Source organism: Gobio gobio (assembly GCF_949357685.1).
Source record: "Gobio gobio genome assembly, chromosome: 17".
Classification (NCBI taxonomy): domain Eukaryota; kingdom Metazoa; phylum Chordata; class Actinopteri; order Cypriniformes; family Gobionidae; genus Gobio; species Gobio gobio.
Genome location: NC_137110.1, coordinates 45,279,663 through 45,330,582, shown reverse-complemented (window position 1 = coordinate 45,330,582; position 50,920 = coordinate 45,279,663). Strand labels below are relative to the sequence as shown.

Genomic DNA, 50,920 nt, shown 5'->3' with positions numbered 1-50,920 from the left:
GCATTTCATGGATTCCCGAACCCCGGCGCTACGTCATATTCTCGCGCATGCGTCGTGGAGGCACACACGGAAGACAAGAACAAGTTGGATAAAGTCGTTATTTTGATTTTTTTTTTTGCGCACAAAAACTATTGTCGTCGCGCCGTAAAATTATTGTAGAGTCACTGTGGTGAGATGGACTTTGTAACGACGTTTTAAGTGCCTTTTCTGGGTCTTGTGAGTGTAAATGTACTGAATGCCAATGGAGGCCTATCTGAAGCCTTTCTCAGCATCAGCTTTCAACAAAAATATCTTCATTTGTGTTCCGAATATGAACGGAGGTCTTACGGGTGTCGAACGACATGAGGGTGAGTAATTAATGACAGAATTTTCATTTTTGGGTGAACTAACCCTTTAAGCAGCACGTTTGAGCTTCAGCAAGAACCAATGAGATTCATCTTCAGCAAGAACCAATGAGATTCATCTTCAGCAAGAACCAATGAGATTCATCTTCAGCAAGAACCAATGAGATTAATTCTCTTGTTAAGCAGTTTGAGCTTCAGTGAGAACCAATGAGATTAATTCTCATGTGTTACGCAGCATGTTTGAGCTTCCGCGAGAACCAATGAGATTCAGTCTCGTGTTCAGCAAGAACCAATGAGATTCATCTTCAGCAAGAACCAATGAGATTCATCTTCAGCAAGAACCAATGAGATTCATTCCCTTGTTACGCAGTTTGAGCTTCCTCAAGAACCAATGAGATTCATTCCCTTGTTACGCAGTTTGAGCTTCAGCAAGAACCAATGAGGTTCATTCTCGTGTTACACAGTGAGCTTCAGCAAGAACCAATGAGATTCATCTTCAGCAAGAACCAATGAGATTAATTCTCATGTTACGCAGCACGTTACGCAGCACGTTTGAGCTTCCTCAAGAACCAATGAGATTCATTCTCGTGTTCAGCAAGAACCAATGAGATTCATTCTCGTGTTACACAGTGAGCCTCAGCAAGAACCAATGAGATTCATCTTCAGCAAGAACCAATGAGATTCATTCTCTTGTTACGCAGTTTAAGCTTCCTCAAGAACCAATGAGATTCATTCTCGTGTTATGCAGCATGTTTGAGCTTCAGCAAGAACCAATGAGATTCATTCTTGTGTTACACAGTGAGCTTCAGCAAAACCAATGAGATTCATCTTCAGCAAGAACCAATGAGATTCATTCTTGTGTTACAAATAGGGTGACCACCTGTCCCGCTTTGCGTTGTACCGCACAGCATTTTCACCCCTTATCCCGCATGTCGCATATTGAGAAAATGTCCCGCATTTTCATCAGTCTGTTGATTATTAATGATCATATTGAGAAAACATGCATGCGTTCTTTTGCCTTTTTAAGAAAGTATTTTATTTTTGCGGCATCGTTTTTCACCTATATTTAACAGCGCTTCGTCAGAAGTAACATCCCGCCTTACACAAATACAAAAGCCGTTTTTTAAACCATATCCAATGGTTGAAAAGAAAGGAGTAAACACGGTCACTAGTAGGTTGTGACGGCTGTCAATCAAAATGTGGAGCTGTGATTCGTTCAATATGTTCCCTGTCAGAAAACGAATGGATAGTTCTGTATATAAATGAATATATATATATATATAAAAAATACAGTTCTGTATATAAATTGATATATGTATATATATAAACTACACCCCCCCCCCCACACACACACACACAAAAAAAAAAAATTATATATAAGATTAACTAATTTATTGTTGTTTTATTTGTTTCATTATTTATTTAGTTGGATTTTAGTTGCACTTGGTCAGAACTGTTTCAAAAGTAGTTATCTGCATGATGCCTGCTGCCTTTGGGCTCAGTGATGTTGAATTTAAGATTATACAACAGTTTCAGGTTATGTTTTAGTGTTGGTAACATGTCCCACATTGTCCCACACAAACTTAGTAATCGTCCCACATTTGGTTTGTTTGATGGTGGTCACCCTAGTTACAAAGCACGTTTGAGCTTCAGCGAGAACCAATGAGGTTCATTCTCATGTGTCAAGCAGGTTCAGTTGAGCTTCTGTTTATGTTCGTTGATCATTTAAATGTTGACTTTAAGCTCACAAGTATGCTGTCTTCACGTATCCTACTTCCCTTTTCTGAGGTGTGATAGCTAACGTTAATAGTTTTTCGTGTGATACCTAATAGTGAAGTAGGCCTATCATATTTTATGGACCTGTATGGTGTGTTCAAGCCAATAGCTGATCATCAGGCCCCACAGAAGGAAGGCACACTCCTCCTCCTCCTCCTCCTCCTCAACCTTTATGGCATGAACTCTATTTGTTTCACTTCAGTTCACTTCACAGTTCACTGCACTCAGCCTGGGAGCCAAGCTGATAAACGCAGCCTCGAGATAAAAGAAATGTGTTTTCCGTTATTTCAGAAGAGCTGTAGCGACCGACGCCTGAGACAGCGGTGTGTTTATGGACATGTTTACATTATCGCCCCGTTTCTGTGAGGTAGGAGTTAGCCAGCTTCTCTCAACACACACGCTAACCGTTTTTTATTGTCATTTCGTCTCTTGTAACAGCGGCGGTGTCAGGTGTTTCTTACTAGGACTCCGTGTGATTGTGAAATTCATATCTGTTTAACGGGGTCTTTGGTGGTTTGAGGTTAGCAGTAGCAGCTAAAGCGCTAATCGGATGTGTCTGTTACCGTTATAGCGGACCGAAACATGAGCTAGCGGTCGCCGTGCGGTTTCCATAGGTTACGAGGTAACGTTAGAGTCTGGTCGTTAAAAAATGTTTTTTTTTAACGATCACTAGTTGTTAAGGTACTGTGTTTTGGAATCTGGCGTCTTTGAAGCATTGAACTGAGTAATGTTATACTAACAAAACTGACCCAAAAAGTATTATGGTAATGCGGTGTTTTTTGGAAATACACCATTATAATGACATGTATTCCTGGTGCCAAGTAAATAACGTGGTGTTGTATCATATTGGGAGCAGTGTTAGATACATTCTAGTTGTTATTTTATTTATATGTACAAATATAAACGTATAAAATATAAATTATATAATATATATCATTATATATTGTACCATTACTGTACAATGGTATTGCTACAGTACTGTTTTGTGATAGTCACTGAAAGACAAACTAACAAACTTGGATTGCAAACTTTCTTTTTTTTGGGAGCCATGTCAAACAAGGTTTTGTTTTTTTTAAATCTATAATTATAAAATTAAATGATATATTTAATATATATTGAAAATTCCCATAAGGATCCTTTAGGATTGGCTCTAAATTATAATTTAAATTATAAGAATCATACCTAGTATTACTACAGTACTTTTTTGTAAGAATAGTCACAAAATGAACTGAATTTTGTGGTGGCAAAAGTCAATCTTTGTCTCTAAAGAAACTTCTTGAGTCAGGAGTTCCTGGTGCCAAAAGAATAAATGTATTGCTGGAGACAAAGCCGAGATGCCAGCTGATCATCAAACAAGCTCAGTTTTATACAGTCTCTTACATCTTTCCGCCTCACTTTGCTCATCCAATGGACTTTCGTTAGGTCGTCTTTAACTAACCCATCCCCTTCTTGCTCTCCACAATTATTCATCTCTTTTCTGCGGCAAAAAAAACCCATCACAAATGTTCTGTTATAGGATGTATCAACGAGCATAAGAGTCTTCATAGACTCCTGGCATCTGAGCCACTGAGGACACCGTGGTTGAATTTTATTTATGACGGAAATGTGCCGAAGAAAGTCATTAAAGTGATATATTTGCACAAATCATTTTACGGCGGACTGCTTCACAAACGAGGGTTAGTTCAACTATGGATTTGCACAAAAGCTGCTTCTGAAAGATTTTTAAATTAACATGACAGTACATGCTAATCGATGAGTTGAATCAACTTAACTCAACTTAGCAAACTCTGTCCTGGGGGGGCCACTGCCCTGCAGAGTTTAGTTCCAACCCTAATCAAACACACCTGAACCAGCTAACCAATCATTTCCTTCAGGATTACTAGAAAGCTACAGGCAGGTGAGTTTTATCAGGGTTGGAGCTAAACTCTGCAGGGCAGTGGCCCCCAGAAACGTCTATATATATCGCACAATATATGTACATGACCTCAATAATTTTTGTGATGCAATATGTCGCCCATTATGTTTACATGATAATGAATGTCACCAACATTTTACTCGATTGTGCTGTCATCTTATATGTTTTCCGTGACCGAGGCGAAAGTGGTTCTCGGGCAGTTCCTTCATACACAGAGCGGTTATCAACGGGTGAAAAAAAGGCGCCATTTGAGGCGTTAAAGTGTTTTCCTGACAACTACTGACAGTTTGGAAGAATAAGCCCAAATTGACTCGATTTCAAAGCCGCAATCCCCTGTTTCGGTGCACTGTGCTTTTTTACCCTTAATTTCCATGATCTAATTAAAAGGTTGTCATTTGAAAGTGTGCAGGTATACTTGCATTATTATGCTATTATATTAGAATTATATATTCAGTGGCATAAAATAGTCTTAAAATTACAATAATATTGTTTATTTCTGGGACGATATATCGCAAAACAAAAAGTAGTTATCGTGACAGGCCTAATTTTGAGATGAAATTTCACAGCTGTTATTTTGTACCACAACCATATACATTTTTAGGTGTTGATATAGACTTCAGTGAATTTTTATTTTATTTATGAAAATACTGAAATATTCATACTTAAAATAATTTAACATGGCATTTTCTTCAAAATGTCATAGTTTTAATTGATAATAGTGTGGTATCTCTTTCAGATGCTGTACACTGTATAAATGTTTTGGTAGGTTACCTAAAAATGGGCTTCATGTGGCAACATCTGTATTAACTGGTTTTATTCAAATCAAAAAAATAATTTTAATATGATTGGTTATACAGGGAACATGGTTAGATCAGGTAGAACAGTGTTAAGCAGCTTTCCGTATCATTACATAAGCATTAGAACAATAGCAGATTATAGCAACTAACTAGGGTGGTTTGGATTAAATCTACCCAGGGCTATGTTGGTTGATCTCCTTTTGAGATAAAACAAGCCTGGGAAGTGTTTGTAAGTGAGCTTGCTTCATTTCACTTTCAGACCTGTCACTGCATGTTGTGACGGTCTGGACGCGCCCATATTAAAGTAACGCGTCTCATCTTTTCTGACCTGTGATGAACTCGGAAACCTTTCAGTTTCTTAATTTCTCAAGTTCACATTTGTGTTGCGAAAGGTTCGTGATTTACCTATGTGGTGCGTGCTTGTGTTTTCAGGTGACTCAGACCAGATGAAGCCTCGTGTGAGATGATCAGGATGAAGTCCACACGGAGCTTCATGTTTTTAATTTGTCCCATCATGGTGCTGATATTCCTCTACTATTCCTCTGGCAGACTGCACCTACGGACCTCAGTGCAGAAATCTCGTGAGTATAAATGTTGTCATTTTCTTTTAGCTTTAGAGTTTACGTGTTACATTGAGCTTGCAGGAGCAGCTGACATGCCTTTGGATTCATTGAGATGATTGTCAGGGTACGAGTGGTTACAGCATGGATCCTTACTTTCGTGTGTGGATCTTGATGCAGTTCAGCAGCTCTAGTTAGTCAAGTGACTGAATCCCCTGATGTGCGTTTGGTGTCGTTTAGAGTAAATGTTTGACTCTGCATGGGGATCTCTCAAAATGTTTTTGTGCAGTGTTTTCCTGGGGTTGTTTACGGTGTGTGCAGTGGTGCTTCATTTTCGTCATGCATTATTTGTTTTGTTTGTTTAAAAACACAAAAAAAAGGATCTGATTAATCGATCGATTAAGTGCAAGATTAATCGATTACAAAAAGAATCGATAGCTGCAGCCCTACCCCTTATGTGCGTTTGGTTTCGTTTAGAGTAATTGTAAAAACAAGCTAAAAGAGGGAGTAATACTATTTCAATGCAAAGACGTTAGCCAATCACAGGGGTGTTTACACCGAAGTCTCCCAGCGGACACGCCCCTTAAAACGGAGTGCTCAGAGCAGAAGGCTAAAATCAGGGTAGGAAAAATCTCTTTTATTTATAAATGATGACAATTTTTGACCCCTTTAACTTTGTCACCTTTTTCTGGTTAAATAAACATGACATAAAAAAGAAACCAATTACAATTCTTCTTTGTATTTTTACATTAACTATGTAATTGATGTTCTATTAACACCAAGTATAATTTTATCAATTTAGTTTTTTAAAGCATTTTTACATCTATTCCAAAATAATAATTACGGTCAGTAACAATTTAAACTATATCTTTTATTTCTGAACTGATGTTTTTAATAGCTGTTATTTTTGGATCATCAGTCATCAAACTCTGGTTACAGACGCAAATATGTATCTTTAATTTCAAAGTCATCATGTTTTCAAGCCATGTCAAGTTTTATTTTGACATGACACAAAGTGGTGATATGTAAGTGGCGAGCTGTTTACGTACTTTTGAATTACTCTTCAGATTAACGGCATAATGTTATTCATTCAAGAGGTCGGCTTTATTGCACAAACCAATATTCAGTCATAACCAATCCAATCATAGCACGATGGAGGCATTGCCTCCTTTCATGTGACTTTCCCCCATTCATTCTCAACCCCCCACCCCCAAACCCAGCGCATGCTTTAGGGGTCGGTTAAAACTTAATGGGCTCAGGGGAGGCAAGAGAGACATGGACTCCCGCTGTAACTTTAACTGCGGGTTACACTTTTAAATGTCACATTTGCTAATATTTGCATGGTTTTATTTTTGGAATATGGAATATTTCTCCCTTTCTCTTTCTTGCCTCCTCGGAGGAAACACCCCTGGTTGTTTCTATATTGCCAACCGCTTTTTCATTTCTCTTAACTGTGAAATGTCACAGACTTGCTTCTCTAGATTGTTTTGTTTTTCCGGTCATATCTGGATTTCCTCCATTCGTCATGCCTAAAGTTAAATCTATCAGTTCAGCAACTATTTGCACTATTTTGCATAGTCTTCCTGTTTGGCATCAAATTACTGGTGAAGTCATGATCTTAAATTAAAGGAGACCCTGAAAAATAAAATGTTTTGCTATGATGTCCAGAGGAGGGAGCTAAAGACCCCCTCATCACGGAGCGCCTCCTGGATTCAGTCAAAAAAGTAGCCAGCAAGCCAAAAACTGGTCAGCTTTGAAGGCAAAATGAAACACAAACTGATGATTGCTATGACATCCTTAATATTACCCAGCACATGTGTTTGTTTAGAAAGAAGATCCTCTATGTTTGTCTCTTCAAATATTCTGTGTTCCACAAAGGCACCTTGTAGATTTCCAGCTGTCAACGGTTATGTAAATGGTTATATAGATCTAATCTTCGTTTTCACCACAGGTTTATGGTGCAACACTAGTTTCACAAGTGTACAGCACTAACTCGATCAAATGTCAGTGTAAAAATAGAACCACCTCAAATTTCAAATGAGATAATAATAGAATTCATTATATAACTGAAGGGCTTTCAATCCTATAATTATATTAATAGTTAACAACAAAGTACACTACCCTTCAAAAATGTGGGTTTTGTAAGAATGATTTTATGCTCACCACTATCACCAGTAAAATCTGTTATATTGTGAAACATTATTATTTAAATAATAATTATTATTTTTTTCCCCGTGATCAAAGCTGAATTTTCAGCATCATTCCTCCAGTCTTCGGTGTCACATGATCCTTCAGAAATCATTCTAATATGATGATTTGCTGCTCAAACATTTATTATCATCATCAATGTTGAAAAGAGTTTTTGATTCTATATATATTTGTGGGAACCACGTTACATTCTATTTTTCAGGATTCTTTGGTAAAAAGAAAGTTCAAAAGAACAGCATTTAAAAATGTAGAAATATTTTGTAATGTTATAAAAGTCACTTTTGATCAATTTAATGCTGAATAAAAGTATTACTTTTTTTTTTTTTTAATGACCCCAAATGTTTGAATGGTAGTGAATTTTGTCACATATTATACATAAGTATATGTGAGAACTAGGCCACGATGAAAGAGCAGATATCTTTCATGTTTGTGATCATGAAAAAAACACAAATCTGTCATTCGTTATCTGTGCTACCGCCACTAATAAGCTTTTGTAATACGTGTCAGATAGTGTGACCAGCAATTGGTTTGACTAAACAGCATACGGAAAAATGTGCAGTTATTAACTTTTAAAGAGACAAAAAATGACTGTTGTTCGTTCAGTCTAGTGGTTGATTTAAATCATATTTTGACAGATAAAACCAGTTGTTACCATAGATGATTTTATGTTTTGTATAATCATTTATGGAGTTCAAGTAATGTCAAGTAATGCAAACCTTTGTGTTTTAACATACAGTGGAACTGGGAATAATCTCTTTAACTAAGTCTGATCGGCATTTGTTAGTCATTTGGTTGCGTTTTGCTTTTTGGCTCAAACAACAGACACAAGTCTCAGGATATCTTCTCTTTAACCAGGCTGTGTCACTCTAAAATTGAACCACAAAATGCTACCATATTGGTGACTCTGCAAGTAGTCTAAATTTATAATCTCATATGTGTAAGAACAGGAAATCAGCTTTTCTCTGCTCACAATCACACACAGGTTTTGCTCGTGCTGCTGCAGCTTTTTGCATGTTCCTCATCCGGATATGGCATGTTTTTATCAGAGAATATTTTTACTTCCCTCCAAAGTCCACATGGCAGAAACACTTGACTGTACATCACAACTGAATTTGGCCTTGCTGATTTATTTTGGATGTTTGGCACAATTGTTTATTACATTAGATGGCGTTCAATAGATTAAATGGTTGAACCACAATTTTCGTGTAATGTCAATCACCCACTCTGCAGATCAAGTGTTTGAACTCATTTATGATTATTACTATTTTCTATATTTTAGAATACTAGTTAAATCAAAGCTTCTTTGTATATCCTTTGACATTCTTGAGGTTCATGAGGGTTTTTTTGCACCATTTTGAAGTTAACATGCTGTCTGATCCAACTCATCCGTTTCAACTGTTGTCCTTACTTGTTTTTTTTTGTACAGAAATGCATACTTAAAATGGTGTCTACAAAACAAAGTATTTAACAGAAGCTTGTTAAAGTCATGTATCATAGATTAAGTATAACATTGGTTTGTTAGTAAATTTGTGACTTTTTAAATGTATTCATATTCTTTCAGGAACTACAAATGCTGTGTAGTATTTTTGTTTGTTTGTCCATCTTCTCTCATTCATGGACCTGTTTGCATTACAATTGAATGCTTTGTTTATACACGTCTGTACTGTATTGCACTCTTTAGGCCTGTTTTTAATTGGTTTAGCTGCGTTATGCATTGTGAGTGTTGTATTTGTTGTTTGAACTGCTAACCATGTGTGAGATGTTCATGGCCCAGATCTGCTGTCATCACTCTAGTCCGGGTTCTGCTGTTAAATACTGTTTACAGAGACTCTAAAAGCATCTGATCTCACTCAAACAGAGGTGATGACATGTCTTCTGGATGCTGAACTCACACTCTTTTGTTTCAGAGGCTGCTTTGGATAGTTTACTCTCCGTGGGACGTGTTGTAGTTTCAGGTAGAGGTTCACCCTATATCATACCCTGCATTAATGTTGGGAGATTCACTTTAATCCGTATAATTGCATTATGAGGAAGACCGGGGTTAGTTGTCACAAAGTCTTTGTGTATAAAACTTTTTGAAAGGTTGTGTGTGTGTGTGTGTGTGTATATAATATATTTTTATTAGGGCTGGGTATTGACACAATTTTCACGATTCGATTTCGATTCACAAACTTTCGACTCGATATCAGTTAATCTGGTATATAACTCTGCTATTACATGAGACATGATATGGATTTTGGCAAGTTGTACTGTATCTCATCATACCTTCTGATATGTAGCAAAGCGTAAGAGATGATCAGTTTGCGTGCGCTTCGCTACAGCGATCTGTCTCGCCACAATAAAGAGCTGCAAAATGGTATTTATTTGTATTAATATTATTTATTTTTTAATTATTATTTTAAAATGGACAGAATTGGATATCTAGGACTTTGTTTCATATCGAAAGGAACAAAGCTCAAAGCTTATTGCGATGTACTGGATTGAAGGTGCGCTACAATGTTCTGTTCATTCATCAACTGAAAACCGACTAAAAGAGATTCTTGGGATTTAAAAAGAGAATCGATTATTTAAGAATCTATTAAAAAACGAGCGTTTTTACCCAGCCCTAATTTTTATACACACATAAGTGTTCAGTAGTTTGGGGTCAGTACGATTTATGAAGAAGAGTCATGTATTGTATTTATTTGAACAAAATTCAGTCCAAAACAGTAATATTGTGAGATATTATTTATTTAAAATAACTATTCACCAGTTATAGATATATTTTACAATTGTATTTTTTATCAAAAAATATTTCTGATTATTAATGTTGTGCTACTTCATATTTTTTGTGGAAAGAATGCGCATTTATTTGAAATTGAAATCGTTTGTAACAATAAATGTCTTTACTGTAATTGAATGCATCCTTACTGAATAAAAGTATGATATTTTAAAAAGAGAGTCTTACTGACCCCAAACTCTACATATATACAGCTCTGGAAAAAAATTAAGAGACCACTTAAAATTGATTTCTCAATGTAAGTGGTCTCTTAATTTTTTCCAGAGCTGTATACGTATATACATACATGCATACATGCATACATTTCTTAAGCAACCTAGTCCAAAACTTACAAAAAAAATGGATGATTTAATCTCCCAACATTATGAAGCTTCTCCATTGCGTTTCTAGTACTTGAGGAAAATCCCCCTGCAAATTCAATACAAAGACATCTGTCGTGCTTCTGTCTGACTTAATGATAAAGTTTATAAAGATTTATATTTTTCTGCTTTGCAGATTTTTTGCCAGATCAAGCACTGGTGAAAGCCATAGAACTGGAATGTTTTATGATCTGTACTAATCATTAATATATTGTAAATAAATACCAGTAGTACAATATTGTTCCCTATTAAAATCTAATAAAGATTACAGTAAAAATACTACTACATCAACTAATAATGTTGAAAAATAGATAATGTACTGATATAGATTAAATCATTAACAAAGGTGTGTTTCCAGTAAGATACAACTTAAGGTTTATCAACAATATCTGTGACCTGCAAATACTTTCTTGGTGTTTATGAAAACAAATGTGTTCACAGTAATACAAGTATAAACGTTCAAAATATACACATATTGCACTTTTTCAAAGGCGTGTCACAGATGCTGTCAGTAGAGCTTAAGCTGCATTTGACCCAGTATATTCCCTGAGTGACGCAGTGATAACCGGTGGCTGTTAGGCTGTTTGCTGCATGACCGAAGCACTGTGATCTTTGTAAGACTCCCTGCGCAGTGATCTCGGCTGTGAACTAACACCCGCTGCAGCTCCTGCGACCTCTAATGCAACGCCGCTGCTTCTGCAAGCACACTAATGCAGTGGCCGGCCGGCCGGACGCCACGTTTGTACGAGCATCCTGTGCATTTCCCTGAGCTCTCCTTTGACTCTTTCTTTCTTTCCGAGGTTATTTTATAAAAACTGGCCTTGACTTGTTGCTTTTTTCAGGATTCTCGTTTTATGTTTATCTGTTTCCTTTAGTTGTAAAGTAACAAATCTCTGTAATATCCTTCTTTTTTGAACTCTCAACATGATGGCATCACGTAACTGTACTTCATGGGTTATAAAACATTATTACTTGGTTCAGTAAACTATGCAGTTTAATCTCTCTTCACCTTATCAGCTTACACAAGCTCATAAAGATGTTTATTAGTTCTGATTACATTCTTATCATTCTGTTGTCAAATATTGTTGTGTAATAAAGATAAACTTACATCGTTGTGCTAGTTTCATATCCCTCATATTTTCATGCTCTCACATTCCAACACCAATCAATATTTCATGTATTTTTAATAATTTTCTGACTTTTCATTTAAAGGGGACCTAATATGTCCCTTTTTACAAGATGTAATATAAGTCTCAGGTGTCCCCAGATTTTGTCTGTGAAGTGTCACCTCAGAATACAGATTATTTATTATACCATGCCCAAAATGCACCTTTTTGAGTGGAAGCACACACTATTTCCGTATCTTTAAATTCAAATGTCTGTATGTTTCAGCATTTTGCTTCCTAGCTATTCAGAGTAAATAGAGATAGCCATTGAATGTGGTTTAGTGGTTTAATTTTTGTGCTTTAAAATATTGTTTTTGTGCTACTAATGTATGTACGTTATGCACATATGTACCGCCTATGTTGGTCAATGCGAGTAAGCAGCCTCTCCAATTTCTTTCTCTTTAACTACAAGAATAATCTCTCCATTTCCTTAACAAAATATATTCTTTTTACTGCCAAAATATTTCCATCCCTTCCTATTGGCACATTGACATTAACACGCTGCATCTTTCGCTCGCTCTCTCTCCTTTCTCTTGCAGGCTCATAAACTCTGTTGATTTATTGTATTTCTCTCTCTTTAGAGTACGACAAGCAGGGATTTCTTACCAAGCTTGACAGAAAACTGTAAGTAACGCATTGAGTGTGTGGGTTCTTCATTGAGTGTGTGGGTTCTTCATGTGAGCTTAAGGTTGTGTTCCAAAACCTGGTGAGTTTTCTACATTGGCAGCATTTTTACGCACACTCCTAAAGGGAAAGGTTGTTAGTAAAATTATACATCATGTTTTCTTTTAAAATAGCATCACATATTTTGCAAAGAAGGCAATCCCAGAAAGTCTATTGAAAATAGAAAATCCTTTGGTTTTACATATAATTCATTAAATACCAAAAACGTTCAGGTTCAGTCTAATTTAAATGGACTTTTTCATTCAACGTTTGTATGAAATTTATTTTTATGCTTCTTTTTTTTATCACAGCCACAGTTAACAAATTGGAATAGAAACATAATTATATTTAAAAGTTGATATAAAACTCCCTTATATGCAATTTAAATGTTTATTGTAGTGCTGTCAAAATTAGTGCGTTAACCATTTTTATTAGAACACGTTAAAAATATTGAACGCAGCATCCATATTTTTGTCATCCTTGGGCTAGCGTTACATTATATGATCACGCTCTTATTCATGCAAATGCTTTTGTCTCGTCGCACGTGAATGGTTTAAAAGAGCATGCTGTCTGTGAATGTCCTGACTGTGACACACACACGACGCACAGAAAGACGTGCACCAGAATAGAGTTCTCTTTCGCGCTTGAACGAACAGTAACACACAGAATTATGCTAAAATGTCAGTTTTGTTGAGTATTCGGTCTTAAATTAACTTAAAGAATTGTGAGAAAATGAGATGCGCGTCAGATCCACGTCATGTTTGGCAGCGGCAGATCTTAAAGTGACAGCAGCCTAATAAACCAGTTGCTGTGATGTCTGTCATTAATGTTAAAGGATTAGTTCACTTTAAAATCAAAATTTCCTGATAATTTACTCACCCCCATCTCATCCAAGATGTTCATGTCTTTCTTTCTTCAGTCGAAAAGAAAGTTTTTGAGGAAAACATTCCAGGATTTTTCTTCACACAATGGACCTCAATGGCAACCAAAATGTTGAAGGTCTAAATCAATGCCATTTCAAAGCTCTTCGTTGGGCTTCAGAGGCTCTGCACGATCCAAGACAAGGAATAGGGTCTTATCTAGCAAAACCATCAGTCATTTTCAAGAAAAATAAACATTTATATACTTTTTATCCTAAAGATTACATAATCATGTCGGAAAGGTCACGCTAGACGTAGGCGGAAGTACTGCCCCAGGCAAACATGCGAAGACTAATACAAACGGCCTTTACAAAAAAAAACTCCAACTTCAAAATCGTCCGACATCGTTGTTTAACCTTTTTTTGCTAAAGGAGCATTAGTCTTCGCACAAGCGCTTTGTAAACACGGGGGCAGTACTTCTGCCTATGTCTAGCATGACCTTTCCGACGTGAAAACATCAAAATAAATCTAATTAATAAACTAAATTAACCATTAAAACGAAATTACTGATCTAATTATTGATCTAAAGCCCACACTGTCACTGTATGATAATTGAAATGAACTGATGACATCAGCGTTTTTTCCAGAATGGCTATACAGCTGAATAAAATTATGCTGCATTATTTTCCTGTTTAACACTGTAAAGCTGCTTTGAAACAATCTACATTGTTAAAAGCGCTATATAAATAAAGTTGACTTGACTTGACTTGATTACGTAATCCGCGTCGCACCACAGAGCAGCACAAGATGAGCAAATTAGGTTAAAAATTATATTATTTTATTTTATTTTTTTAAAGAAAATGACAGATCTTTTAGCTAGATAAAACCCTATTCTTCGCCTGGGATCGCACAGAGCCTCTGAAGCCCTTTGAAACTGCAATAATTTGGACCTTCAACATTTTGGTTGCCATTGAAGTCCATTGTGTGGAGAAAACAAAATCCTGAAATGTTTTCCTCAATTTCTTTTCCACTGAAGAAAGACATGAACATCTTGGATGTAATGGGGGTGGTTTTTACATTTTGAAGTGAACTAATTCTTTAAAGAACAAAAGAACTCTTTGATTTAATACTTCATATAATCATTTATGGAGTTCAGGTTACAAAATAATGACAAGTAATACAAGCCTATGTGTTTTTAACATCCAGATAAACTCTATTTGTATGAGACACAGAATTGTTTTGCATTTCAGTTTGGATGTTGCCTTAGAAGGCAGCTGCCTATGTAGAGCAAGGCTGCTCACTAGGTTTTGGAACAGCGCTTCAAAGTATGCATGTATGTGTGAGTTCACTTTGGCCTGTACTGTCCAGCAATTTGTCTCTCTTAATAACTTGGCCTGTTGTTTATTTGAGCTTTACTTTGGAAGGATAATTAATGGCGCCCTAAAGCATTTTTAAAGAATGATGTCTTGGCTCTCATCCAGCCTTGTCTGATTTAACAGTCCTGATTGTATCTATATGGGAGGTCCGTTTACCCGAAATAAAACATGGCTCGACCTCTCTTATTACCATTAACGCCCACCTGTATAAATGGCACCGTCAACAGGTCATCTTTATATGTCTAGCACTCACAGTATTGATGTAAACTTACTAGAAAGTTTCCATTTGCCGGCCTGTGAATTAGTGGGTTTATACTGGCGCTTATATAAAATAAACTACTCCTCAAACAGGTTGTCATGGGGTTGAGCAGCCTTTATCGCTGTACATCCCCCTACAGCTGCTTTCCCTTCTCCAGACCCCAAAGCATATAGTAAGCTCTGTTTTATGGATGTTGATCTGACGAATATGAAGTTGATTCATACCCAAGCAAATGAATTGTCTTTAAACAAATAAATACGGTCTGGAGCATTTTAAATGAATTCCCCTGGTTTATTAGAATTAAATATTAAGTTCAATTAACTTGCAGCCACATATGGAGCAAAATCTTGTGCATATTTTAGATTTCACACAATTATTCGATTTTTTTTAGGATCATTTAAGTTGAGTTTTAAAGGTACACAACTGCTGATTTAAAACAGTTGCTTCATACTTTTTGTGGAAAAAAAAATATTTTTTTGATAAATAGAAGTCACTTTTTTTGAGTTGGGCAGTACAACCCTCCTGTCACTTTGGATAGAAGGCCACAAAAATATTTGGACACTTCAGTCATGCATGTATTGTGAGGAAAGGCAGCACAAGCTCCAGCACAATTTACAAAAGAAAGTTTGTTAGATTTTAAGTGACAAAGCAATGAATGTAGTGTTGAAAATGAAGACACACAGTATTGTGACAGTATTGTGGTTGTGAACCGTTAGTGGGACGTGTTCACAGTAAATGTGATGAACTACATATGTGATTACTCTGCAGAAACATATGTGTGAAGAACTGATATCATGCATCCACTACAAGAACATTTCTTTCCAGTCGCCACTTCCTATGACATTTTGTTATGCAGTGGCTGAGGGTTCCAAATATTTTTGGGGCTACCATATTACTAACCCTAAAGGTTCAAGGATTTGCTGTTTCATCCTCTCATCTTGTCCTTTGCATTCAAGTTGTTCTTCTGTCATTGGTTCACAGGCCCCTGGAGCTGCAGTATAAATATGGTAACCTCAGTAAAGGAGAGTGTAAACCGGGTTATGCAGAGGCCAAGATGACATTAATCTATCCAAAGTAAGCTGATCTCACCATACATTGTGAAACACAGGACGTTCACAATATCAGATTTATAAATGCGCATGCAGACAGTCACGCACCTCGTTCTTCTGCTATTCACAAAATAATTTAGATGAATAACATTGACATTGAGATTCAGAACATAAAAGTAAAGAGTCCATTTTGATTTCATGTTGATCTTTCCGAGAAATGGCCAGATTTCTTTCTCGGTTCTGCTGGTAAGTTGCTGGTTATTGTTGCAGATAAACCAGCTTGAAATCATCTTGAAAGAGGTCAAAACAAGCCTTAAACTGGTAACCAGCGATGCAATAGTTTTAACCAGCTTTGCAGGTTGTTTTTTCAGGAGGGAGAACAAAGACATTTATCACAGTTTTCTTTGGCTGCGTAAGACTGGGTCTGTCCTTTCTTTTCATATGCATTACTGCATGTGTGTTGTGTAGTTTGTATTAAACCCATTACACAGTGAGGATGTTGTGCCCTGCAATGCTCTTGAGAGGAGCTCAGAGTGGCATAAAAGAAATATTTCTTTTGCCTTTTCAATAATTTAGTGTGTGAGAAGATTCCCCACAGTGAATGCTCTTTATCCTTAACGTGTTGATTTAAGGCATGTTTTAAAAATGTGACTGCGGCGCGCATCACCAGCATCAGAATCTTTTTTTGGGTCGGTTGTGCTCCTCTGGGCTCCCAGTGCGTGAGAGAGCTGCGCTTCTGATTCTCACGACTGACACGCAAAGGTTTCCTTTTGCCACAAGAACCTCTGAGATTAATATAAACCACAGTTTATAGATCATCAGAATCCTTTCAGGAAGGAAGTTTGTGTAAGCTCCTTTGGGAGATCTTAATGTGGTGTCATTTTGAGAACTAGGTGTCAGAACCAGAAGTCTGAGTCTGAATTGTTGTTATTTAGTTTTTTCTGGTTCTTGGTTCAGGTCATGAAAACATATTTGTTTTAAAAAGGAAAAATACGTTTTTTGATTTGTGACATTTTCATGGCGCATTTTCTGTAATGTGTCTGGACATTTCACATTTTTAAGTTGTTTTTTTTTGTAATTGTTTGATTATGATCATTATGATCATATCATTTTCATAATTTTTACACACACAGTTTTATTCTTTTTCTTATTTACAATTAGTGTAATGCTTAATTATCATATATGTAACACTTTACAATGAGATCCCATTAGTTAACATTAGTTCATGCATTCACTAACATTATACCACAGGGCTGTTCTTATTGTCTTATATCATAAATCAGTCATTTTATTTCAAGTATTGGGACACTCAGCGGCGGCGTTTATGTATGGCAGTTGCCATACCCAGGCAGGGGATTTAAAAGGCATATGATGCTGCTCGGTAGTTCTGTTGCAGCTTTGAAAAGCACATTTAAACAGCCTAACACCGTGTCCTAACCAGACGCGATGCGACAACATTTTCTACGGCAAACCAGACTCGACCCGAGATCAATCAATCAAAAATCACAGCCAATCAGAAGAGCGTGTGGGTGGGCTCTCTGCAAGCGTCCTGACTGCATTCGCAACGAAATTGATAGGTACAATATCGAATTCCTAAATTGTACACAATTTTAACATGATTAAAAAAACATACTGAGTGACTGAAACTATTTGTTTTATTTTTTAGAATACACTTGTTTGTTCACCTTGACAATTTGAACATACACTGTAAAAAAAAATCAGGTCTCCAATTGAAAATTTTCTAGTGACGAATCACATCTAAATTTTTCAGTTGGCCAAATTGAATTTCTGTGAATTGATGCAATTTAATTCACAGAAATTCAATTTGACCAACTAAAAAATTTAGATGTGATCTGTCATTAGAAAATTTTCAATTGGAGACCTGATTTTTTTTTTACAGTGTAGTAGTTTCCTTTAATTTATTTTCAAGATCTGATGTAAATTATCCATTGTTCCTTTCAATAAGGCTATATGTCAATAAAGGTCTCGAAAAATGATATTCAAACTCGCATTCAATTCTTTTTACATTAAATAAAGCACATAATCTGCACTTGTCATACTTTGTATGTTATTCCAGCCACAACGCAGCAGAAATAAATACTGTAAAATAAATATATTTTTCTCACGTGTCGCGTTTGGTTAGGACACAGTGAAGGCTTCTATATACATTTCAGTATTTGCATTGTTGTTAAGTCTAATGTTAAGTCTATGTCTTTTTAGTGGATTTTTGTCCACATTTTGTTAAGATGTTATTATTTGGGAATGTCGTTGTTGTATGGCCAGAAGGTCTCATGCCATACCCTAGATGTTTGTGAAACGCCGCCACTGGGGACACCCCTCCAAATCATTGATTTCAGGTGTTCCAATCACTTCCATGGCCACAGGTGTATAAAATCAAGCACCTAGGCATGCAGACGCTTCTACAAACATTTGTGAAAGAATGGCCCGCTCTCAGGAGCTCAGTGAATTCAAGCGTGGTACGGTCCATTCGTGAAATGTCCTCACTACTAAATATTCCACGGTCAACTGTTAGTGGTATTATAACAAAGTGGAAGCAATTGGGAACAGCAGCTCAGCCATGAAGTGGTAGGCCACTTAATATCACAGAGCGGGGTCAGCGCATGCTGAGGCACACAGTGTGCAGAAGTCAACTTTCTGCAGAGTATGCATTATTTTTCTAAAAATCAATAAGTCAATTATTCCTCACTTAACCAATAATGAGCAATATGTTTGTTAGTAGTAATTCATCTTTGTTAAAGTTAGTTCATAAAAATAAAGCTGTACATAATTAGTTAATGTTAGCTCAGGTCTGGTAGCTCAGATTAAGTATTAACAGATACAACTTTTGATTTTAATAATATATTAGTAAATGCTGATATTAGCATTAATTAAGATTAATATGCTGTGGAAGTATTTTTTCATTGTTAGTTTTAGTAATGTTAGCAAATGTTACCTTGTTGTAAAGTGTTACCAAATAAATATTATTGTTAATAAAAAATTCTGCCAAGTAATATAGTTCATTAGTATAATAACAATAGATTGCCAAGCAACAACGGTTTCAATAGAACATTTTATATATAAAGGAAATTTATTTTTTTTGTATCTGTTATAAAACATCAGTTTACTGTAATGGCTTCAGAAATGACCCAGCATCCATGTGAAAATTTGCTTTTCGTCTGTTAAAAAGAGCTTTCACAACAGAGAGTTGTGAAAAATAGGGCTCAGGGCCGGATCACATGACTCTGAATCCTTGATGCTGAACCTTTCTGGTGTAAGTGGAGTCAGATGGGAATACTAAATAGAGCATGACATCTTCAGTGTTTTAGACGCTAAACGTGTAGTTGGCCATGTAATTAGCATCTGACGGAGAAAAAAAAAGAATCTGCCAACTAGTAATAGCCAAGAACACACATTTATACATGCTAAGTTGCAGCATAACATAGCAGCTACATTTGAGTTAGCAAATGTTCATGCATAAATTGGTGATAGTGTATGAATTCTTTGCAGAAGAAAATGTTGAGAGGCCGCTCTTTCATAGCTCTGGGGATGCTTACTAGTTCTCATTTATATTTAACTTCAGTTTTCAAGAATTCTTCTTTGATATCTGATATCAAATGTTTCTTGTAAATCTCCTTTGGAGAGGTAAAAATAGAAATAAATGAGGCAATCAATTTTTCCTTAGAGAATTTGATGAGAAATGCTTTATATTGAGATCTCTGACTTTTGATTGCAGACTTTAGCTTGGCAGATCTGAGGGTAATGATTGGCAACAAATCCATAAAAAACGAGTTTGAACATTTCACTCGCATTTGCGACACAAATAAATGTGAATTGTAAAATGTATTTTGCAGCACATGTCTGAATAAAAATCCCTGCTGGTCCTTAAATAGTCTAAAAATTCAGTTTATGAAAATATCAAGTTTTAAGGTTACACTTCATTTTTAGGTGATTTCGTCACATTATAATTACTCAAATAAGTACTGAGTAATTGTATTAACTACATGTACTTAATTTGCGGTTAGGGTTTGGTTTAGGGTTAGTTGCTTGTAATGATGCATAATTTACTGATACTACTATAGTAAGTACATGTAGTAACATGTAACTACGTCACCTTAAAATAAAGAGTTACCAGTTTTGATTTTCTTTAATGATATAACAAACATAACATTGTAAGAGCTCTTAAATTTGGAGATGGAAAAAAGGGGAATCGTGATATGCCTTGATGTGATTTTTAAACTTCAAAAGTATTGTGCTGCGTCTTTCAAAGTGGAGAAACACAACGTGTTGCGTGTTCTACATGCTCGCAATCAAGGAATACCCTACATTTATGCCAAAAGATAGCTCATGATTTACTGTTGATGAATTACGACAATGTTTACTTTATGGTGTTTATGTTGTAATATGTGGTAAATGGTTTTAAGTAGTGCACATTTTATCTCCATTATCTTTTGGAATGAGCAGCATGCAATAGTAAATCATAGACATTTCAAAATAAGAGTCCAGGTGAATCTCGAGCTTCTTTATAAATAAATGTCCTGCAAGTTCTTCTTATTATTTTCCTGCCCTGTCCCAGCCAGGAGGAAAGATTAAGAACTAGTATCTGCACTAGTAGACTATTATCAGCACAATAATCTGTAATATAAAATATCTGTAAATAATAATATTAATAAAATTATAATAGAGATAGATTTTGCTTGTAAATGTCTCCTTGTAATTGTACCCTTGTAGGAAAACACTTTTGATACATTATTATGCTCTTAGAGTTTTTCAATCCTCCTGAAGTTTTCAACTTGGAGAACGTCAACGCCCTGAAGAAACCTACATCTAAATTAATTGAAACGCCTGCTGAAACCTTCATTGTCAACATTTGTTCTGTCAAAATATGGCTGGGAAATTAGTATTATTATGATATGAATAGTTTAGGAGTCACGTATGTGGTAATCCTGATACTTATGAATGGTTCACAAACTTTTCTCACAAGCGTACGTGTTTGGAAGTTAGAGCCGGGGAGAAACAGCGGGAGTGTGTGTCACCTTCACTTAAGCTGCTGGGATGTGAAGAAGCGCAGAGTATTGTGGTCATGGGAACTCGAATACAGCGGACCACCTGTGTCATTAGTGCATTACACCAGGGTTCGGGCAGCTGTGAACGACATGACGGAAGTCTTCAGGTGTTGTTTTGTCAGCCAGTGAAATGGGTTTTGGATAGTTGTATCAGGTGCATGTTGAGTGGATGATGTTGACAGAAATCTGGGCGTTTCTTAATGATATACAGCTTTGCCAGGTGGTGTTTGTGGCTGGAAAGAGAGATTAGCCGTATAAATGATTGTTTGTGTAACATGTTAGGTGTTGGTGCTACATAGCAGAGAACAATAAAGCCATTTCTTTTTGTAATGAATTGATCAAGACCTGTTAAAGTCTATTGGACTCATGATGCAGTTTTTCTTATATTCATTATATATATTATTTTCTTATATTTTGTATATATTAGGGAACTGGAATATTGCTTAAGTAACTTTGAAGATCACATTCATCTTAGGGCCTGTTTACACCTGGTCACTTCATGCTTTTTTCTCTGAACAAATAGCTGTCCAATCGTGAATATGCCAGGTATAAATGTCCTCCGAAATGCTTTCGAGACGAATGTGAATGTGAATACGATACGAAGTTTAAGGGCCTGTTTACACCTTGTCACTTCATGGGTTTTTACTGATCGGATAGCTATCTGATTTTTTGACCATTCCAATTACACTTGGCCACATAAATGTGTCTCTGCAAAACGAATATGAATTGAATCTTCAATTTCCGTGCTTTATGCAAATTTAATGTTGAGTTCACGTCAACGAAAGCAACCGATATGCGTTGCATTTTATTTATCATCAGCTAATTTCAAGATCAAAAACGCAATAGGAGAGAAAGCGGTATTAGCATTGGTAAGATCATTTAGTCTCACTGCTTTTAAAGAAGATGATTGAGCCAGATGAGTGTCTGCGACTTTCAGATTCATTTGAGGCAGTTTGTGTGTCGGCTTGATGAAGAGATAATCAGCAACTCATCTGCGGCGAGGCGTGTTGCAGTAGTGCTGTCACATCTGGCTATCACATCATATAGTGCTCAAACATTTATTTTGTACTATTTTGGGAGGAGTAAAATTTACATATGTGGTTTCAACAACCAGATGCATTTACATTTATGCATTTGGCAGACGCTTTTATCCAAAGCGACTTACAGTGCCCTTATTACAGGGACAATCCCCTGGAGCAACATGGAGTAAAGTGCCTTGCTCAAGGTGGTGGTGGTGACCACTGGGATCGAACCAGCAACCTTCTGCGTATCAGTTCCATGGTTTAACCCACCATCTCACTCAGTTTATCCGGTTTATCCACTTGTCCAGTTTCAGACCACCTCCTAAAGTGGTTTGAGTGATCGTGGAGGGCTTTTACACCTGGTCTTTTCACGATCAGATGACTATCCAATCAGAGAAATGCATTAAGTGACCAAGGCTCTAAATGCATCTGTTGAAACCACATATGTAAATGTTACTCCTCCCAATCAAGTAAAAAATAAACGTGAGAGTGTGTTTATGGGCTGTACAGTATGTTAGAGCCAGATATGACAGCGCTAGTGTTACAGACAGTTACAGACAAAAAATCCGATGGCTAACCGATGCATGAAGTGACCAGGCGTAAAGCGGCCCATAGTGAATCGATTCATTGAGATGGTTCATGCAAGGCTGTTACCATGTCTTGAACATTGGCAAGGGACCAATGTTTTTAGTTTTTTGCATGTGGGGGTGGTAGGGGTGAGATGTTATTGGTCTATTTCTTTAAAAGAATCACAAATTAAAAGGGAATGAAGAAAATATAAGAACAGTAAATGTTCCAGGTCTATTGTAGTTGTGAAATATTCAATTTATTCGTTTTCAAATTATATTTTATTTTAAAATATGCACACATTCACTCTTATTTGTATGTCTAATATGTCCAAAACGTTCTTGTCTTGTCAAATTCAATTATGAATTACATGAATTATGTTAATGATTGCATATTTTCAAATCAAAATGCTGAAATTTTCATTTGAAAAAGTTGAGTAGTTTGCATCACGTTTTTTTCGGTCGCTGAATATTTCTATCATAGTTATATTGTTCTATCGTAATCAGTTGTCAAATATAAAATTTTTAGCTTCTTACATCTTGCCATGCACTCTCTCACTGTTAAAACTAAAGCATCGTGTTTGAATTGGCACTCGTCTTCTGTGAATTGTAAAGCCTGCCGCCTTTGATCTGATTGACAGTTATTTGGGCTCTGACGACCGCCTGAAAATGCAACTTTTTGTCATCCTAATAACAAACAGAGCGGTGCGTAATGGAGTGCAGCAGAGCAGCATCAAGAATATCAAATATTGGGGGGGACAATTTGCCCATTTCTAATTTTTGGGGGGGGACTTGTCCCCCTCAATGTCTATGATGGTTACGGCCCTGGGTTCATGCAAATGAAACAGTTCAAAAAAACAACTCATCAATCACTGTGAGTCAAGTTTCTTTTCTTTCTAACTGTAAAGGAATTAAGATCATTTCAAGTGCACACCGCTATCCATTTAAAAAATAATGTTATAGGATGTTTGAAGTAATGGTTTCTGTTAACAATTTCAGTGCATCCATAGTTTTTGAGCCCAAAAATACTGCTCTAATTGTACAAATAAATGATGCCATCTCATAGTTTTATTTACAAAGGTGCACTATGTAACTTTTAGTGCTCTAGCGGTTAATAAACAAAACTGCATGCATCGTGTGGAAGAAGAACTTCTCTGTTTATGTCTATGATGAGTCAGGCAGGTACTGGACTCCTCCGCAGCGGTTGTTGTCCCGCATGGTCTAAATGTAAACACTTATTATAGGCGTACTGTAGTGATTCAGGATCAGACAAAAGCATGGTTTGGAAGATTGATTCAGGATGTACTCGCTCGTTTTGTAAAAATTTTGAACAAAAAAGTTACACAGTGTACTTTTAAAAGATATTGCCCGTTAAATAACTTCTTGTATGTTGTGTAGTTAACTACTCTTTCAGAAGTGTAGCTTGACTGTAGTCTAACGTCTGTAGACGATGAGTATCTTGGCGAGCTCAGCTCCTTATAAGTCTCTATGCTTGTTTTGAGAAAAGGTCAGGTTTAGGCTGGACTTCTTTAGACATTCCAGGGCTCATCTCTTACGAACTGATAAACACACTGCTAGCCAGTGGATTATGGGTTATGCGAGCCGCATAATCCTATCAAATATTCCAGCGGTTATCAAGGTATCGCACCCCTTTTCTCATGTGGGCTGTGGAGTGGTTAGCGTGACACTCGTGCTTGTTTTAACTTGTTTTCTCTCTCTTTGTCTTTTTATTTATTCTTTTAGGTTTTTAAAACCAGCTCCCATGTTCCTTGATCCGAATTTTAAGCGGCTATCAAAGATCAGCAGTTACCATCCTCCCTTTGGAGTAAGAACACAAGGTATTTCTTTCATTCTGAGTTGCTTAAAATCAGTTTTTATGACTATGATCCTTGGTTTAGTGTGATGTCTTTTAGAGTGTGTTCACACTTGGCATGTTTGGTTCGATTAAAGCGAACCTTGGTGCGATTGTCCTGTTAGTGCGCTTCATTTGAAAAAGTGTGAGCGCTGCCATCCGAACCAAACAAGCCGACCACTTCCAACCGAACTCTGGTGCGGTTCGAAATGAAATATGAATGCAACACGGACCAAAGACATGTAAACGAACCAACAGGACATGATGTCACAAGATACAACCCTATAAAGGACCGAATGCTCAAGCACACCTGTTTTTTCTTGTCATAGTCGCAATATTGCCCATCACAGTTCGGTACAGGCATCAGAACGACGTCTCCTCGCAGCAGATTTTTGTTTGTGTGTGTGATGGAGGGATTCCTGCCACTGTTTTCACTCCTTTACACATTTTATAAGTTCTTCACGAGTTCTCAGCTGCTCAGAATACAATCATATGTAGCTACGCACATTTAACACAGCACAGCATTGTTTTCCATGTTCTGAAAGTTCCATCATGAAATGTACTTAATAAAACAGAATCAGATGCTGATCTGATACTAAACTTTTTTTTTTTTTTGATACCCATAATTAATTATGGTTATTTTTGATCAATGTTAAAGGAATTATAATCCTTTATATATATATATATATAAGGGTTATATTCAAATAGAAAACAATTCACAATAGTACTGTTTTTACTGTATTTCTAAACAAACATATGCAGCCTTGGCGAGCAGAAGATACTTTTTTTAAAAGATTTAAAAAGTCTTAATTATTCCCAACTTTTGACTGGTAGTGTATGTCCAGTCAAGATTAATTAATGTAGCTTTACAAAATAAATGTTTGTATTTTCTTGTAGATAACTGTTACGACCCAAAATAGGGACCGACATAAGAGCCATTCAGGAAGGTAGCAAAACAAGAAATCAAAAGGCAAGGGCAATACAAAATAAATATAACATTTATTGGCAATGGAAAGTAACAAAACAAACAACGATATAAACATACAAAACTTAAAATAAGGATTGGTGAGCAAACTAATCTCAACTCCGAGTTAATGCTTTCCTAACGCCCGAGTAACACAAAAGAATATACACAAAAGAATGCATCCAATTGCCAACTACACTCAGAAAGACAAAAGAAAACAAGAAAAAGAGCAGGGGCTCGTAACAATAACATTTGCACATGACTTGCAAATGAGAAAAAATAAATATTAGGTAAATGTCAAACTAATGTCCACGTAACTGTTCACCAGAGGCTCATGCAGGGAAGGTGGAAGCCATTTTCTGGTGGCGTCTATTCAATCACGTCTTCAATGGTTCCTTCATTTGACGTTTAAACCAGAAACCTTTCCACTCACCTTCATTCATCTCTGCCCTTGAGGGTGTGTGTGTAATTACCTTCAAATGTGCATGTTAAGTGATGAGTTTTCCTCTGACTCCGTTTAGCTGCTTTGGCAGATGGTGTGGGATGTTAAGAACAGAACTGTCAGCATCTCTGCATCCGTCCTCAAGGACTTGTGTGTGTATTACGTCTCTGTGTGTGTGTGGGAATTACTGCTGTCTAATGTGCTCTAATGTGATGTTGAGATGAAAACACACTTAAAATACTGCTCATGCTTTTGGACAGACTCCTTAAACATTTTGTGCTGCAGACATGAATGATACCTTAAATAGTATGGCTTTTTAAGGAAAGGTGTACTATTACTTTAGCTAGATTTAGCTTAAATTCTTTGGCAGGCAGACTAATAAAATGGACTAAAAATGACACGGATCAGTGGTTTTGTTGTTGTGGACTTGACATTCAAATCCTGTTCTATTATCTTTCACATAAAGGGCTTGTTTCCCAGTGGAAAGCCTTTCGGTTTTACTAAAAATAGCACAATGGATTGTGTAGAGGATAAATTGCTTTCTAAACTTAGGGTTTTTCCTCTTTTCATTCTGAGTGTGTTTGAGGCTGTGATGTAGGATCTTTCCCAGGAGGCCAAAGCATTGTTCATGGTAGCGTGAGACTGCTGCTTTAGAGAATGCTCCTTTTAATGTAACCCGACATTCACACATAGATCATTCATATAGATCTAAATAGCATGTACGACTAGAGTAAAGGTGCGTCCCAATTTGTGTACTTACGCACTATTCTTGTGATGTTTTGTAGTATAAATAGTGCGAGTAGTGCGTTCATACCATAGATATGGGTGTAAAAAAATATGGACGTAGTGTTCGTGACGTCACCCGTAGGTTTCTGAAGAGCCTAAAGTCGGCCGTTGCCATCTTGGCAGCGCATCACTTCTGGATAACTGAAAATGGGCAAAGAGGCAGGATGTGGGTGGAGCTTGCTGAAACCACTCCCGCTTAGCTCGACCATAGGAGATATATCCAGCTGCAGCCCCGCAGAACACCAGTTTCAGAACACCATCCACAGAACCGGAAGTGAGCGGCGCTACCCATACACGTCGTTTTCATATGGATTTTAAAGTTACTTTTCATGCAAGAGAAACATATGCATTTAAGCCAGTAAGATGTGAACAGAACCATGAAGGAGAATATGCTGAGTTGTGTGTGTGATATTTCTGTCATGATACATGTGGTGGTGAACAAATATTGAATCTGTTCACGTCTTTCACGTTTTATCATTAAAGCTTTTTTTGCATTTGTCAAAAGATATTATTTGTCTTAATATTAAATAATTATTCATTAATAAAACGTATACATTTATTTTTCAGGGATGAAAACACTTTCATCTTTTCAAGTATTTCTGCAGAAATGCCATGATATGGGCTTAAAAGTCACACGTTTTTGTGTTTTAAGTTTTTTTGCATGTTTTTATTTTTTATGTGCCATTTAAATTCGTTTTAAATATTATTTTAGAAATATTTTATATATGTCCTATTTGTTTTCTTTCAGAGAAACACGTTTCACTTTAAGGCCTTGTATTAAATGGTTCTTTTTATTTGACATTTGAAAAATAGAAATGTCACATTCTCTGTCTATTATTTTCAATCGAGATTATACGATTGAATAGAGAGTCAAATGGGAAACACTTTATAACATGTTACAAATGTATTAGGCCTAATATACTTTTAAAATTAAAATAAAAAGTTGTAGTATTGTTAAAGTAACAATAAACTACAGTGTTTGTGTCCATTAACATTAAATCTCATAGGCTATTTTCTGTCAGTATTATTTGGAACAACTTGAATGTGAACAAAATAATACTAATATATCTATAGTCAAATGAGAAACACTTTACAACATGTTATACATTTATTAATATTTTTTAAATAAAAACTGTGTATAGTTTTAAAATGTTGATCATTGTACATCATGACATGCATATTATATGAACAGAAAAGTGACTTTACTTAAAAGTATTGTTGTTAAATATTGTAGACATCGATCCGATCAAAATCCATGTGAAAACAGCTTATATTTATCAAAAGAAAATTACATATATGGATAGCGCAACTATGACTGTTTAAGCCCCGCCCCTCACTTCCGGTTCTGTGGATGGGGTTCTGAAACTGGTGTGCTGCGGGGCTGCAGCTGGATACTATTGGACCGTAGAGACAGAGTGCATTTAGGCCACGCCCACAAGGGAGGGGGGGCAATCCAACACTCTCTTTTGACTTTGTATTGCGTGAGGCTGCCTCCTTGTCATTTATGACTTATAAAAAAAAACAGAACAATGTCTAAAAGCTGCTATGTGACAGGGTGTACAGCAAACAAGCTAAAAAACACAGAAATACATTTTTATAAGCTGTCGAACCAGAAAAAATTGCGTTTAAGGACACAAAAGTGGATACAGGCAATAAGATGTGAAGCATCAGCAGGAAGAATGGGTACATTTTAGGCCCTGTCCACACGAACACGGGTATTTTCAAAACCGCAGCTTTTTCTACGCGGTTTGGCTGTTCGTCCACACGCAAACGCAGTATCCGGTTACTGAAACCGGACTTTTTTGAAAACTCCGGCCAGGGTGAAGTTTTTTAGAAACTCCGGTTACAGCGTTGTCGTGTAGACGGTGAAACCGGAGATTTCGGCTTAAGTCGAAATGTGCGCCGTTATCGCTTTTGTTTATGAGTGGAGTCTATGCAATGGCGGACGTAACTTTTAATAACTCTGCTAACAGCGCTTATTACATACCGGTATATACAGATACATGCGCAGTTATCTCATTGTATTGCAGAACAGAGGCGCCAGAATACAATAATACAACATAGTAAGGCAAGTGTGTGAAGCTTCAGTCCACTTGAGCCCTGCCCCTGTGTATATACAGTTAACTGTCACTGATTCCAAAGTAAACTTGTAGAAGGGTTTCACTGAGCCCATGGCATCCCTCAGTGCATCGGTGCCGTGGATGGGACCCATGTGGAAATCAAGCAGCCAATCATAGCGCGGTTTTTCGTTTTCATGTGGACGGAGATTTTTTTAAAACCATGCTTGTGTGGACGCGATTTTTTTTTAAAACGGAGGAGGAAAAACTCCGGTTATAAAAATACCCGTGTACGTGTGGACTAGGCCCAAGACATTAGGATCCTGACACTCAGTATGCCAATGTGTGCAATAAACATTTTGACCCTGTTAAGTCAAATATCCAAATGTCAGTTTTATATATTATATTTCCTGTCGCTGCGCTGATTACGTTCCCCTCTAGTGGGTGTAGTTCTCAGTGTATTATAACATGTCGTGCTCTGTCTCAATTGCCTGTATCCACTTTTGTGTCTTTAAATGCTCGTTTTTTGGGTCAACAGTTTATAAAAACTTCTGGGTTTTTGGTTCTGGGTTTTGTTTAGCTTGTTTGCTGTATACTTGGTCACATATCAGCTTTTAGACATTCTGTTTTTTTGTTATAAGTCATAAATGACAAGGAGGCTTCACGCAGTACAAAGTCAATGGAGATGGTTGTATTGTACCACCAGGTTTTCAGATTATGGTGGCAATCCACCTTCCACCTGTGGCTTAATGTAATTTAAACGGATTAGTTATAAAAAAAACCACCCCCTCACAGTTGTCATGAAGGGCAAAATCAGCTGTATAGACCAAAATCACTTTTTGTACCAGTAAACATATTTTTTTCTGCTGTAAAGTTGGGCATTTTAACATGGGGCTCAATGAGATTCTGCTCCCTTTTGGAGCCTGTCTCTAGCGGTTTAAGCCACTTCCATATTGGCTTCAAGAGAAACTGGGGGAGGTTGCTGCTTGGCCACGACACGGTCGAATACATAGTGCGCAAGTGCATAGTGTATAGTATGTCATTTGGGACACAAATTAAGGTTGTCTTAAATAATACTACATAAAAATAGTATGCAAAAGGTGTTCAGGAAGAAGAGATGATGGGGGTATGACTAATATATATGAATGATATTCATATATGCATAATTTCAGTCAATGATAAAGATGTCTCAATACGCTGTAGTTTGGAAACAGCTCATCGCAGCTCAACTTTCCGATAATCCTTAGCATGGATGTGTCACAATATAGTTATTTCTGTTGAAAAGGAGTTGCAAACCTCTGTGTCTATTTAGCATTTTCTGTAGTTTTTCTCTCTAAATGAGTAAATAATTGTTTTCTCTGTCCACAGAAAAGATCATCGATCATATTTTATCAGCTACAAAGAGCTATTCGCTGGGCTCAGAACTGGACAGGTACTTAATGTTCACATAAATGCCAAAACAAAACAGCATTCACTCCACCAAAACATGTAATTTGTGTCTTACCTGATACACCATTTCTTATATATATATAATATATATATATGTATTTATTAAAACTTTCTATTGTCATGCTTTCAATGTGTAATGCTGTACTGTTGATCAGTTGATATAATCACATTTTGGGTTTTTTCTCCTGTAGTCTTAGCTGTAAGAAGTGTATTATTATTGGCAATGGAGGCATTCTGTTCAATAAGTCCTTGGGCTCCAAAATCGATCAATATGATGTTGTTGTACGGTAAGTTAATATAAAAAATCGAATATAAATATTTTTGTTTTCAATAAGCATTCTCCGAATTCACAACTTGATATTTGGCATATTAAAATAAATCATTTGATGAATAATTATGAAAATAAACATTAACATTTAATAATGCTCACTGATGAATCTTGCACATTTATCACAGGGACACAAATTTGTATTTCATGTTGATATTTGTCCTCTGGGTTCAGACTGAACGAGGCTCCAGTCGCCGGGTTCGAGAAGGACGTGGGCACGAAGACCACCATGCGTATCACCTACCCTGAAGGAGCCATCCAGAAACCAGAGCGCTACGAGAAGAGCTCGCTTTTCGTCTTCTCTGCCTTTAAACCCATGGACTTCAAATGGCTGCGTCTCATGGTGTTCAAGGACAAGCTTGTAAGACGTGCAAAAACTTGATCACTCATACAGTGCATGATGAACAAGCTCACAAAAAAATGCATTCTCTTTTTTTTGTATTTAATGTTATTATCAAATATTATGACTAATTCATTTTATTTTATTTGCATCCGCATTCTTATTATTCTCTGTTCCATTTATAACGTTTAAGTCTATTTCACAGTTTTTCCTTTAAATTCAGCTCAGAAAAGACTAAAAAAATCAGTCTGGTCATAAGAAATCAGTCTTAATATTTTTAAAAGGTGATGATTAGATGTAGACAGGCAATACATGTTCCAGTAGGGGGCAGCATGGTGTGTGCTCTGTACAATAATATTAAATATGAGTGACAGGGACCAAAAAATAAGAATTTTGTTTCCCAAAAAACTATTGTTTTTTGTTTGTTTTTTGCCCCGCAAATAGCATTGCCCCGCTAAGCATTTTTTGTTTTTAGCTATATATTTTTAAACTTTGAACATTTAAAAAAAACACTAAAACATATTTAGAAGTTATGTTTTTTTTCAGTTTTTTTTTATTACAAAAATAATAATTATCAAGCACTTTTGCTGAAAGTTTTTTTTTTTTTTTTAGGTTTCAACACATTCTTACTGATGCTTTCAAAACTACACAGTCGTCTTTGTAGTTTCGCTCCATGTTAGGCAGCTAGATAACATTTATCTTGATGAGCAGAATTTGTCATAACCGTGTTAAAATGTAAGGAAGAAGGATGGATTTACAGGATCTATGATAATATGTAAAATTGTCAAGGCAGTGCTGAAGCCAATCTAAGTCGAAAGCAAACCACTCCTGGAACTCAGTTTATGAAAAGTTTATCACTTCTGGCAGGGCCATGCACAGTGGGGTGGCCCGGTGGCTAGAGCCACTGCCCCTCTGCCCTCATCAGCTGAGGTGCTACCTATCCCCGCCCCACGTTCTTGGAAGAGAATTACAATTCTTGTCTAATCACATTTTTTTACCCGATCTGATCTAATATAAATAACACCAAATTTGCTGTTGATGGCACACTTTGTAGAATATAAAAAATGCATATAATAACCCATAAACAGTTACAGAATGTATAAATTACTTTTGATATAATTCTTATTACTATTTATATATCTGTTAAAGTGTCATTATTGTAAAATACTAAAGAAAATATTCTACTTAATTTTATTTTGACAATTTAGTAGAATAATTGAATAACTAATAACAAAAAAAATCTGAATCCCATTAAAAGATATTCATCTGAAAGGTAAAGATAATAGATTTGGTCATAATAGAATTCACTTAATTAACCTATAGGTTTTAATGAAAGTGAAGATGCCTGAAATGTATTAATATTAAATAATAGCCCTGTTAATTACAATAAGTATTACATTTAAAAACAATAACACCAGTAACAACATGCCACTTTGTACCTTCTATGCCAAATATGGCTGGGTCATCTTACCCCAAGGGTCTTATTTTATTTTTTTTACTTCAAAATAAAAGCTATAACATTTACTCCACAAAACAAAACAAAATATGTATCCACAAATCCCTCATTAACAAATAGACACAAAAACTTTGATTTTTAACATACTACAATGTCATAGGTCACTATTTTCGAGAGACACAATTAGATTAAAACTGTTTTGACTGACTAAATCTCACAAATGTTTATATTAAAGGGTTAGTTCACCCAAAAATGAAAATTCTGTCATTAATTACTCACCCTCATGTCGTTGGACACCCGTAAGACCTCCGTTCATATTCGGAACACAAATGAAGATATTTTAGTTGAAAGCTGATGCTGAGAAAGGCTTCACACAGGCCTCCATTGGCATTCAGTACATTGACACTTCCAAGATCCATGAAAGGCACTTAAAACGTCGTTACAAAGTCTATCTCACCACAGTGGCTCTACAATAATCATACAATGCGACGACAATAGTTTTTGTGCGCAAAAAAAAATCAAAATAACACCTTTATCCAACTTGTTCTTGTCTTCCGTGTGCGCCTCCACGACGCATGCGCGAGAATATGACGTAGCGCCGGGGTTCGGGAATCGATGAAATACACACTGAAGCCCCATTTTGAGCACTACGCCGAGACCTAAAGCACGATCAATGTAGAATCCAACAGCTTAGACACGCGCGTCTTCCTCTGCTCGTAAACAAATCGCTTCTGGGTCATATGTCCGAACGCCGGATCTGCGTCATATTCTCGCGCATGCGTCGTGGAGGCGCACACGGAAGACAAGAACAAGTTGGATAAAGGTGTTATTTTGATTTTTTTTTGCGCACAAAAACTATTGTCGTCGCATTGTATGATTATTGTAGAGCCACTGTGGTGAGATAGACTTTGTAACGACGTTTTAAGTGCCTTTCATGGATCTTGGAAGTGTCAATGTACTGAATGCCAATGGAGGCCTGTGTGAAGCCTTTCTCAGCCATCAGCTTTCAACTAAAATATCTTCATTTGTGTTCCGAATATGAACGGAGGTCTTACGGGTGTCCAACGACATGAGGGTGAGTAATTAATGACAGAATTTTCATTTTTGGGTGAACTAACCCTTTAAGATGAAATGACAAAATTAAAAATGGTATGTTCATTCATCAAAAGTGCTGAGATGAGATTGTGTGTCATCTATGGCCAGGAGAAAAAAATTAGGGCTCAGAGAGTGAGCCCACTGAGCATCAGCCAAACCAGACAGGCTGTCAGTAAAGGAATAGTAAGAGTAAGATGAATCATTTGTATGGACAAGCACCTAATCCTCGCCCCCAATGCCACCCCACCCCAGTGCCCCTTTTTTTGGTTTGGGCCACTGCCACTCAAAATGTCAGTGCACAGCCCTGACCACAGGTACCTATGAAACTGCATTGGCGTTGGGGTGATTGGAGCCGGATGAGGCTTTGTGTTTCATGCGTCTTTGATATGCAGCTGTGTGTGAGGCTGATGTCTTTGTGAGACGGCCAGTGTAGCGTTTCCTCAGGTGACTGACAGGAACTCAATGATGTGCTTAATTGTGTGGTCTGGGCTGCAGAATGGGCACCTTATCTCCTGGGTTTGGGTTCAGTGAAGCAGCTCTTTCTTTGCGTTATCTACAGAATGCTAATGGAAATGGCGCACACATCTGGTCTCTGTTCTGCTAGAGGACCTTCTCCCATGATGAAAGTTGACTCTAGTTCACTCAGCTCAAGGACATTTCCGCATTATTTGGATCCCCAGGTCACAGCGCTGTAATAAAAGTCACCAATGTGTAGCTGGTCGTGAGGAGTTGCTTGTGGTATTTCTGTTGCCACACTTTTAGCACTGGCTATTTTTCAGTGAATCTCACTATATACAGTGTAACCACACACAGGTTCTTAAGTGATTGTGGGAGATCAGTTCTTTGTCTGACTGTATCCTGATAGGGTTAGTGGCTGAGATTTGTTGATGTGTCTTTAGAAAGTCTCCATACAGCACCTTTTCCCAAGGGCAGCAGCTTGACTTACTCTTTCTCTGAAAACACAGATAACGTGCCTTCTATATCCTACTCCATTAGAATTCCCACCGCCAGCCAAAAAGCCATTAGGACTAAGAGAGAATTGTACGTTCGGGGAAGAGAAATTAATCTCTTGAATATGGTACGTGAGTGTTCTTATGTGAAAGGGGTCCTGAAAAAGAAAAATGGCTTAAATTGTAAAACATAAAAATTGTATTACATTAAATTGTAAAAAAAATATTAAATTCTAAAAATATAAATAAAAAAAAATTCTACAAAAAGTCACGTTTGCTTGTTACGTGTAGAGGTCCTAAACATGGTGGCATTCTGGCAGATATAAGTCTTTTAATAAGGCAAATCTGAGATAAAGATGCAGCATCTTATGAATATAAATGAAAAACAACTTTTGCTTTTGTCAGTGAGTGCATGCTTTGTTTTCTATTGTAAAATATTTTAAAATGTAATTTATTCCTGTGATCATAGCTGAATTTTCAGCATTACTCCAGTCTTCAGTGTCACATGACCCTACAGAAATCATTCTCAAGAAGCATTTCTGATTATTATCAATGTTGAAAACAGTGATACATTTTTTTCAGGATTCTTTAATGAATAGACAGGACAGCATTTATTTGAAATATAAATATTTTGTAATTATAAATGTTTTTACTGTCACTCTTGATCAATTGAATGCATTCTTGCTGAATAAAAGGGGTCATGACATGGCTTTTTATTATTTAATGTTCCTTGAAGATCACTTAACATTTTAATAAAGTTTTTTTTGCACACAAAAAAACCCAACAACAAAACAAATATACTTGTGATAAAAAAAAAAAAAATTCTACCTTCATTCTGACCCCCTGTCTAAAATGACGGCTCCTTTAAGGCTTGTCAGTAAATGGCTGTTATGATTGGCTAACGTCCTTGCATAGGAAACCGTATCAATGCCCACATGCTATTACACAGAAGTGTTTTGAAAACATTATCCATCTAAAACCGTCATTTACAGACAAAGCATTATGAAATAATTGACTTACCGTTTGTGATCTGCTGTCAGATCCAATACAGTCGACTGCTTCATCTTTGCAAACTCTACATTACACTGTGTCATGCTGACAAAACCAAATGCTCCGAACAAACATATGATCCTTCATTAAAATAAACCATCCACTTGTTTCTGACTCTGGGATCCTCCTGAAGTCTGTACAGAGATGCAAGCGAGCTGTTTAAACTGGTCGTCAAAGCGAACGTTCTTTTGCTCAAGCACGTGGTGTATGTCAGAAACTGAACGCATGTCTGTATACTGTATCCAGTGTAGACAGCATCAGTGCTTTTGACGCAACGCAACTCCCAGATCCAGTGTATGAAAATGTTTTTACAGAGGTATGTGTGTTGAACATCATTGAACACAATGTTAGCATCTGTTAGATTTAATTGAAGGCAAATTTATTCGTGTTTTTTCACCTATTTTCGTCTTCCGGGTTTAAAAACTACATTGTGTTCACGTCACAGGTTATGACGCGCCAGCGCACTATAGTACCTCAATGACGCGTCGATGTCTCATTATTAACGAGACTGAGTTTTCTTAGAAGACACCGTCTCTTAATTATTCATGACAGCACGTGGTTGTTTCCAATGGCTGAATGCCAGTGTGCGGGGCCTATGGTCCGAGGATGTATATGCATTTGTCAATGTGTGACAAATATGTGACAGGTCACCCAATATTAGAACGAGCCAAAAAAAACTCTTATATTGATCTTATCAAAAGTTCAAGGCAAATTTCATTTCTCGTGTCATGAGAAAAATTTATTTTTGTACTGACCCCAAACTTTTGAACAGTAGTGTACCACTACATTAAAAAGTGTTTAGACGACTTTGCTTTGTGAAGACAGCTGTAGACTAAATATTCATCAATCATGCTTGTACATTTTATACTACAGTAACTATGATATTTTGGTGGAAACTATTTGCCATGTTACATTTTAAAGGTATTTAGTGATAACACATGCTTTAATTTTTTTAACTAGATTTTTATTGTATTTTAGGTTGTGCAAAATAAGTCTTTAATTTGCATTAAAAAGTCTTAAAAAGGTTTTGTTTCATTCTCTTAAACATGCAGCTACCCTGTGAGTGAAGATGGATTGTTTCAGGATAGATTGTTTCATGCCATAGCGTGCGTTTTAAGTAGACCCATTACCTTTTACTGCCAAAACAGTGATTTACTGAACAAACTGAACAATAAATGAACCAATTTAAGTCGAATTTGAGTAATTTTGCATAATGATAAACAGACTTAAACGGAAAACTTCACGGCTAAGACCAGTGAAATGAATTCTTCAGATAATTGTTTTCAGTTTAAATGTCTCTTCCACTTTACGGGCATTATCTGTCACTGACCCGTCCATGTGAAGCATTCATTCACGTCCTACTGCATGCTACAATCACGGCTCGAATTTACACATGAAATTGAGCGGAACGTGTTAATTCGGTGAAGGTTTTGAAGTGTGCGGACAGTCTTGTAAATATTCGTCCGTTCAAAACAATCAGTCAGGAATACTGATGAGGATAATTGAGAGGTCAGAGATGAAGTAGATGTTTTTCATTTGTGTGTGTTTATTGGCCGTAATCTTAGCTTGTGTTTCTTTGACTTGAATCTCTGTTGATTTGGAATTAAATTGCAGCTATGTCTTCTCAAAGCAAAAGAACGGCCAAGATATCTTGTCGTAAATGATGCGTCAAAACAGCTAAATCATCTGTAGTCTTTGCATGGCCTGGTTAGACTAATGCCACCATATGTGAGACGTTAGTCCAGCCGAAGATCTGCCGAGGAGGTTTCGGTTGTCTCAGCTGTCCTACTTGTGGACGGGGTCCTAGTAGCTGTCCTTTTGCTTTTGTCTCCTCTTTGAAATCAGCTTCAAACACGGCCATTCAGAAAAGTAAACATGAGCAGGTGGACAAGGGGTCAATAAACTACCTGCTGTTGTTTCCACTGTTAGTGCAATGAGTCACGTCGAGCTGCTTTGGATGAGGAGAAGAGCATTGAAAGAACATTTCATGAGAAGAATAAAAAAGTAAAATATAGAGAAGAGAAGAAAAGATTGAAGTTGAGAAGATAAGCTTCAATTTCACTAAGATGATTTAATGTGACTCCAATTTGAGACTATTCAAAAAGTTTTGAGATCATTTGAGAACTTTTATAAGGAATATATTAGAGAACTTGATTTGACATTTGACTCAAGAATTAAAGAGAAGGAACATTGCAAGAACATTTCAGAAGATTAGAAAATGAAAGCAGATTCAATTTGACTAAGATGACTTGATGTGACCCCAATTTGAGAACATTCAAGAAGGTTTGAGAAGATTTGATTTGACTCAAGAAGAGAAGGCATTTCAAAAGATAAAAAGATTGAATTTGCAAAGATAAGTTTTCATTTGACTAAGATGATTTGATGTGACTCAAATTTGAGAACGTGCTAGAAGGGTGTAGATAATTTGAGAGAATTTGATTTGACTCGAGAATAGAAGAGAAGAAAGTTGCAAGAACATTTCAGAATACTAATGTAGGATTCAATTTGACTAAGATGACTTGATGTGACTCTTAAATGAGAACATTCAAGAACCATAAATTAGAGAGAATTTGATTTGACTCAAACTGAAGGAACATTTCAAGAGATTAAAAAAAAACGATTGCATTTGAAAAGATACAATTTAATGTGACTAAGATTAGAACCAAAAAGGTTCAAGATCATTTTGGAACATTTTAAGAAGAAACGATTCAAGAAACTGAGAAGATTTGAGTTGATCCAAGAAGAGAAGGAACATTTCACAAAAGGATTAAGAGAAAGATTTGAGAAGATTTTATTTAACTCAAGAAGATCCAATGTGACTAATGTGATCATTTGAAACCTCTTCAGTGGATCCTCCTTTTCTGGGGTCAAATCCTGAATATAACTATTTTTCCAAACCCTGGTGAGCCTAAGAAGGCAGCTCACTAGGGAACAGAGTTCATGTCTATGAATCATTAGATGCTTTGTATGACATGTTCGGCGTACACGCTGCCTCACAATGGTGTTTATGAGTGTCAAGTGTCTTCAGAGTCTGGTGACTCAGACATGAGGAGACCGAGGGTTGGAGGTCAAGGTCAGGGTCAGCGCCCTCTACCACTCCACAGACTGCTCCAGAAAGCCACAGTGGCTTATGAATGCCACAGTGTGTGTCGGCCTACTGGAAGCTGATGGATTCTGTGATAAAGTCTGCGACTTGCACCTCCAGAGTGCCAGAGTGACTGAGAGCGGCCATTGTAGTGTATGAGCCGTAATGGCTTCCACGGCCCCTCTGAAGAGCAGGGAAACGCAGGGCCCACTCCACGCCCACAGGTTACAGGCCTGCATCATCGCTCAAAAATGTGTCAGGAACTCTTTTAACCAAAGGAAGGGAAGTTTGGAGCTAAAAAACTAAAGGGTTTGAGGATTACCCATCAGGGAAAGTATGTGAGTGTGTGTGGATGTGTACATCGGATATGACTGAAAGTAGTGCCTTGTGATTCGGTTGAGTCTGTGACCGGGTTGTTACATTGATTCAGCTCATGAGGGGTTTTTTTTTCCCCCGATTCATTTAAAAATGTATTAAAGTAAATTAATTGAGAGGTTTATTCTGAAACAGAAGTCAAATGTTCTGGAAGTAATCAAGTAGTCATTCGTTTTCTAAAAAGAGAAACTGAGTTTTAAAGTAGTGCTGTCAAATCGATTAATCGTGATTAATCTAACATATATAGTGTTTTTATATATTTGTATACACACACACACACACACACACACACATTATGTAAATACAAACTTTAATGTTAGATGCGATTAATCGCAATTAAGTTATTATTGCAGATTTATTTATTTGGTTTGTGATAATGGCCAGCTAACTGTATATTTAACCTTTACATACGATTTATTTATGTAAATAACCAGTCATTATTACAGATTAAATGTTTTTTTTTATTTAGAGACAGTGACAGGCCAACTGTACATTTATCCCTTATATGTGATTTTACAATCACACCTAAAATCACCTGTATTTTTTATACTTTTAATGAATTGCTAAATTGGGGAAAAAATATATATTTTAAAGAAGTGTATTTTAATCATTTACTGGGATTATTGTGTGCTAAACACTCCTGTTTTTTAACTGCATTTAAGATTTTATTTTAAATAATTGTGATAAATTGCTGAAAAAGTAATTATTTATAGATACAGAAAAAAATGGGACAAGCCAAATGGCAAAATATTTAGTGGTCTAATTCAAAATTATGAGATGTGTATGTATGGTCACATCAATATATCTCATAATTTTGAATGAGACCACTAGCACTATGTACATACATCATCAGCAGTGCAGAAAACACTGTGGTCAGATTAGTTTTCCGTTTGTTGCTACGGCAGTGTTGAGTGACCGTGTCTGTGATACAGCACAATAAGCCATTTGGACGGGACTATCAGGCGGACACCCATCAGCCAGAGTTCAGAGTTCGTAATCATTAGTCAGCTCTTTTTTTACCTGCAGGTCTGTTTCAAGCAGCTCGGTGACAGGTATCAGAGAAACTGCGTACAAAGGCCTCGTGCAATGTAGGAGGTGGATCCTGCCACAGGGTGATTGATACAGGGTCTTCCTTGCCTTTGTGGCTTTGTTTGCGCTTCTTGTTTTTCATGGGGCTTTTAAATGGCCCCTCTCCTCTCCACGGTGCAGGGTATTGTGTTCATCTCTCTCTGCCTGAGCCACGTCACATTTTCCACCTGTGTGTTTATGACTCTCACCCTGTGAGTCTGAACAACACATTGCCGCTGGCCGATTCACCTGCGCTTGAGCGCTCACTGAATGTTTGCTACTTTATCTAGCATTTAACTGTGGCAGGGTAGAAAAACAGATTTTTTTACCTGCTTTCTGCATTGTTAGTAATGCTGGTCAGACTTCAACATTTCAGACTTTTACATCATGACTTGTTACTGTGGTGCTGAATTCTGAATGTTATTTTAAGATATTAATGCAATGTTTTTCAGCAAGGATGCAATAAATTAATAAATGCTGTTCTTTTGAACTTTCTATTCAGCAAAGTAAACTGGGGAAAAATGATCACTGTTTCAACAAAAATATTAAGCATCACAACTGTTTTCAATGTTCATGATGATTATTTTTTTATATTTTTTAGCAGAAAATCACCATATTACTATTTTTTCTGAAGGATCATGTGACACTGAAAACTGTAGTAATGAAGCTGAAAATGATCACATTGCATTATATTACATTAAAATAGTTATTTTAACTTGGTGAGCAGAAGAGACTTTCAAAACAATTTAAAGCATCTTACCAACTCCTAACTTTTGAATAGTAGTGTAGAAATAAATCACAAAAGCTTTATAAAGTCAACTGCTTCATTCATTATCTACTACATAGCGAATGCCACGAAGCTGTCATGAATTGATTGAATCAGTTGATTGGTGTAGATGGTTGTTAAATGAGGCTTATGGTGACTGATAGCGGAGTTTGACTCACACGTGGTTTGTATTACACCTTGTATCACACGTGCTTTGTGTTACACCATAAAACCACAAGTAAGGCTCCCTGAGTCAAAGCACTTGTTGTTTTTGTGTAGTTGTGTGACCCTCTGTAAAGCCCGTCCCTTCTTTGAAAAGAAAACACAAGTTTTGTGCAGGACATAATTACACGGCGTGTTAACTTGTGGTACCGTGACTTTCAAGAGTGGGATGCCGTTTGAAGAAATCCCAGCGGAGTTGTTACTCCAGAATGTCAAGCGAAGTTACGGCTTCTAACAGTCACACTCTCCCAGGTGTGTCCGTGAGGTCCTTGATATTGGCTGCAGGTGAAGTGGGCGTCCCACGAGAAGAGTGAGAGGTCCGTGTTCGGGCATGCTCTTGGCTCAAACGTAGCGTCACCCTTTTTATTCTTAATATCAAAGTGAGCGGCTTATTTACTCAGCTGAGAGCGTTATTCAGCGGCCGCGAGTCACTGTTCTGTGTCAGTTTCACTGCAGTTATAATAGCGTATTCACAGAGCAGGAGTCAAAGGAGTGTTTGAAAAGAAAAGCTGCTTGTGCTCACCATCAGAGAAGTCACGCAGGTTTATTCATTGCGTTCGTTTCAAGCGTTCGTTCACCAATGTGTCTTCTGATATGCGTCATGTTCTCGATGTCTTTCAGCGGAGTATGGAGGGATTCTGGAAGTCCGTGGCACGTGTCGTTCCCAGAGATCCAGAAGACATGCGGATCCTGAACCCGTATTTCATCCAGGAAGCGGCTTTCAGATTCATTGGTCTTCCACATAACAGGGGCGTCATGGGAAGAGGGGTGAGAAGCAAGCACAAAAACCATTAAAGCAGTCAATTCATGAGAAATCAAGCATTCGTTGCTTTTAAAGCTAGGACAGTAGCAAGCTAGCTTTGAAAGTGTAAGATCCCGTCCTTCCTTCAGATCGCTCTCCAAAGTCATGCCTTGATGTCATATCTGTGTTACCCTCGTTTGCCGGTTCTACTTCCATAGAAACCGAGGAAGCACCAAAGGCACTTTAATATATTAGTAAGGAATAATCCACGTTGTACATTTTAATGCACCACATGGAGGCAAAGAACTGCTCGACGTCAAGTGCATTAAAGGGATTGTTCACCCAAAAATGAAAATTTGATGTTTATCTGCTTACCTCCAGGGCATCCAAGATATAGGTGACTTTGTTTCTTCAGATGCAACACAAATGCATGTGAAATGGTAACAAAATCTAACATGCACAGACTAATGCAAATTAAACCCTGCGGCTCGTGACGACACATTGATGTCTTAAGACGAAACGATCGTTTGTGCGAGAAACCGAACAGTATTTATATAATTATTTACCTCTAATACACCACTATATCCAACAGCCTTGAGCGCGCTCTCACTTCCGGTGAGTGAGGTCTGTTCACGATCTGGCGTAGTTTACGCAAGCCAGATCGTGTACAGACCTCACTCACCATTTTTGGGTGAACTATCCCTTTAAAATAATTGAATGCACAGCTAGCCGTGGATTTTCCTGCTTATACCATGATCATTTGCGAGCATTGACAACTTATTTATTCAATTCAAATGAAAACGTATTGATGTTTGCAGCGCAATATTTGACCAGAAGGGTAAAATTGACGGTTATTTTCGTCAGTTACGGCTTGTTAGATCTAGCATTCGCTTTGAATCAAACACACAGAGATAAAGTAGTGCGTAAGATTACATTTGAATCCGCACCCTTCAAGAGCATTTATTTGAATTAATTATCGATCGAGAGAGAGATTCGTGCCTGCGTCTGTTCTGTGTCTTTCTCTCTATTAAAGGGTTAGTTCACCCAAAAATGAAAATTCTGTCATTAATTACTTACCCTCATGTCGTTCGACACCCGTAAGACCTTCTTCAGAACACAAATGAAGATATTTTAGTTCAGAAAGGCCTCCATTGGCACAATGCACTTTACACTCTCAAGACCCATAAAAGGTACTAAAGACGTCGTTACAAAGTCCATCTCACTACAGTGGTTCTACAATAACTTTATGAAGTGACGAGAATAGTTTTTGTGCGCAAAAAAAACCCCTAAATAACGCCTTAAATAGTGATGACCGATTTCAAAACACTGTATGAAGCTTTGAAGCGTTATGAATCAGCGAGTCGAATAATGATTCGGATCGCGTGTCAAACCGCCAAACTGCTGAAATCATGTGACTTTGGCGATCCAAACCGCTGAATCGACTCACTGATTCATAACGCTTCGAAGCTTCATGATGCTGTGTTTTGAAATCAGTCTTCACTATATAAGTCGTTATTTAGTTTTTTTTTTTAACACAAAAACTATTCTCATCGCTTCATAAAGTTATTGTAGAACCACTGTAGTGAGATGGACTTTGTAACGACGTCTTTAGTACCTTTTATGGGTCTTGAGAGTGTAAAGTGCATTGTGCCAATGGAGGCCTTTCTGAGCCATCGGATTTCAACTAAAATATCTTAATTTGTGTTCCGAAGGTCTAACGGGTGTCGAACGACATGAGGGTAAGTAATTAATGACAGAATTTTCATTTTTGGGTGAACTAACCCTTTAACAACGATGCTGTGAGTTTAATTACTTCAAAATAGCGATTGTAACCCCCTCATTGCTGACAGTTTTTTACCACTGTCTGTCTGAATACTCGATTCTTAAAAAGCGGACAGAATGCTCGATATAACGAGCCGTAACTGATGAAAATAACCATAAATTTTCCCCTTCCGGTCAAATTGCTAACATCAATGACAGCTTTAAAGAAACACTCAACTTTTTAGAAAATAGGCTCATTTTCCAACTCCCCTAGAGTTAAACAGTTGAGTTTTACCGTTTTCGAATCCATTCAGCCGATCTCCGGGTCTGGTGGCAGGATTCACAGATTCAATGATCTATGCTTGGCTATGCTAAAAGTGCTAATGCCAGATCCGGAGGTCGGCTGAATGGATTCGAAAACAGTAAAACTCAACTGTTTAACTCTTGGGGAGTTGGAAAATGAGCCTATTTTCCAAAAAAGTGGAGTGTTCTTTTAAGTGGTCAATGCCGACAAATTACCATTAACGAAAAGAGCGGCAGCGGCTGACTGCGGCATATAAGCACAATGAAAAACAGCAACGTAAAATGTCCCAGGCTCTTAGCCCCGCCCTACAGCGGCTCATCACTTTTCTATATGAGTCCTGCCTGTTTGCCCTCTGTTGCCATGGAGACGAGTGTTTGAGGGGCTCTAGCTGTGATGCGTTTCCTGTGTTATCAGCATGCTGGCGGAGTGTCTGGGGCAGGATTAGCCTAGAGAGTGTCTCACTGTGGTGATAAGACTTTCACCATGAGACTCGTCTCCCCGATGGATCAGGTGGTGACTGGATGAACTTTCTCTACAGATAAACACACAGGCACACACATCTCCTGCTCTCTCTGTGTCTCTGATAAAGTCAGTCACACGCTGCATTATCTGCACTGACGTGTGAGCAGTGCACTCAACAGTAGCATCCAGTCCATCCATGGATGTTCAGTGTTGCCCCTCCATCTTCAGTCATGCATTTAATCATACAGTATATTATGTGATATATTATGAAATGAGCTATGATTTTGAGTGAAATTGGTTCATAAATTGGTCCGAATGATTAATTTACTAAACAAATTCTCTGAAACATTCTCTCATACACTTTCTCACTCACTCATTCATTCACTTACTTAAACTGAGTTGATAATTTTTAAAGCCAGTTCAGTCTCAAAAACCTCTCTTTTTCTTAATTTAACGAGTCGTTTTCTATAAAGGTATATTTGCTGTTCATACACAAGTATACACAAGTACCTGTATGATTGCTGGGTACTACTGGATATGCTGTCACTGAACACTAATCAATATGTAATACTAAAAGGGTTTTATTTTCTCCAGAATATTCCTACACTAGGGACTGTTGCAATCACTATGGCCATCCATAACTGCGATGAGGTAGCGGTGGCCGGATTTGGATATGACATGAATTCACCTCATGCACCACTACACTATTACGAGAAGCTCAAGATGTCTGCGATCAAAGAGGTAACTGCACCACAGTAACCAGATCTTAATGATCTTAATGAAAAGTTTACCTTTCAACCCTATTATTAGATATTATGAAAATTAAACAATATTAAAAAAGAGAAGAATTTACTGCTTTCCCCATTAGATTTTTGTTTTTTACCTTGAACCCTGGTTAATTTCCAACCCCTATCTTATCTAACAGAATTGTCCTAGTGTTGGCATCTAAGAAGAGTAGAATATCAATGTAAATGTGTCTGGTCGGAAACTTTCGGAATATCCCGTCCGTTGAGTCACATCCACAAACAGTCACATGACCTCACGGCTGCCGCTGCTCTCTGTTCCAGGAAAATGCAGAAACCCGAGATGTTAGAGTAATGAGCCAGCATTGGCAGGTCGAGCTGTGTGCGTGTTCTCTGCAGTTTCAGTGTTGATTCATACTGTAGCCTGCCAAGCTATTCATAAAGTGGAGTAGTCAGATACTACAGGATTCTAACCAGCAATCAACAATAAGGATTTCTGATAGCCCAGGCCAGTAGTTTTACTTGCCCCATCACAAAATAATAATTAGTTTTTATTGATGGCAACATATTTTTTATTTTATGTTTTTTCTTAAAAAATAAATGTACAAAGTTATGTCATGAAACTCTAGATGGTGCAGGCTGATAGGTCCTCAACTCAATCTGCCAGCAATCACAGCGTTCTCTATAGGGCACAGCTGATTGGTTCCTGCTGTATCAGTAGCAAATGAGCTCGCTGCTCAACCTTCAAATACTTGGTCAGCATTTGTTGTAGCAAGTTGCAGCACGCTTTCAGAAAGCCTCCACCTTCCCTAGCTCCACCTGTGTAGGTGGGTAATTCGTGTATGCTATATTGTGCAGCAGCATCATGTCTTACTTGCTTACAGCAGTGTGTCTTGTATGCAGTAACCAATAGCAGCAGCAGCAATAACAGCAACAGCAGCAATAACAGCAGCAGCAGTAACAACAGCAGCAGTAAAGGTGCAGATCCACTTGTCCGTGCAACACTTCTGTCGCTCCGCACTCCACTTTATTCCTATGGATGACGTCAAGCGACTTTAACGCACCCACAAAGCATTCCGGGAAGGCGGCGCTGCATTTGAACAAATGCCGCGCGTCAAAAAAGCTGACCGAAGCTCAACTTTATGCAAATGAATCCGTTGAACGCGACGCGACTATCAAATAGAAGCAGAGCACATGGAGACGGAGGGAGTCTCTCGTCGGTCCTTTGCTTTTCATTCCCCGCTGGCTCAAACACACACCCATAGCGGTAAACTTGAGGAACGCCCATCAACATACACATGAGAGGAAGCGTCACAACACCACGCTTCAGTCGTGCCGCAAAAGTGGATCTGTATCGTAACAACAGCAGCAGCAATAACAGCAGCAGCAATAACAGCAGCGGCAATAACAGCAACAGCAATAGCAGCAGCAATAGCAGGAGCAGCAGCAACAACAACAACAGCAACAGCAGCAGTAAAGGTGCTGATCCACTTGTCCGTGCAACACTTCTGTCGCGCCGCACTCCACTTGATTCCTATGGGTGACGTCAAGCGACTTTAACGCGCACGCAAAGCATTCCGGGAAGGCGGCGCTGCATTTGAACAAACGTCGCGCGTCAAAAAAGCTGGCCGAAGCTCAACTTTATGCAAATGAATCCGTTGAACGCAACGCGACTATCCAATAGAAGTAGAGCACATGGAGACGGAGGGAAGTCTCTCGCCGGTCCTTTGTTTTTGATTCCCCGCTGGCTCAAACACACACCCATAGCGGTAAACTTGAGGGACGCCCATCAACATACACATGAGAGGAAGCGTCACAACACCACGCTTCAGTCGTGCCGCGAAAGTGGATCTGTATCGTAACAACAGCAGCAGCAATAACAGTAGCAGCAGCAATAACAGCATCAGCAATAACAGCAACAGCAATAGCAGCAGTAACAGTAGCAGCAGCAATAACAGCAGCAGCAATAACAGCAGTATCAACAACAGCAGCAGCAACAACAGCAACAGCAATAGCAGCAGCAGCAGTAACAACAGCAGCAGCAATAACAGTAGCAGCAGCAATAACAGCAGCAGCAATAACAGCAACAGCAATAACAGCAGCAGCAATAACAACAACAGCAATAACAGCAGCGGCAATAACAGCAATAGCAGCAGCAGCAGCAACAACAGCAGCAGCAATAACAGCAATAGCAGCAGCGGCAATAACAGCAATAGCAGCAGCAGCAGCAACAACAGCAGCAGCAATAACAGCAATAGCAGCAGCGGCAATAACAGCAATAGCAGCAGCAGCAACAACAACAGCAGCAGCAATAACAGCAACAGCAATAGCAGGAGCAGCAGCAATAACAGTAGCAGCAATAACAGTAGCAGCAGCAATAACAGCAGAAACAGCAGCAATAACCGCAGCAGCAGTAACAACAGCAGCAGCAATAACAGCAATAGCAGCAGCAATAGCAGCAGCAGCAGTAACAACAGCAGCAGCAATAAGAGTAGCAGCAATAACAGTAGCAGCAGCAATAACAGCAGAAACAGCAGCAGCAATAACAGTAGCAGCAGCAATAGCAGCAGCAATAACCGCAGCAGCAATAACAGCAACAGCAGTAACAACAGCAGCAGCAATAACAGTAGCAGCAGCAATAACAGTAGCAGCAGCAATAACCAACAGCAGCAGCAATAACAGCAGCAGCAGCAATAACAACAGCAGCAGCAATAACCAGCAGCAGCAAAAACAGCAGCAGCAATAACCAACAGCTGCAGCAATAAGCAGCAGCAATAACCAACAGCAGCAGCAATAGCAGCAGCAACAACAGCAGCAGTAATAGCAGCAGCAGCAATAACAGCAGCAGCAATAACAACAGCAACAACAGCAGCAATAAACAGCAGCAGCAATAGCAGCAGCAACAACAGCAGCAGTAATAGCAGCAGCAGCAGCAATAACAGCAGCAGCGATAACAACAGCAACAACAGCAGCAGTAATAGCAGCAGCAGCAATAACAACAGCAGCAGCAGCAGCAATAACCAACAGCAGCAGCAATAAGCAGCAGCAACAACAGCAGCATCAACAGCATCAGTAATAGCAGCAGCAATAACAGCAGCAGCAACAGCAGCAGTAATAGCAGCAATAACAGCAGCAGCAATAACAACAACAGCAGCAGCAATAACAACAGCAGCAATAATAGCAGCAGCGGCAGCAATAACAACAGAAACAGCAGCAGTAATAGCAGCAGCAGCAATAACCAACAGCGGCAGCAATAAGCAGCAGCAACAACAGCAGCAGCAGCAATAACAGCAGCAATAGCAGCAGCAACAACAGCAGTAATAGCAGCAGCAGCAATAACAGCAGCAGTAATAACAGCAGCAGCAATAACAGCAGCAACAACAGCAGCAGCACTAGCAATAACCAACAGCAGCTGCAACAACAGCAGCAATAGCAGCAGCAACAACAGCAGCAGTAATAGCAGCAGCAATAGCAGCAGCAGCAATAACAGCAGCAGAAGCAATAACATTAGAAGCAGCAGCAATAACAGCAGCAGAAGCAATAACAGCAGCAGAAGCAATAACAGCAGCAATAACATTAGCAGCAGCAGCAATAACAGCAGCAGAAGCAATAACATTAGCAGCAGCAGCAATAACAGCAGCAACAATAACAGCAGCAAAAATAACAGCAGCAACAATAACAGCAGCAGCAGCAGCAATAACAGCAGCAGCAATAACATCAGCAGAAGCAATAACATTAGCAGCAGCAGCAATAACAGCAATAAAAGCACATATAAATACACACAAATGCATGTATATATTTAAGAAATATTTGCATGTATATACTGTGTGTGTGTGTGTGTATATATATATATATATATAAGTTTGCAAGACATGAGTGTACAAGATTTAATTTCATTTTGGCATTATAAGAAGCCAGAAGCAAGAAGAAAATGAATAATATTGTGCAAACACAATATTGGATTTTATGATGCAACATAAAATAAAGTACTTATCCAACACACCCATGTTGTGTGAAACCAGCTCTATTTTTTGTATTTAGCATGTACATTTTATATCTTAACAAAAGTAAACATGGATGATTCAGCTTAAATTGCATATAATTGTTTTGTGCAGAAATCAGTTGATGGCACTGATGTATGTGATTGTTGTTTAGTGTGGTATGACAGACTGTTTTTTACATGTTTACTGGAAGTGGATCGTCCCAACTGCTTTTGTGGCTTGAGAAAACAAAAGCAAAGCTGCGTGTGCAGACGTCATGGCTCTTTTGAGTACAGTACGTGACAAACTCTTGATGACCGTTTACTCCATTGTGCTCTTTCTGTTTCTCTTTTTCTCTCACACACACCCAGTCATGGACACACAACATATCCAAAGAGAAGGAGTTTCTCCGCAAGCTGGTGATGGGTGGCGTTATTCAAGACCTGACCAATGGGATCTGACGTTACATCCTCATCACACAGCTGATGGATAGTATTCACCGTATCAAAGTGGTGACAGCCATCCCAGCTGATGGACTCTCAGTAACGCGAGCCGTCACCGGTCCAATCGCATGATGCCGCTGGAGGAAGTGACCTCAACTCATATGCTGGACGGTATCCATGGCAACCTCACCTCAATCATGGTAATGCTCGTTTTCGGATGCCACGTAGGCCAGAGTCCGTCCTTGCGCGCCGTAGCGCCCGACAAAGACTGGAAACGTGCTGCTTTCTCCTGTTTTGTACTCCGCAGCAGCTGCTGTGAACTGGATTCAGTATTTATTTTAGACAGTATTTTAATCACCGTCATTTAAGATGCTTTATTTTCTAAGCGATGACCGTTTTAATGCTTTGATATACTGTTCTCTTCAATCTCAGGCTATGCACAGTGCACAGTGCACAACTACACACAACAAATGATTGTCACTAATGATTTTCTGCTGCTCTTCTGATGTGTGCCATTAAACAAATCAGCATCCACTTGTTTCCTGCACCTTCCACGTGTATATCCATCTCCATGTGTAACCAGATCATGAGACCTGACAGATTAAAGTATTATCAAGATTTATACATTCAGTGTTAAATGGAGTTTTCATTTGGATTGTTCACTGTGTAATAATGCATAATAATTATATGTGCCAGTCAAATTTCATGACTCCGATACCAATAATGATACAAACTTTAAAATTTATATTTTAATAATTAAATGTAAGTTTTTCTCAAGTTTTTTGTATTTTTTACAGACCTACTGTGAGCTACAAGGTTGTTAAAACTATCAGCCTGCATAATTTCATCTTATTTTTTAAATAATCACATTTACAGTAACAGTGGAATTTCTAGTGAGAACTACATTACCCATGATTCTGCAAAGAAATCTTAACCAATCAGAGAATCGAAACAAACAAATCCCACCAAGAACTCTTTAGGGTCACCCACTCCTAGTATACATAATAGTCATAATAGTTCCCTACATTCTTAAACTACTTAAATATTTGTGTATGTTTGTATCAGGCATAACATTATGGCCACCTTCCTAATATTGTGTTGGTCCCCCTTTTGCTGCCAAAACAGCCCTGACCTGTCAAGGCATGGACTCCACTAGACCCCTGAAGGTGTGCTGTGATATCTGGCACCAAGATGTTAGCAGCAGATCCTTAAAGTCCTGTAAGTTGTGAGGTGGGCCCTCCATGGATCGGACTTGTTTGTTCAGCACATCCCACAGATGCCCGATTGGATTGAGATCTGGGGAATTTGGAGGCCAAGTCAACGCCTCAAACTCATTGTTGTGCTCCTCAAACCATTCCTGAACCATTTTTGCTTTGTGGTAGGGCACATTATCTGCTGAAAGAGGCCACAGCCACCAGAGAATACGGTATCCATGAAA

At 37.9% G+C, this 50,920-nt stretch overlaps 1 protein-coding gene across 4 annotated transcripts; it reads left to right on the top strand.

Annotated features, from left to right (window-relative positions):
- The first annotated feature begins 2,270 nt into the window (after positions 1-2,270).
- On the top strand, positions 2,271-50,257 carry st3gal3a (ST3 beta-galactoside alpha-2,3-sialyltransferase 3a). Of its 4 annotated transcripts, none has more exons than XM_079841259.1 (12): positions 2,271-2,487; positions 5,265-5,413; positions 9,508-9,555; positions 12,486-12,528; positions 16,044-16,136; positions 24,506-24,600; positions 30,232-30,295; positions 30,504-30,599; positions 30,815-31,001; positions 41,669-41,815; positions 44,911-45,057; positions 49,411-50,257. In XM_079841259.1, exons 2-12 carry the CDS (start codon positions 5,296-5,298, stop codon positions 49,498-49,500), a joined length of 1,128 nt encoding a protein of 375 aa, XP_079697385.1. In that variant the 5' UTR covers positions 2,271-2,487; positions 5,265-5,295; the 3' UTR covers positions 49,501-50,257. The 4 variants fall into 4 exon arrangements, with proteins under 4 accessions (XP_079697385.1, XP_079697386.1, XP_079697387.1 ...); XM_079841261.1 differs by lacking the exon at positions 2,271-2,487 and adding an exon at positions 2,614-2,742; XM_079841260.1 differs by lacking the exon at positions 9,508-9,555.
- Positions 50,258-50,920: the final 663 nt, after the last annotated feature.

Excerpts from the sequence above, each read along its gene's own strand:
- st3gal3a (XM_079841259.1), top strand. The coding sequence starts at position 5,296 with ATGATCAGGATGAAGTCCACACGGAGCTTCATGTTTTTAATTTGTCCC. Across the intron at positions 16,137-24,505 it reads ATGACATTAATCTATCCAAA|GTTTTTAAAACCAGCTCCCA; the intron begins GTAAGCTGATCT and ends TTATTCTTTTAG. Across the intron at positions 24,601-30,231 it reads CTTTGGAGTAAGAACACAAG|AAAAGATCATCGATCATATT; the intron begins GTATTTCTTTCA and ends CTCTGTCCACAG.